We start from the raw sequence: 72,089 nt of genomic DNA on the forward strand, positions 1-72,089 counted from the left end.
GTCGTTGTTGGCCACGTCGCGAACTGCCGTTCGGAGGCGATGGGCGTGTTGGGTTCGAGACTTCCGTCTGGTGCGCCACTGTTGCCACCCGCTTCTTTGAGCCCATGAAGTGAGAAGCGGCGTGGGGACCACCACAGTTGGCACATTCAGGCTTCCTCCGAGCAGTGCATTCTTTAAACTTATGAGGCCCAGCACATATCATGCACCGTGTTGACCTTCGACAAGAACGCGCCAGGTGACCAAACCGTTGACACTTGTAACACTGGACGGGGTCTTCAACGTAGTCAGAGACTTGGTATGTATTAAAACCCAGTCGAAGAGTCTTCGGCAAAATTGAAGAAGCAAAATTGTATACTATGCACCGATTTCTATCACCCACGTGGGTGAGTCTCGGTCCAACGGTCAGCTGACAGTTGCTGTATTCCTCGACATAAAGAAAGCATACGACTCAACAAGCCACAGCCATATTCTTCACAACCTCTACATTTTTGGCATTACCGGGCGTACGCTTCGGTGGATTGCCGCATTTCTAGAAGGGAGGTCTGGTTTTATGGGGATCGCTGACGGTTACACATGCCTTCCCAAGGTAATGCTTCGGGTACCGCAAGGCAACGTGCTGAGTCACCCACCAACGGTCAGCTTCGTCATGGCTGCACTGCCAAGTTTGTTACCACGGGGCGTGTTCGTGAGCCTCCATGCAGGCGACATCTCTATATGGCACGTTTTCAGAGACGCAGTGGCTAGTCCTGCAGCGTCGTATTCAGGAAGCTCGTGGCCATGTTGGAGCCTTCCTTCTTGAGAGAGGTACGGACGAATGGTCTGAGAAAACTGTAATGCTCTTTCACGCGGCGGCACCTGAAGAATTTCCACCTCCACATGGGCAGACAACAGGTGCGCAGAGTTTCCGATCACCGATCGTGATCCGATTTGGATCGGAAATTGTGCGGAAAGGGCAGACTGAACGTGATGCGATATTTGCGTGGCTCTCGGTGGGATACCTCTACGGAAGCAATGCTCAGGGACCACCGTTCCCTCATCACTCAGCTCCATCCCGATTCTTCATGACCTCCCTGTCGCAACAGAGCAAGCCCTTGAGTCCACGCTTGTAAAATTGTGTCTTGATGTACCTCGGTCAAGCTCAAACGTGCTTGCTACGGCAGAGGCAAGAGAACAACCTATATCAGCTTTGAGGATGCAAGAATCGTTTCGCCACTATTCGCGGCCTGCTATATACACGTCACCTTAGCCATCCTGTACCTCGAGCTTTATCACGACGCACCAGCTCTGCTTTAGCTAATCCTGTTCTGATGCAGCGTTGTCTTATTCCCAAACACAAGAATCACACTTACCCGACTGTGTCAACGTGGGCCTTGCACACTCCTGCAGTGAGGGTCGAGATGCCGGATTTGCCAAGCAGGAGAGATGTCTCTTCCCTTGTCCTTCGACAGTTTAGCCTCGATTTGCTAGAGAGTTCGGCAGGCAAACTTCCAGTTTCCATTGATGCTTTAGCTACACCGTCTGCCTCGTCCTGTGCATTTGTGATTCTGGAGCTGAACGTTGAAAGATCTGCACATTTGTCGCTTCAGTTTCAGCAACTGAGCTTTACGTGATGCATATGGCATTAAGTTTAACCGCGATTCAGCCGAACAACTCTCTCTGGTCCATCTACAGTGATTCAAAATGTGGTTTGGACGCCCTGGCCTCAATGTTTGTTGCGGGGTCGCTCGAACCTGTAGTGCGAGATGTACTGCACATGCATGAAATTGCAGTCTCAGCGGGGTATGACATACAGTTCCAACTGATCCCACGTCAGTGTGGCACCGCAGGAAACGAGGCTGCGGGTGCAGCTGCACGCCGAGCTGCTCGCCACGGTCGCTGCCAGCTGAGGCTCATATACTTCACCAGTAGTGACGCGAGCAGCGTTATTCACAGCATCATACAACAAATGTTCACCACTTCTTGAGCGTCTACATGTCCACAGTATTCGTTGTTATACAGGGTTGACCCTGCGCTCTGATTCCAAGCGCCTCCATCCCTCCCTCGCACTGCTGCGTCCCTTGTGCATAGGCCTCGACTATATAGCGCACAAACCGGGCATGTGTGCTTCCCCCAACTGCGGTCAATGCGGTGTCATAGAAGAATCGGAACACATCCTCCTCGATTGTTCGAAATACACCGACAGTCGCAGGTCCCTAGAAGTCAGCTTGACTCGTCTGGATGCCCGCCCTTTCGACGCTCCGAAAATTTAGGTCTTTGGTCAGCACACCAACAAGTGGTTGCATTGCAGGCTCTGCTACGGCTTCTTAAGCTAACCCAGTTGATCAGTGATTCATTTACCTCTGAGTTAGTCAGTGATCAAATTTATCAGTGATAACTTGTGACTTCTTTTACGTTAGGTCTCGTATTGCGAACTGTAGGATGGGACAAGCGTAAGCTTGCCCACATCGCGCTTCAAAAATAAAGCACCACCTGTGGCACGCAAGGGCTCACGCGAACTTAGAGCGTTAGGTCTACGAGCCTATTGCGTCTTTACGTTGTACCTTACGACTGCGACCGACAACTGTCACACTATGTTATGACTCACACTGTGTTTGACTCTCTGGTCTGACTGTGTGTGGCTCTTCGTCTTCTTTCACCGATGGGACTCTTGCCGCCATTGCTTCTATTTTTTTTTTCGTATAAGTCTACCGGAGTAGCCAGTCCGACTTTGTCGCGACTCACCTGCCGCTCTTTTTTTTTCTGTCTGTCATCATCATCATCATCATCATCATCATCAATCTTAGAAATAGAAAAGGAATTCCAAGTCCGGCGAAAGATAATTGCTCCATGCACTACTATAAAGTCAAACATTTCTAATTCATTACAGCTGACTGATGTCATTTTTCTGTTTCATTAACATCTTGAGTCCTGTCGTCTGAAAATTTTATAATAAAACGCTCTGGGGAAGAATCGAAGTTAATTTTGTTGTTGCTCCTCTGTAGAGTTCAACGCTTGTCCTGCAATACAAGGGCAAGGAAGTTATCTTGAAGAGGAAATGCTTTCAAGTAGGCTGCTTGCCGGTCGATTGCGTTGTGGACCTGCAATCTTCCTTTGCACGATGGCGGAGAAATGAGTGGACCGCAATGGAGTGTGGACCGCAATTCGCTCAAAGAGGCTCATTGAAAGATAGTGATTTTCGGAATTGCTGCCCCAGTTCATTGTTGTCTGCAGACTATATACGCCGTTTGCGCTGACCGCAAACCACTGCTGTCAATTCCTTTACTTTTTCGTTATTTTGCGTTTCAGTTCTGTACTTCTGAAACTGGACGTTAATCATTTCCAAATCTTCACTGTTATTGCCTATGGACACCATATGTGTCAGGGTGGCCGCCCGTTGTTGTCACGGGCCTACATGAAGTGATCAGACGTCCGGATTTATGCGGAACAGGTCTCACTTGTCCACTTTGTTTTCACCCTGTCCTATCAGCCTCCCTGTGGGACGTCGTTCGTCCCTCTTCGGCCCAAACAAACTCTGAATAGAAGCAAAATTTGGCTAAACAGTAGCGCTTTCGACTTCTATGGCGCCCTTTCTCGGTTCGCACCTTTTCTCAAACTCAGCTCGCCGAACGTTCTCCAATTGTCATGCTCGCGAAAGAATGTAGTTGACGATGGCCAAATATGTAATTACTTTAGTTCCGGCCAACGTATTTACGAAGAAACTATGCTATTCAAAGAGCATGATGCCCGCCACTCTCTCCTTCCTTCTTGGAACTGAGCTGCGTGACGAAGTTTAAACGTATAGCATCGCTGAATTCCAGGCGCTGGACATCCGTCACATTTCGGACCTCTAACCAGTTTATTAATGAACTGCGATATTCATTAAAATGCGAAACAGCAGAATTGGATGCAATCATTATTTGAGTCCATCCGTTTTTTTTATTCCCGAAACGAGCTCGTACTTGAGATATAAATCGCCTAACTTTGGTATGCAAATGAGCCGAAACTAGAACTACGCTCTTCTCGAGCGCAGAAACGACATCGCTTCGGCTTATCAGGGTCGGAAAGCGGTCTATCTGGCCATCAGATTAGCGCCTATTCCAATCGGTACAAAACGCTGTGGCCCTTCGACTCGAACTCCCGTCCTTCCTTTGGCGCTCGAGAAGTGCACATTTTTTATTTCGACTGCGCATTACATTTGCGTACCAAAGTTTGGTTCTTTATATCTCAAAGTATATACGTGCACGAATTTCGGGTAATTACTCGTTCTGTAGCTACATACGCATAAAAACACTCCCTAACACAAGACGCCCTAACACGGTAAAACACAAGACAATATTAGTGTAGACGTACATGAAGCTCCAGCACCACAGAATTGCAGGCAGCGGGTTCCCTCATTGGGCCAATCAACTAGGAGCTATAACGGGAATCCGTTAAGCGCAAATGTTAACTGTCCATTGCGCGCATTAGAAAAGATAAAAGTGGACCAATATCAGCTGGCCACTATAGCACATAAAGCAGCTGACCTCCTTCTCGCTTCTGATGCCGGACCACATGACACTCGGCCTGTTATTTCTCGCACGTGCCGCTGCCGGTTGGAGGGCAATGCCGGCAACGTTTTACCGGTATTTTACCACAGAAGGCGTTCCATGGAGAACTTTCGGCAACTTCCATGAACCCATCGAAGGAATTTTGGAGCGGGCCCAACACCGCTCTGGTAACGGTTGTACTTGTTTCGGAGTCTTGTTGCCATATTGTAACACCAAGAGTACAAACGGAACAAACAGTTTTATTTTTGTCCACGCTGTTCAATGAACGTTTCCTCTCCTGATGCGCTTTTCTTTCCTATTCTCTCTGTCTCTCTGTCTCCTATGTATTACTTTCAATTTCCCTCGCCCGTTTCTTTCAAGAAATTCAGTACCTGTAAGCCAAAATAAACAGCTGAAATAAAGAAATAAGTTACAGCAAACATCCACTTTATATGAAGTTAACACCAGCGTAGCGCACATTCGAAACAGCTTCGCAGAGTATGGCTACGCGCGTGATCATAAAGGTATTCACACATAACATGCACATAAAATGCTACACAATTTATCTGCCTCTATTGAATAGCGCTGGCAGCATGCTTGCGAGCACTCCACATATTTCTGCTCCCAACAAAGGGTATTCCAATGTTAATAACATTTTCTATCCTCAGGAGTCTTGCCGTAAACTCTAGATGATGTAGCTGGGCACCGGGACCCGGAGCAGTTGATCTGCGCGGTAATATAGAACATAAGGAGGCGGAACGCTGTTCAGGAAACACCTGGTTTCTTCCCACGAATACTGAACGTGCTCTGGACTCTCATTTGGGCTCTTTTATGCGTTTTAGCTGGCTGTCGGTGTATATGCGCGCGAGCATGTCGTTGGTTGAGCATGCTCGTTATTTCTATTTATCTGTTGATGGTAAAGCCTGTTCCACCAACGTACCGGTGACGTCGAAAGTGGATAAAGTTCTCCTTTACGCTTTTTTGTGTACCTTAAAGAAGAATATTGAATAGTGAGGAAGCGGGACCTTATTCAGGTAGAACATTTTATCTTCTCGCGTGTTCGTAACACCGATGTACTCTCCCGTGAGTTATGTTACACCTTTATTACTGCTTTGACGTTCCGTTTACACTAGGATAACGAAATTATCTTTGAACTGCACTGAATTCATGCGCTAAGCAGATGCAAGTGTAACTACGCGCAGCGGGCCTTGCTACGGAGTCGTATTTGTTTTAGATACGCTGCTAATTTCACAACAACAATAGATGCTGACGATGAGATGGGGTGTTTGACCGCGGCGGTGCGGTACCCTACCCCATTGCCCGTGGAACATTATGTGAAGATGATGAAGGAATCCTAATTTCAGCACTGTGATGTTGAGATAGAACTCGTGAGCTTAGCCTCGTACCGAGGAATTACTTCCCTTCTTCCTCTTCAAGCGTTGCGAAGGCCTCCTGTCCTGTCTGTGTGTAATGTATCTGTTGTCGTGGAAATGATCGGAGCACATGCGACTGAGATGCGAGTGTTTCAGAGCAAGTCCAGGGCTCATCTGGAGTGCCCTAGATCTTGCACTCTGAAAACAGAACTTCACCGCATAGCATGCTGTGCGCCAATCATTGCCGCGAATGATATAGAGTTATCTCTTTTGATTCGAGGAGAGAGGAAGGCGTACGTCTTTTTGTGGCAATTACCATATATCCAAATTGCCCAAAAAGGCGTACGCCCCCCTCTCTCCTCGAATCAGGGACGATAACCCTAAATGGTTGGCGCACAGCATGCTATGCGGTGAAGCTCTGTTTTTAGAGTGTGGTCGTCGGAGAAATTGAGCAATCGCTCTTTCGTCATTAAGAAAGTGCTGGCATTGTGGAGAACTGACCATGGGCGAGACAAGCTCTGCTCCGCACTCTCATGTCATTTCTAAAAGCCATCAAAGAGCATTCCTGCATCCAGCATTCCAGTTGCGGCACCTTCTCATCCTAACTGTGTGCAGTGGCCAGGTCAGCGTATGCTTTGGCCACCCCCATATTCTCCCCAACGCCAACATTTCTCGTGGAAGGGGAAACGAAAACGGCCCAGTACCTTAGAAAGTTCTGCCTAATCTTCTGGTACCGCTGAAAATTTAGCCTGTTTCCTAGAAACCCCATACGAGACGCTTCCAGAAAGATTCAACGAAGGAAGCAAAGAAATGTATCAGGTGTAGAGGGCACACAAATGCTCAGAGCTTAGTACCCGCTGTGTCCTGTTCAGGAATCCACGAGAAACGCTACGTAACCGCATGAAGCACGTGGCTGCCACTCCACTCCGTTCGCATTGGAAACAGTCCTCGCATCGTGGCCCATCATCCTGCAACACCGCCGCGCCCTGCAGACTTTCTTGGATTTCCTGCAAGACGCCGTTCTCCTTTGTCCTTTAGTGCACCTCTCCACATTCTGTGCCTGTCGTGCTTTCCTAACATTGACGGGGTCCTTGAACGTATCACCGATGGTACTGATGCAGCTTACTAACATCTCTCATCCATCGTAACCTCATTGTCATGTTCAATCTCACACAGTCCCGTCGATATTGGGCTAGGACCCCATAACTTAGGTGGCGAATTTCCCCATTCATCATAATCGTTTGTTGTTATAGTTCCCGCTCAAGCCCTTTGTCATCGTTATCATCAACATAATCATGATCATGTTCATCATCATCGTCAACGCGCAGGTGACGACAATGCTCACTAATGTGAGGCCAAATACGGCAAGCTGAAACATTGTGTGTGGTGGTGTTGCGTAAGCGTCCTTGTTCCGCACGGCATTATAGGATGTTGTAGGGCGTCAGTCCAAGCTACACGGTGTCAAATTAATTTCAGCGTACTGCTTTCAGCAGCTGTGGAGATGAGGTACGTTCTTGGTTACTCAGCAACGTCCTTGCGATTGATGCATTTGAAAGTGTGTGCTTGTACTGGTGTATCTGTGAACATGCAATTTCGCCTTCACCATCTCCGAAACGGCAAGACAGCAAATGATAAAATCTACGTGTGGGGATTTCATCTGGGATCATGTGTGTGGAAACAAATACCCCACCACCACAACAAAAAATAATAATAAATCGGAGTAGAATTATTTATTTTTGGTTGTGGTGGGGCTACAACCAAGCTTTCCTTTCTGTGACCGAAGTATATATGCAAATCTACTTCTCGTAAGCGTCGACCATTGAAAAGTTCAGAAGGATTGAAGACGTTCAGTTTATCACTGCTGGTATCATTTTATTGGGGTGTTCAAGTAGTCTTCATTAATAATCATTAAGTAATCTAGAATGTAATTAAATTATATTACTCATTATTGCAATTGAAATGTAATGAAATTAATAACAATTACTACGAAAAAGTAATGACATTACAAAGTCATTACTGCGAGTTTAATCGTAACGATGTTGAGGATGTGGAAATTCATTGTCAGACAACACTACGTTGTAAAAACAAGACATATTTTATTATGTGCCGATTGCGTGCCGTCACCGTTCATAGTGGGCGTTTGGAATTCTTTTAACTCGCCAGTCGGCAACTCTCTTTCTGCCAAGGGCCAACACAGAACACACACTCGATTCTTTTGTAAACCGTAATGAGTAATGCCATTAAAATTACTGCCCAAAATGTAATTAAATTACATTACAAATTACATAATGTCAAAAGTAATGCATTACATTACAAATTACCAGAAAAGGTAATTCATTACTGTAATTTCATTACAGTAATCACATTACTACCCGGGTATGCCTGCTGCTGCTGATCATTGGCAGGCTACCCTACACTCTTAAAACGGTCACTTCTAATGGGGGTAAAATATGTGTATACGTTGTTACGTCTAAAAGAAAAAGGTACGCTCTTAAAACGGTCACTTCTCACGATACCTCTGAGAACAGATAACTCCTGCTGTAGAGGTTACATAATCGGTAACGTGCTTAGACGAAACTCACTGGTGCCAGAGGTTATAGACAGCGTCATGACCACCCGCAGAAGTTACACGATCACAATGCGCTCGATGTAACCCGTAAAGAAACCGTTATTCCTAAACAGGCAACGCTTATGACGGTCCTGTTTGCACAGTGTAAGCACAGTGTAAATTTCAGGTTTCTGCCGCGAGACGAAATAGTCACACCCTATTTCATAAACATCTGTCCACAAACATTACCGCGTACACAGCGCAGAGAAAGAACAAATTTGCGAATTAATTTCAGTGTATTTTCGGCGTACTTTCGATCTTGACAGCCAAACACATCCCGGTATTACGCGACGCTGTGCAATGCCGTATCAATGCTCGATTATGCCAGCTAGAGGTTATTCTATACCTTTTACTTTTAGAGGTAAAAACGCAGTATATATATATATATAACTTCAATTAGAGGAGACCGTTATAAGAGTGTAACAAGGAGCTGTCGAGCCTTTTACAAGATCTTTGTCCTTCGAAGCCGCACGTACAGGCACAGCCACCATTGTGGACAGTTGCGACATAAACTGTGGCACATTTTCAGACAATAATTTTTTTTGTCTTCCTGAAATGCGAAATTTTGACCGCACTAAACTAAAGGCAGAGCATCGACCGCACTCGAAATTTGTCATTATCATGGAATCGAGACAGTCCTTATGGAGCTTGAAAACTGATATCATGCTAAGGGACAACGCGTAAAAGAGTGCATGATTATCTCGTGATTTACTTGGCCAATAGCGTATACGTGTGGGAGCGGGGCGGGGGGATGTGTAATGGACAATACACACGGAGGTGGTTGGTCGCAGCTATGGGGACCTGCTACTCCGCATTCGCAGAAGTTTTATAATAGGTACATGTGCGTATAGGAGCGTGCGATCTGCAGACGTGCGCGTGTGCAGCCGAGACGGCAACATGGACACAACAGCACATAAACCGGAAATAGGACGTTGTAGACAGTCGATGTACACTATCGTTTCATAACGTTGATGTAGTATTTTGCTCCATCGTATTGTACATGGTTAACTGAGCGTCATTCGGGCGGCGTTCTGTAAGATCCAGTATACCTGCACTTTTTTTCCACAGTATTGTGCGGTTGTAGTCTTCGGAGTTTTTGAAAGCGGTGGTTCAAATTAGACGGAAAAATTCTCGCACGGCTTCGTGTAACCTAAATTGGTAAATTCCAGAGGCTGAACGAACAATTACAGAACCACAGCACGTATACAGGGTGTCCGATGAGAAAGTGTCATTAAATTTCTAAAAATAGGTTTAACTTCAGAAAATTATGAAACTACTTGGAATACACACACACAGCCTTTGCCACAGATTCAGGCCGTTTGCATTCGCGTCACAGATTAATTAAGCTAATTTTGCTAATTGAACTCGAAAATTAGTTAAGCAAAGGTAACGTTTTTCTTGATGAATTCGGAAGCCAATGGCCACAGCACACTATTCCAACCGAAATCACAGGTTTTTTCAGAAGATTTGTAGAAAAATTTCACAGCCGTAAAACCGTCACTTGGCGAGGCGTGCTCCATGAAATTTGTGTTTGCGTAAATGCTGGCTCTGCCTTTATCGAGAGAAAGTGGAAACAGCCACACCCGATCGAGGGCATTATAGCGGTAACCGACGTTATCAGTGGCTGGGGACTGACGGTATGCACGTTGATAAGGGCGGGAGGCGTGATTATGTCCTTGTTCGCATAGGAGGGAGGGTATTTGGATGGAACGAAAGTTCCGCAAACGTAAATATCGGCAAGCGCACCTCGCACGGGGACGGTTTTGCGGCTGTCAAATTTTTGTACAAATCTTCTGAAAAAACCTGTGATTTCGGTTGGAATAGTGTGCTATGGCCATTGGCTTCTTAATTCATCAAGAAAAACGTTACCTTTGCTTGGCTAATTTTCGAGTTCAGTTAGCAAATTTAGCTGAATTAATGTGTGACGCGAATGCAAATGGCCTGAATGTGTGGTAAAAGTCTGTGTGTGTGTGTGTTCCAAGTACACTCTTAAAAATGAACTTCACCACATAGCACGCTCCTAGCCAACCATCATCCCGAATGACAACGTTCTCGCCTCTGATTTGTTGAAAACGGGAGGAGGAGCCTATTTTGTGCCGTGCATAACGCACAAAATAGGCTCCTCCTCCCGTTTTCAACAAATCAGGGGCGAGAACGTTGTCATTCGGGATGATGGTTGGCTAGGAGCGTGCTATGTGGTGAAGTTCATTTCTAAGAGTGTAGTTTCATAATTTTCTGAAGTTAAACCTATTTTTAGAAATTTAATTACACTTTCTCACCGGACACCCTGTATAAGTCTCACAGGTGCCCAAGCAATGATCCGAAAGACAGGAAGAAGATTTCTGATAGAAAATGTAAGAGAGAACAGGCCAGAGTGAATGCGTGTCGGTGTCTTCATGAACGAGGCCTTGGAATATGTGGACGAGAGCGCGATGTCGGCGTAGTGTACACCTGACCGGCAATTAGAGAGGTGTGGGAGGTCGAGAAAGGTGTGCCACCGGCGCTTGCTGAGTTTTCGTCAGCCGCCGTCTTTCAGGCTCCATGCATATTGCTTATCCCCCTCTTAGGAAAGTGGATGTGATGCACAACTGACATGTGTTGCTTTCTTTGTGAGTGTAGAATACTCTCATTGACTAATAATCTTCCAAGACCGAATAGACGTGCGCTGTCTCTGTCTCAGAGAACACGGGTCTACGAATATGTAAAGGCCCGTAAAAAGACGATATCGCATCACTGATGTCACTAGCGCCATGCACCCAAATATTACTATCGCGTATGATACTATACTTCAGTATCAAGGTTCTCTCATGTAGTACTAGGATACTGATTTTGTTTTCAAGTATTGTGTGTTCGTATTATAACGCAAAATATGAATGTGGCGATTAAAGAATGACAGTTGATGAAAAGGCTTGGAACCGACATGACTGCAGCGGGCATGCAACTGGACGTTGTATTGTGTTCGTCCTATGTTCCATTGCCTCAGGTTCTACAATGTTATGTGAATGGAACTGGTGGGTAGGTGTTGTGACGTTGAGTTTGCAGTGCAAGCATGCTTTCGCGAACTCGACCGACTGGTTGCTCATTTCACACACAAGAGCCCGGACAACGAAAAAAAACACAGCGCGCTCCAGGCTATGAACGAAGTCAGCATTTAGAGTCACATACAAAGCGCGCCATAGTAACAATACGCTATATCCAGACTTTGTGACACTTGTCACGCTCAGTAAACAAAATAGCTCACAGCGCACCCTAGCAAGCTGACTCGAAAGTGAGCGCTAAAGTGAACTTCTCCGTATGACAAGAATGTTATGTGGAGAAGACATCACCACATAGCACGCTCCCACACTCTTAAAAATGAACTTCACCGTATAGCCCGATCCTAGCCAACCATAATCTCGAATGATATCGTAATCTGCCCTGATTTGTTTAAAACGGGAGGCATTCGCCTTTTTTGTGGCACTTATGCGGATCATAATTGTCACAAAAAAGGCGTACGCCTCCCGTTTTCAACAAATCAGGACAGACAACGATATCATTCGAGATTATGGTTGGCTAGGAGCGTGCTATGCGGTGAAGTTCATTTTTAAGAGTGCAGTTGTTCGTTATCCCGAATGATATCGTTCTTAACCACTTATTTGTTGAATACTGGAGGGAAACGTCTTTGCAGTTAACGCAACCGCATATGTGTCACAAAAGGGCGTACGCCTCACGTTTTCGACAAATCAAGGGAGAGGACGACGTCATTCGGGATGATGGTTGGCTGGGAGCGCATTATGGGGTGAAGTTCCGCTGTGCTGTCTGGGTATTTTCCCTGGGTTTTTTCCAGACGCTTTAAGACAAATGTCGCCACAGTTCCCTGTGAAGGCGGCCCAGGACACACTATACCACCCTGCAATAGTCGTGACGTTGACCGCCTAAGCGTGACCGACTAGTGCAAGCAGTTCTATCGCCACCACCACCCCTGTTTGAAGAGTGCAGTGATGTTCGCGACTAACCATGATAACTTATCTTTGGAATTCTGTCGCGCTCTTGATTGGATTTGAGACATCCGCTTCCCAGCTATGTTGTAAAATAGTTGTCTTCACTGGGAGCTGCATTCAAGAATAGGCTGTGAGCGCAAGCTCCTCGGTAATTAGACACGATGGTGTAAAACTTGCTGCTGAGTATCCCACACTCTAAGAGCAGAGCTTCACCGCATAATACTCTCCTAGCCAACCATCATCCCGAATGACATCTTTCTGCCCCGTGATGTGTTGGAAACGGAGGCACGTTGTGACATTTCTGCACTTAATATTATGTTAACTGTCACAAAACGGCGTGCGTTCCGTGCCTACCACAGATGGAATGATAATGGTATGTACCATTCTGCGCAACGGTTTCCCTTCAACATGTTATGTGATCAAGTTCTGTTTTAAGAGTGCTTCGCTTGGAATGCCGTGCGTGTTCCTGAGTGCTGGTGCGGTATGCCTTTGTGCCTTCCTGCAATAGCAAGTCGACCTTGCGCCCCCGCACCATTTGACTGCCCTTTCCTTTTTTGTTCGAATAGACATACGCCCCCTTCTTGCCTTCATTTGCTAACGCCGTCGCCATACCAGCGGCACGTGAATATCATCACTCGATCGTATTTTTTCCCCGGAAATACTAGCGTAGCGTGTGATATGCGCAAACACATCGCGCACGCAGGACACAGCGCGTGCAGTTCATCTGATCATCGGTATACAACTGCATCATTTCCGCTTTCGGTCATGCGCGTACATAATGCGCACTTAAATACGATTTATATATGTTTACGATTTATTTATTGATATATTTTGTATACGAATAAATGTTCGAACGGCCCTTCTCGTAAGTTGTAGAAGCTTTCGCAGAGAGAGAACAGCCCAACGTAACCGAAATGACAATGTGACATTGTCGCCTCGACAGAAAAAAAAAATGCCCGGTAAGCTGGCTGGTATAAGTTTCAATTGCCTCCGAAGGTTAGCCGACGACAGATTTTCTCTCCTAGAGTGCGGGCTTGTTCCAAAGGAGAAGAAAAAAAAAGGTGTTGCTGGCGGTTCCGGGGCAGCCAGTTGCTTCAGGAATATTAAGTTAATAGCGGTTAGGAAACGACACACCGTTGAGTGATCTACGTGGAGCGCAGGCAGCAAACCTTACCCTGGCTTACCCTGTCAATGCAGATTTGAGTTCCAGATTAGATGGACCACAGGTCACATCTGAACTGCTTTCGCATTTGTAGGTCAAGGTGGGTCCATGTGGCAATCATAAAATAACATTTTATTTGTTGATTCTCTCTTGTCTTTAGTTCTCATTCTCTCTCTCTCTTCCATACCTTTGTCCTCACGAACCTGCTCGCCCGCGGTCTTGTCCTTGTACCGCTTTTATTTGCTTTTAAACCCAGCTGGCATCAAAAGCATGTAACAGCGAGCGTCCAACTTGTTATGTGACGTTACCAGCCACCTGTACAATTCTCGTTTCTAGGTTTCTAGGCCTTAGTCTCGCCGCCGTTTCTGACAGTGGACTTCAATATCCACGCACTCAGAAGCCGTATTATGTGATGAACGCTGGGTCCAGTTCCTGGTTATTTACACTCCTTGAAGCACAAGCAGATCGAGATTAGAGGTCGTGAGCTTAGTCCCGTACCGAGGATTTACTGCCTTTCTTCCTCTTCAAGCGAGGACGCTCTTAATGTATCTAAAATCGACACGTCATTGAGTGCCTCGTTACTAAGCATTTTTCTCGTCGACATAATAATAATAATATATTGTCATCTAACGGGTTGCTTTGACGACGTAGGCAGAAAATCTCCAGATTTCGTATATATTGCTACTCATCGAAGAGTGCTTCCTGTCCTGTGGCGTAGCCAAACCTCCAAGGTAGAAGGGGCTTGATACGAAAACTCCCCCCCCCCCCGCTTATCCTGTGTCCGACAACACACACATACTTTGCACACTGCAAACTGTGGATGAAAAAAAAAAGGGATAAGGAACGAAAATAGTTGATTTGGACATTCACAATACAGTTACATGTATAGGGCGTTATGAGTATGACCAAGCCAGGTGGTGTCCCGAGATTGGAAGTATTTTGATAAGCTCATACTTTGAAAACCATTCAAGAGTGCTGCTTAGATTGACGCAATGAACTGCAACAACTTGCGTGATCGTCACACTGGTCCCCCCCCCCCATATATTATGTTCTCCTCGGATTTGCACGATTTGTGTGGGTCGGTCGGTGATAGGTAGGGGGGATCTCGAGCCCCCCCCCCCCTAGCTCCCCCGTGGCTACGCCACTGTTCCTGTCGCCACCAAAACCTTAATGATCCGTCTCGCACAAAGTATACGCGTCAAGCAAGTAATCACATAGATTCGCATCCATCAACCAATCCGCGCAACACATCCACGACAGTCTGCAAGCCCCTATGCTCGGGAGTGCGAACGTCGCATAAGCAGAACTCACTGTACAGTATGACACCCGTGCAAAGTCGAATTAACGCAGCGCACAGTGTTGACTTGTACCATCAACATCAGTTCCTATATGCTTCAGCGTCTGAAAAGAGATTTCTGCTGGCATCATTTCTAAACTCCACGAAGGGAAGCATATACCACACATTGCTATAAATACGGAGCTGTCATATATCTGAATGCTCTTCCTGATCATTTTCGAATAAGGTGCGAGGTAGCGTCCAGGTGGAGCGATGCTCAGACCACTTCTGACAAGATGGGAAAAACATAAAGCAGCGGTGGCTGTCTTATGGAGTGCTGCATTTCCTGACCTTGCCATCAGTGTCGATTTAGGAGATATGCGTGTAAGTCGTCTCCGCAGCTGCAGGCTGCTCCGGAGTGTTGAATGGCATGTTTCTTGTTCACTTTCTGCATTTCGAGTAGTTACCTAACGATATGAGCTTTGCTTTGAGCGTATTGAGCGGCACCAGAATTCAAAAGACTGACCATGACCGAAGATTGGGTCACACCGAGAGGCTGAGACAAAGGAAAAGTGCACTTTGCGCGCATTCAGTTGGCGTTACACCGTTTTGGTGTAACCGTTGGCGCCGTACACAGTTTTTTTTTACCCGTGCGTGCCTTTGCGTGATTTACTTTGTTCTGGCACGGCCGTGGTTCTGGGTGGTGACTTGGGTGCGAGTCTTAGCGTCCGCAGCTCTCCTTGGGTGCTTCCCTCGGATGTTCCTCACGGGCTTTGCGGACCACATTTGCCTCTGACGTCGGCCGAAACAGGAAAATGGTTAAACAAAAAGTGATTTGAAATTTTAAAAAATATAAGAAATTGGTACGTACAGTCACCACCCGCCTCCAGCAACGATACACCATAACGGCCTGTGAACCGCTCAGAAATGTAACGACAGTTTCGACAGGTTTAACCGTATCCATTCATTTCATTATACAACGTTATTAACAGGAACATGAACATTGTTCGACACATAAACCTTATTCATCCACCACATTCCCAGGCGCTGGTCACCATTACACATTTTGAATCCTTCAAGAGTACACTTTCTCAATACCTAGGTTTGTAAACGTCGAGGTTCATTTCTTGTGATTTCTCATATTGTAGCACATTGCTCTCATTGTACTCACTGTAAATGTCTTGTTGCTTTGATGTGATTTTCTTCTTTTTTGCCTTCCCTCCCTCATGTAACGCCCGCAGGGCCTTTGAGGTACAACCATAAATAAATAAATTCGAGAGTTTCAATGCGTGTTGTTGGAAACCGCCCAGTGGGTAACATTGCATGGTATGCATATGTATACCCATCTTATACAGTGATCGATAAGGTGACGTTAGGAACCTTATTTCCCCAGAAGCCTTCACCCAGCCTTTCCCATAGCACATCATCGCCAAGAGAGGAACTATTGCAGATAACATCGTTTTCGGGAGGTGGATGTATGGCGCCGATAGTGCGGGACATTCTCAAGTCATATAAACAACAGCAGCAAATACATGATGACGACGCTAGGAGTGTTTTACCGCTTAAACTTGAGTTATACAACAAATTACAGATGTGGGTTATGACGTATTCATTCAGTGGACATTTCCGTGAAAACTTGTTTGCGAAAACACAAAACGTTCTATTCCAACTTCCTTCTTCGAAAGTTAATAAATGAACAACGTTTCATGTCATATACGCGTATTTAAAAACATATTCGCTTTTAGCTTCAACGAACTCCGAAGCTAAGCCGCTATACTCTTTTTTGGTGCGCGTTCTACCTTTACTGGTATTACTTAGCGCCCTAATCCCAAAGGCCAGCATTTGGTTGTTGTATTCGACATACTACTTTCCTACAGGTCACCCATACACAATGACAGTGATGAAGAATTTGTCAAGTAGCAGAACAGTATTTGGTATTTTGGGCGACACACAGGAGGTGATCCGTTACAACACTTCTAATGGGCACTGTAGTGACAAGTAATAAAAAATTAGAAATGTTTGATTTATTTGATAGGACGGTAGAACTTCACAAGAATTTGAAAATCGATAAAATATAAATGGATTCATGCGTGTGGAAGCATTTGTATTGAGTTTGTAATTAATCCACGAAAATCGCACCCTCATTAGCTTAGCGCAACTGTTGCATATGAATACCACTTAAAGCCGAGCCTGTCGACTTCACTCCCTCATCTTCTTGTCATCATCATCCTCTCATCATCATCTTCAGCTGCAGTCGTGACGATGCACACAGCTGCGAGGCCAACAAATGCAAGCTGTTATCATCACCACCACCACTCAGACATCTTCCGTCTTCTAAATGCGCCACCTTGACACTTCCATCTGCTCTACCTGCAACGGAGAAAAGAGGCTGACATACTGCACCTCCTCGTGAACTGTCAGCGGTGCAAAACCTCTCGTGACATACTCAGGTTCCGCCTTGGTCGCTTGGTAAGACGCTAAGAACCTTACTGGGCCATACACAACATAGCACTTTCTTGTCTCAAGTCTTTTAACGAACTGTGAATACTTATATAACCAGTGAACAGTACGCGAACAGTGACCAAAGGCACCTCTCGATTCTTCATACATTCATTCGTTCACTATCAATCTTTTTGTTTTTTAAGAGCAAGCCGACTGTAGATTGGCCTAACATTTCCTTTCATACTAATAAACATATCTCCACCCCACCCACGTACTGTACCACCTTATTGAATTTGCTGCAAAGTGTATGGAGCGCCCACCTATTTAAATAGCCACAGTCATCGGCTCTCTTTAATTATGAAACTTTGGACACAGTACACGTCCATCGCGATATTCCGCTCTCACTTCACATTCGGCATGATATCGGAAAAGTCCCTACGGAAACAGGCACGACAAGAGTTCCTCCCTGCTGTCGTGTGACACAAATGAACGATGTTATTGCCGATCAAACGAGCCTCATATTACAACTATATACTCCAATGCCGCTGATGCGAATTTAACGACATTTTCGTTGCACCCTCCCCCAAACTACTACTCGTTCATTTGCATTTTCTAATTTCACGATGCATCTTGTCTGTATTATCCCCACCTCTAAAATTAACAACCATACCGTTCCAGTCACTTTTTAAGCAACTCAGCCAGCCAGCTGCGTCCGTTTCCGAGAGGTTGTTTATTTCTGCCGCACGGGTGATGGCGCCACATATCTCTGTGCTATTGTGTTCGTGCCCCGCCGAAGGCTACAGGTGTTGGGTTCCCCGGGCACCCAACGCTGCGGGTCACGCCCATCGACGTGGGTGACGCTATCCCCGGGAGAAAATTGCTCCCTTTCGCTGTGTGAGGTGCCCCTCTCGCGGCCTCAGTCATAAACATATCCTCCTGTCCGCCTTGAAAGGAAGGGAATGCATGAAACCAGCCTAAAAACAAGCGCTAATCTATTTTGGCACGGACATGCTGTAGAACGTCTCTTAGTTTCAAACCTTCTGCCATTTTCATCACGAGGGCGAAAGAAACAAAAAGATGTAGCGGAAGAGAATGAGATGTGAGCTTCACTATATAGATGTTTCCACCGAATGAGAAGATCGCGTCTTTCTTCGTTCCTCGGTTCCTTTTAAAGGTGCATGCGTGTTGATGCGGGGTCAGATAAGAGACATAAATTTTGCCCTCCCGTGTAACGGGGGTTTTGGAGGCGTCTTGTCCCCCCCGTGGAAATTGAATTTGGCGAGGATGGCAACTTGTAAATTGCAAGGCTTGGGGGCTTACCTGTTGCGGTGACTTTGGATATCATTATATATCGTACTATTCATTATGAATGTCCACATGTTATGCGTACGAGTTCTTATTATGTGGTTGTTTCACATTTGCGAGCCTTCAGATGCACGAAGCCCGATGAAACTCTGATCTGACATAAGACTCGCACACTTTATAATATGGTGCTCATGAGGCCTGGGGTCCTTGAATGGCCTGCGGCTTCTTCAATTCACAAAACCGTCATTGCCGTTCCTATGTCTAAAACTCTTACGATCTTAAAAATGAAGGTGGGAGAGGGGGGAGAGGGTAATGGCAGGAAAATCAACTTCATCCCATAGCATTCCCTAGCCAACCATCATCCCAAGTGGCATTGTTCTCTCCTCTGATTTGTTGAAAACGGGAGGCGCACGCCTTTTTGTGACACTTATGTAGAAATGTTCATTGTCACAAAAAGGCGTACGCACCGCGCTTTCCACAAATCAAGGGTGATAGAGGCATCGCTCTCTACAATGGTTGGCCTTCGGCGTGCTATGTGATGAAGCTTGGTTTTAAGAGTGTACAAATAAACTGCTTGCATAATTACATTTCGCATCCATAAGCACGTCATAACATAGCGCATCAGCTTTAAAACTGCGTCTTCTTCAACACGTTAGCCAAAGGCAACGCTATTGAGCACAGAGGAATATGATATTGAAATAATTATTTTTTATAAAAAGAGTAAAACGTCTCCCCTCACTCGTCATCTATACGTTGTCCAGTCCGTCGTGCTACTTCATCAAGAGTGAACGCAAATGTTTGGAGTTGGTGTAAGCCCACTTTATAGAGTTCTGCGGAAACCGTTATCAACGCCTGGGTCCTTTATCTGCGCACACTTAGACACAATAAATCCGGGATGTCAGCCAATCGTTGTAGATAATTTCAAAAACAGGCCTTTGGTGGATACAGGTGGCTAACCATGTGGCTCATGGCGGCTCATCTTCATATGGCCGCCGAAGTACTGTCGGGATTGGCGGACTCTTGATTGTTACGTCACGGCTTTGCTTCCAGGTGGTGTTGCCCATGCTGCCTAAACGGGGAAACATTTCATGGCATCATCACACATAATTTAATCGTTTTTGTTCCTTGTCATAAAGCAAGGAGACTTCATCTTCAGATGATATCTTGCCACGTTGTGGTATTCCTACGGTGTTGTTCACCAATAATGGAAGGACCTTCGTATCAAAAGAAATGCCGAACTTTGCATTAAATTAGCAACCTGCAAGCGGCGGTCATGCACAACAAATGGTTACAGAAGTGAGGTTGGAGACTAAGAAAAATAAAAAAATAAAAGAGGAAAGCAGCATTCTTTGCTAGCTTTCACGACTTCTATAGAGTGCGCTTCTTTACACGCATCAGATGAAAGCACTGCTGCTAGTCTTATTCTTGGGAGATGCCTCGTTGGTTTTCATGCACCAAAGGCACGAAGTTATACCCTAGCCAGACAGCAAACTTAATGCATTATGCGGAATGGCATTTTACTTCACCTCATAACCAACCAACATCTCGAATGACATCGCTCTCTCCCCTGATTTGTTGAAAACAGGAGGCGTACGCGTTTTTTTTTTTTGTGACAATGGCGCATAAATGTGCAGAGCATAATTGTCACAAAAAAGGCGTACGCCTCCTGTTTTCAACAAATGATGGTTTGTTAGGAGGTGAAGTAAATGCCATACCATTTAATGCATTAAGTTTGCTGTGTGGCTAGCGTATTAGTTGTTTCAGAAGGACGTTTTACAGAAACGAAACTGTTCTCGTAACGTACTCCAGCGGCACTACTGAATGGTCTCGAACTACGGCCTAAAACTGGTCACCTTAACACATCGTAATCTGCATTTTCCTCTCAAAAATAGAAGTTATGCGATTCAACAGTGATCCGTACGCGACACAACGAACTATGGCTCGGCTTCAGTGTTTCTAATGACATTTCATCAAAGCCACTCTTTGAATGTTAGACGTAATAAGGTACTAGGACTTGGAGTAGGATGAGGACGAATGACGACCAAGAAAAGGAAAAAGGACTAGGCATGCGCATGCTGCGCAGAATTTCGACCCATGTTAACCTTGTAGAAGGGGTTATGCCCCTTACGATTATGGTTACGATCGCACGTACGCGTGACCAGCATTTGTTAACGTTGTAGCGGGCCGTGGACAACGAAGGTGACCACGCGCCTGGAGCACCGTCCTCAGTTCCACTGGCGCGGCCACGGAGAGGCGATGACGGTGGCCTGTCTTCATGGCCGCGCCGGTGGAACTGAGGCCGGTGCTCCAGGCGGCGTGGTCATCTCCGTCGTTGTCCACGGCCCGCTACGGTCACGCGTACGTGCAATCGTAACTCTTATTACAGACCACAGGAACCTCGTGCAACGCTCCTCGCGCTGCCCGTTGGTTTCTTGCTTGCAGATTAAAACCAAGCGGACGCTCCGTGTAAACAATTACGAGCGCCTTGGAAAGTGTCCCTCAGTCTCAGCCTTTTCCACCGGGACTGGGAGATATTCTTCTCTTGGAAGGACATCCGTGGCGGTCGCTACAACAGCTTTGATCACGACTGATTACGAAATACAAAGACTGCATGAGCTGGAAACACAACAACAACAATAAATGATGACGATGAGATGGGGTGTTACACCGCGGTGGTGCGGTACCCTACCCCATTGCACGTGGAATATTATGTGAAGATGATGAAGGATTAAAATGCAAGAAAGAACTAAAGCGTCTGTAGCATGAGGTCGTGTTGCAATGCCACTCCCAATTAATGTTCTTATCGCTCTCTAGCACAGCCAGGACGACGAATATTAATGGGTAATTGGGTGACTTGTGACAGTGAGCATCAACACACACACACACATACACTGGATGATGATGAGCGGGCAATTCACTGCCGCAGTTAGCATCAAGTTTGGTCTGCACTCACCACATTTCAATGTATCCTAAAAACAGACTACATATCAAAAAAAGAAAAATAAAAAATAAAACGGACGCAAGCATGGAAAGGGACATACATAAACATACATAAACCGTCCCTTTCCATGCTTGCGTTGAAGGCTGTGTATTTCTCTTTTAATCGATCATTTAAAAAATGGGGCAAGTTATTTTTGCAGTGGAACCAAGGGTTGATGAAGAGGTAGGTACGTAGCTACACATTTTTTACCCAAGTTTCGTTGTGTATTATTTTACGTTGCGGCCTAGACATGCACGAAGAGTACGACACATAAAGCACGGGTTCGTGAAAAACGAGTTAGGTCTTTTGGAATCGGGAGAAGCCAGTAGGTGGGGACGGGATGCGGAGTCTTAAATGCTCCGGATGTTGCAGGTTGGTTGAGTAGGGATAAAGTATTGGATTTCGGCTTTGATACAACGATAAGCAAGATGTTAAAAGTCGTCATTTTTGTTTCTGCTTGTAGACCGGTGTTCCCGAAGACTGTCCAGGACCCAATGCAACAGACGGCAATGTTATTTACGCGGTCAATGCCACTGAAGGCCCATACATGACAGCTGTCACTTCAGTGTCTAACTGTTTATTACGTCTAGGAGCAGTTATACACAGCAGCGTCGCTGGGCAGATACTTGAGTCATTTATGAGTGATTTTCGCCAAGGACAATACAACTATAAAAGGGCTCATGAGCAACACCTTGCTGATGCTTGTCACAAAAAAAGGTCACGTTCGCAGAGAGGTCGTCTTAATACAAAACTGGTTAAACGCCGAGGAGCATCACATTTATTAACAACAAGCTTTCGTGCATTAGTGTGTACTTTTTCAGGTTGCTCTGAAAGTGTTCCCCCCATCATCATCCCCTCATCTGTTTCTAATGCGCAAGAGGGTAGTGTACCGCCTCAGCGGCGGTGAATCCCCCACCTCATCATCATCCAATGTATGTGTGTGTGTGTGTGTGTGTTCAGGCTGCAAATGAATAATGGTCTGATGTGAAGGGTGATTAGTTTTAGTACTTGGGCGATTTTTATGTGAGCGTTTTTTAAGAATGGAATTGTTATCAATTGGGCTTTGGCAAAGCTTCCCAAACCTATAGAACGCAGATACACATCAAAGGTCCATGCCAAACAGACGACGGAACCGAGGGCAAGCAGCAGGCGGGCTTGACGCAAGAGCAACTCGCTCCGAGGCGAATGGTGCACAGGGGCTATGCCTGAAAATGACCTTCACATGGTATACAGGCAGGCACGGTGTAACAGGTAAATTAGGATTACAGGCGGATCACCGCCAACAACCCAGGGTTACAGCAAGCACTCTGTAACCTGCGTAGAAACTAAGCATGGGGGCGTTCGATAGGACGTTAAAACTGAGAATGGTCCGCTGACGAACTTTATTCTTGTGCCCATATAAAATACAAGCGAAATATGTGCCTGTTCGGAGAATGGAGTGTACTGAAACATTTCCGCACTAGAGTAGCACATATGTATAGCGTGTGAATTTGGTCCGGAATGCGAGTTTAGTGGCAGCACGAGGGTGATTGTCGTCTGCTAACTTTTTCTAAATGCGCTTACAGCGGCCGTCTGTTTAGAAATATTTTTTTATAGAATCCCTTTGACGTTTTTGGGATTCTATGTACTTTTCGGACGCATGAAGCCTCACATAACCTTTACTTGTCTGTCAGCCATCACACTCTTAAAACAGAGTTGAGTTGAGAAGAAAACAATGGAGAAATAGGCACTCATTATGAGAGCCGTCTACTCCAAATCACTTAGAAAAACAAAAATGGCTAACTACATTAAGAACACCGGCTCCCGTGGCATAGTGGTTAGGATGATCGCTTTCCACGCCGAGACTGGGAGGTGACACGGGTTCGAATCCTGTCACCGGCTGTGCTGTCTGAGCTTTTCCTGGGTTTTCCGAAGACTTTCGGACGAATGTCGGCACAGTTTCCCCTGAAGTCGGCACAGGACGCATACTAACCCCCCTGTCCCCCACTCCTTCCTGCTGTCCTCTCTCCATCTGTCCACGTCTGTATATGCCGCTCTTAGCCACAGTTGTTTCGCGGCGCTAACACGGAATTAAAAAAAAACATTAAGAACAATAAATGACAGAGGCACTCAGTCAGTCACTCACACACACTGTTAGTCACACTGTGTCCACCAACTTGGAGTCTGCACAACAATCGCACAAATGCCTGCATAGCGTGGAACTGATGGTCGGGTGACCAAGGGCCCAGAATCTTAACAACGTCGAAGGGTCTGCCATCCAGCCGAGCTAAAGAAGCTTGTAGATACAGTCGGTGCTGCTGATACCGTGGACAGGATAATAAGATGTGTTCAGTGTCGTCAACAGTCCCACAGGCGCCACAGTTAGGTGAACCTGTCTTTCTAAGATTGTGAAGAAGACGTGGGCTGTAGGGCACATTGAGGCGGAGCCGGTGGTAACGTCTGACGTGACACAAACGGCCGATACCTTTCACCCATACTTCACCCCAGGTCCGGTGCTTGGGGTGCTTGGGGCCTGAGGCAAAGGCACATCGCGGGCCTGTTTCACACGATTAAGTGCATACTTGATATGTAAAGAAAAAGTAATCCCTGGTTGAGGGCTTCGTGCGCGGGGCCTAAGGCGGTCGCCTTACTCGCCCCCCCCCCCCTATCGCAGGCCCTGCTTCACCCATAACACGCTGCTAGCCAACCGTCATCCGAGTCGTTTTCTACATCTGTTGGAAACCGGAGACGTACGCCTTTTTGTGCCACTTATGCACTTATGTTAGTTGTCACAAAAAGTGTGCGCCCGGCGCTTTGCACAAACCAGGAGCAATGACGGGTGCACTCTGTGCATTGGTTGGCCTTCAGTGTGTTATGTTGTGAAGTTCTGTTTGAAGAGTATATGCACTTGTTGTACGGCGAGACGATCCTGCCGTTGCCTCACTCCCTTGTTTGAAGAATGCAGGGCAGTTTTTTCTGCACCAAGTCCGTATAGTATGTGAATATGTCTCGTATCCGTGTACTCTTGTGTACCTGTTGCATTCCCGTTCACTCTTCCTAATCAATTGTTGCGAATAAATATCCATCACTTCCAAACGCAACTGTCTAAATCGTAGGTGATCGCTCTTTTTCATCCTTTGCGATGTGCATGTCGCGTGCTGCATCTGATGACGTGCTTGCTTTAAGCATCAAGGTTTCCTGATGGGGGTAACGATTTCGCTATTTCAGCCGCAAGAGAGAAAACTGCCGACACGCAAACTGGCATCGTCCAATGGTTCTGACCATTAAAAGGAGCTCACTGAATGCCAACAATGCTCCTCTATGCAATCCCCGGAATAAGTCCCGGACCTTTAGCCGGAGGTTTCCACCGGTAGCCAGGTAATGGTTCTTCCAAAGACTATCAAACATAGACTGCGTATATATACGGTCGATTGGTTCCTGTGCACATGCGCCAATAGTTGCGCTTGTTTGCTTGAAAGTTGGAGTGCTTCGATCAACGTATACGCAAGGAGCATTATAGTGGAAGAAGTACTCCAGACGAAGCTGATTCGCGGCATGCAAGCGAAACATTAGGAATATATGTTTATCAGAAATAGCTCTGGCCCCGAGTTGAAGACCTCTGTCATGGTGCTGCTATGCGCTGGGCTATGAGTTTTCCTGCTGTGGGCCGAGGACACGCTTGCCGTTACGTGCAGAATCCTTCTCCTAAATGCACCTCGCAAAACAGTATTTTCCCAGCTGCCCCCTGTTGCTCTGTAACGACGAAATAACACGGTTGGTTAATGAGGCAATGTTTCAGTGATATAGGTTGTTGCAGTCTGACAGTGTGGTTATAGTTTTTTGTTATTGGGTGTGTACCAGTCTTAGCTTCCACGTGCAGTGGAGGGGGTGGGGCAGAACCCCCATGGCATCGTCAGTATCTAGTTGTTGCTTTTATCTTCAACTATACTGCATTTCTTGCTGAGAATTTCTCGTAAACACTCGTAAAACTGGATAAATTTCTCAGACCTCACGTACGTTAACGCTTTCTTTATATCAGCTAACCAGTGGAACGTACTAATATTTGATCGAGTCGTACAACGCAGATGGGATCTAGACAAGTTAGGTCAAACCTGTCTTTGGTGAATTGAATTTAACTTTTGAAAATGATCACGAACATCACTGGTGCTTACACTGCACGCCTTCCAACCGTGAAGCACTCTTGATATTTCCCTGTGTAGCGACTCGTGACGAACCTTCCGAAATTGTCCAATTTTGCCGCAGCTCCTCAGTTCAAATTGCGGACACGTACGGCGCTCATTTCGCTGGATTGAGCTGACTGCCTTGGGGCGGTGCTTCTACTAAACGAACAATTCTGGGAAAGGCAACGGAATTAATGCGATTGTCTCCGTGCTTCTGAACACCGTCATTTTTTTTTTCATCTCTAAAAGTGACCAGCAAGAGCGTGTAATGACACCACTCGTATACCCCCGTATGACACATTCCCTGGCTCAATTGTAGCACATCAAGAGAGGAAAATTGACAATTATTATAAAGTTATTAAGTATATTTTTCCCGAGGAGGCTGTGTGCTGTGTGTTGCCGCGGGAGAAGAAGCCGACGAAAAAAGTATTCAGTTTGTGAAATAATAAGTATGATTTGGTGACTATGTCACGAGGGCAGCCTCAGATGCCAGGAAATATTTTCTGCCTTGTGCCACGTTACCTAGTAATGTTTGTCATGGAGGAAAATTACCGTTGGAAACAAAAAATGTCAGCCAACGCTGTGCTTCGTCTGACCAATGATGTGGGTGGCCGAGTGTGAAAGGGGGGGGGGGTAAAAACATGGCGTCGTTGCGAGAGGAGAAGGACAAATCTATCGTCTTGTTCATTTAGCTCTTCTCGGCGCAATATGAGTAGCAGCAGCTGTTATTCACGAGACAGCTGACGAGACAGCCAGCTAGAGCCACGAGACAGCTGAGACATTTAGCTCGCCAGGGAAAAGGCATTGTATACTCTGACGAAATCAATGTCTTTGCTGCGAAGCGATTTAGAATTGGTGGTCACAGGCATAGGTGGGCGTTTTCCTGCGGCCTCACTCATCCTCACCTCACGAAGCACAGACTTTATTGGCCTCACTCACCCTCACCAAAGTTTCCTCACCAGTAGCTAAACCTCAGTCGCCCTCACCCTCACATTCCATTTTAAATTTTGCCCTCACAAACCTCACCTCAGGGCATCGGGATCCCGAGAGGCCTCACCATCCTCATCCTCACATGCCTTCACCTCATGAGGGTCCTCATCCTCACGTGTCCTCACCTCATGAGGGCCCTCATGTCCTCACAGCGCCTCACGTACTTTCGCCTAATGATGACCCACATGGCCTCACGAGTCCTCATCCTCACGTGCCCTCATCTCATGAGGGCCCTCATGGCCTCACGTACCTTCTTCTCATGAGGACCCTCCTGGCCTCACGACCCCTCATCCTCACGAGCCCTCGCCTTGTGAATACCCTCATGGCATAACGTGTCTTCAAGTCACTAGGAGGCACATGAGCCTCAAAAGAACTTTCCGTCATGTTCACATGACACGTCGGCGTTGAACTACTGTGTCGGTAGTTGGTACTAATGATACTGCGCGGCATTAAACCGTTTATAGGGTTTCGCGCTGTGCTTGGATAAATTTGGTAACAGTTGTTAATGTCACAGTGAGGTTTAACGTTAGTGTTTGACATCTGCAAAGAGGAGACCGAACCCATCACCTCATCCGTGAGGCCCCTCACGAAAGGCCTCATGGCCTCATTCGTGAGGTCCCTCACGAAAGGCTTCATGGCCTCATCCGTGAGGTCCCTCACGAAAGGCCTCACGGCCTCATCCGTGAGGTTCCTCACGAGAGGCCTCAAAGCCTCATCCGTGAGGTTCCTCACAAAGGGCCTCACGGCCTCATCCGTGAGGCTCCTCACGGAATACGTTGTACCCTCACGTATTGATGGCCTCACGACGACTGGCCTCATGAGGGCCCTCACGGTGGGCCTCATGAGGGCAATGCCTCACGACTCTCCTCGTGAGGAACATTCAGCGTGGTCTGGCCTCACTCACCCTCACCTCATCGTCGTGAGGTGAGGGTGAGGCGTCTTCATGAGGGTCCTCATGAGTGAGGACGCCCAGCTATGGTCACAGGTCGCGTATATATTTCTAGATTTCTGAAACACTGACAATCACAGTGCGTTCCAGCCTGGGAACTTTCTAGCACATGCACGTAGCTGTGGAAGATCACATCTTTCCAGCTTCGGAAAGAAATGGCGACAGCGCTATCTGGTTGGGCAATAATTCCTGTGAGTATAATGGCATTTGCGATTGGCGACGCGTAATGTGAATTTCCTTCTGGATTATTTGATGAAAGTTGGGTAGTTATTTGTTGCTATCACTAGAACATACATATACGTATCTTGTGCTTCTACATGTAGTTTCGTTGTTCCTAAGAATTTCAATTTGCAAAGCGCTTGCAATGCGATTTCTTGACAGCATTGGCCACTCCAAATTCTTATATATACCCTTGTTTTCCGATGTCCCGTGTGCTGTGCCCACCACATCATCCCATTTGTGTGTGCGTGCGTGCGTGCTGTACCATACTTCGATTGGTCTTGTGCAGGTGCTATGAACCGCGAAAAGAACGAAATTAAATCGAAACAGAACGAAATGATATGTCATCTTTAGGGTGGACAAACTGCTGGACATGACTTCATACAAGGGATATAGCGTTAAGATTGCGAATTGCCCGATAAGGGATTGCACCTGGATCTGGCGATGACTGGATCAGGATCGGTGATAAGTATACCGCGGCTTTGAATTAAGTTTAAGAAAATCTATATGTCAGTTTATTGATGTGTCACCATTCTGCGATCGCCTGTTGAATCGGGGATGTGTGTGCCTGAAATAGATCGGTATTTGCGGCCGGATAACTTGCAGTTATGTTAGGACTCTACAGAAGTACCTGAGCGACATCGTTCGATTGTCGTGCCTTTTGCACTTAGCCCTCCACCTGCACACCCGGAGCTTCATAACACGAGAATTTGCGCTCATATATCCAGTTGGAAAAGAAGCACAAGGCAAGACAGCTGGTGTGTTGTGCCATTCACAGTGGCTGTGGGCTGTTGTCCTTGTGTAAGTCCTCATTATCAAGGAAATGACCCCTCTACCCCATTGTGACCTTCACGGGATCACTACCGGAGAGAGTTGACCATTACCTACCGTAATTGTTCTGCTGACATGTGCCGTTTTACTAACACCGTGCAAGACGCACGGAATCCCTTTCAGATAGTTGTCCTGACAGATTTTCGTCTGGGCGTCAGTGTGCCACGTGAAATATAAATAGGCAGATGGTTGATCCCTCTCCTCTCTATATCGGTACTCAACGATAAAGTCCAGGAAATGTTCTTGGAACAAATATTCCGCTGCAGCAGTTATGGAAGGCAGGACACCAAAAGTCACGACCATGAGCAATATGTTGCCCAGTCGAACCTTGCACCTCTAGGCAATCTGCGGCTCCTGTAAAAGGGTAGTCGCTAAGTCCTGTCTTATGCACAGTCCTTCATGTCCTTGATGCACCTGGACTGATGGATGTATTATACCCACTACGTCTAAAGTCGTCCTTGACGTGCGCTTCGCTGAGAAGCTTCGCTTGGGTTGGATTGCGGGTGTATTTAACAACAAACACATCGAGATCAGGGTTCTTGTTACGGACAGCTCTTGCATTCCATTGCATCACTGTATATGTCTCTTATGGGGGCTGCCCACGTTTGGACGTTAACAATCTTTTCGGAGCAAAGCGTTGCTAGACCTCGCGTGCAGATACTGCAGGAGAAACAGAGGCAACAATCGCTTTGAGTGTAGCTAAAACTAGTGGGCGGAAGACAGGAACTACGGTAAATACTGTCAGTCAATCATGGGCATCTGTACGCCGCTCATAGCCACAGTTGCTTCGCGGCGCTACCACGCAATACAAAAAATCGTGGGGTATGTGCCCGCTTCAGCCTGACTTGAAACACCGACTTCGGTGCTGTGTCCTTCCATGACCTTCGTACAACGCCAGCATACTATGTTGCTAGAGGAAGTGTATATAATGGCATCATGTGCATCAAGCTAGCTGGTTGACGTTGAAAGGAAAGTCCTCTGTTTGTCGTTACTAATTTGTAATTTTATTCACAAGTGACTGCTAACTCTGTTGCCGGCATATGTGCCGTAACCTAGTTATTGCAAAAAATTCATTTGGAGTGCACACTGCACAGCTCCTATAAGCGAAAACAATGCCACTTACATTAAAGGAATATTAAACTGCGAAAGCCCAGATCGGAACACTGCAGTCTGCACTCCAAACGGATTTTGTGCAGCATATATAGTTACGACACATATGCCGGCAACAGAGCTAGCAGTCACTTGTGCAATAAAACTACGGGAATTTTTCTTACAGTGATGTACTTCATCCTGACTACCTGGCTTTGTGGGGGAAATCTTCGTTGGTCATCACTAAGAGAAGGCTGGAATAAGAATAACGCTGCGGAATCTTCAATCACACGCAGGATATTACTGTCGCTGGTTGTCGTGGGCGATCATTACATCATTGTCCGTCTGAGTCGGCTTATGGCTATTAGGTTGAACCACAATACATATTCTTAAAAGCGCCCTCAGAGAACTACGCTTCTGAGAACATTAGCAAAGAGAATCGACATGGTGGCGTCCACACTAGGCACATTTCGCTTGGTGCTGGGCCGTGCACTTGTTCAAACTGTGAGATCCGGTCAAATTCTGCAACGCTGGGGTCAGCGGCAGTTGTGCGCGAGATGGCCAAATGTTTCGCAGTAAAATCATTGTAGCAGGCACTTCTGTGCTTCCACACGTCAAGCGTCCTGGAACAGCTAGTCGCACCATGCAGTGCGACCTACGTTTTCATTTTTTTTCTTTTCTATTTCTATTCTATTCTATTCTCGTGTAGTGTATGAACAGCGAACCCTAAAAAACTTGAGGGTGTAGTGGAGGGTGTAGTGTCCTGTTGGAGTGAAACATGACTGTTACACTCGTCAAGGGAATGTGCCTGTACGAGCCATCTTCGTTGGAGACATACCGCGCTTGCCGACGAGACGCTATAACACCCTCGTATTCCAAATAGTAGGAGAGATCTTCAGTCGGCACGTCATTAATTTCCACCTGGTTTATGACGTACGATGCCTGGGATGGTAACGTTAACATCAATACCACCTACAGTCCCAAGGGACAGACAATGCTGCACCCTCCGTTTTGGCGAAGATGCAAATGGAGCCATCCTTGTTTACGCTGTGGTGCACTAGGTTCCAGGGAAGTAGATCATTTTCCTTTGCGATCTCGTTGGGGTTCACTCTCCTGAAGGATCTGTCTTGCAGCACGGGTTAAACGCCACAGGAATACCTTGTGGCCTATTCTTCCTGTAAGCCACTATAGGGTAAAAGGATCCCCAATGACTGTTCAGGGGTCATAGTTAAACCAGCGACATAGCCGATCCGGCTATCTCGCTGGTGCAAATTTTAGTTGGCGTGGCCCAGTTGGGGCCACGCTTGTTGGTTTGCGTTCAGCAGGACTGGGCGGTCCTCTATCCATGGGGGAGCGGCTGTGCTCCCGTAGAGGCAGATGGTACGTAATGGTGGGGTCTTTCTCGGCAATGAAGGACTGGCATTCGGTCGTCCCGTCCTCCCTCCTTTGGCACTGAGGCCTCCTGAGCTCAAATAGAAGAAATATGACTTAGGTTTGGGAGCTGTAGGCAGCTTTCGGAGGAATACCATAAAACGCCATACCATACCATACCATAAATGCCATGAAAACGAAGGAACGATAAAGACCGTGATAGCTACTGTGCTGAGTACGTCGCTGTAAAATGTTACTAATTTATTTGCATGTAACAACGTCTATGTTGCAAACAGTTACGTTGAGGGTACAATCTTCGAGAGGGAGGTAAACAAAGGTATACAAATGGAGTATAAGTCATAACTTCATAAGTTAAGGTATTTACTTTCACCCTGAGCAAGATGGTTTACGTATTCTTCTTGATGCAGTTTTTTATCGAGTTCAATTAGGCTCTCCATTCATTATGACACTTTAAGTCTCTGCCATTCATTCAAGACCTCGATTTACGAATCACCTGATTTATAAAAATATTTCTGAGACATTCTCGGCGTTCATGTCCCGACAGTTGACTGTATTTTAAAGTGTGCACCCGGAGGAAATGCAGGATATCCGGCACCTTTCTTAACGTAATCCAGAACATTTCTGACGTTGATGCTCTAGCCAGGCACGAGTCACATGTGATCAATGGCACCAGTAGACCTTAGTGCGCTAATTCGACACGATATATCATTAGGAAGCCACACTATGTACAACATGAATGCACGGAACGCCATCCACCATCCAGACGACACGTAATAGATCACAACGGCAACACCCGAAGCACGAGATCCGTTCTCACGAACTGTCACGACGTTGTATCGAGCAACAAGAGTCACATTCGGCACTCGTGATATTTATAGCAGTGCACGACAGCAAACACTGCCAAGTTTTCCTACTGCAGTCTCGTTAAGAAGACGGAGCAGCAGCTGACGCAGTCTGTGTTGTGCGTCCGAAAGATGCCATTTATTTCGCATCACACACGACCCCCGCAATTATTTGGAGCATCGCCGAGCAGGGCACCGCTCTGTGTGATGATCCCCAAGCATCTGGGGACGGAGCAAGAGATATATGGTCTCGATGAAAGATGTTCGCAAGATGAATGGGGTTGTAAAGGAAGGACGGGAGGGTGTGGACGGGAAAGAGGTGTTCGCCAGTTGTCGGAATCTGTTACCGGGCCTCGTCCGGGTGTGGTTGAGTATGTGAAGGAGTTGACTCTGTGGACACGAAAATGACACGCACACACACGATTCTACGAGCGTACGTCAGATGATAATGAGGTGGGCGATTAACCACCGTTGTGGCAGTACACTGCCTAATTGCTTCTCGGGAACGAATGAGGGGATCATGATGGAAAGAGTACTTTTAAAAATCTTGTCGCCAGCCCGGTGGAGCACGAGAACTCCGCAAGAACACGAAGGCCTTGCATCCTGATGGGTAACTAAACACGTACACACACACACATAAATGGAATGATGATGTGGTGGGTCATTCTCCGCCGTCATGGCGGTACACTGCCCCATTGCGCTTGTGGAAGGGATGAGAAAGTGATGATGATGGAAAGGTGTCCTATTAGAGTTTGTCCATTAGTCCAGTGCTGGAGAGGAACTCAGCAACAGCTCGTAGGCCTTGCAACAGATGTGAGGGGTCCGACCATGGCCCGAGAATTTTGACTAAGTCGAGCTGGCGTTGATCGACGCGTTGGAGAGCAGTTTCCATGAGGGAGCGCTCGTGATCGTACTGTCCGCAGGCCAGGAAGACGTGATGGAGGTCACCGCGCACACCACACGTGGAACAGAGGCTGGACGCGCCGACACCGAGGAGGTGTTTGAAAGCCGTCGTAAAAGCCACATTAAGTTTGTTGATTGTTGTTGTTGTTTGTTGTTGTTGCGATGGAAGACTCTGGTAAAGGAACTCGGCGTGGGAGAGTAAGGGACAATGTGTACGGACAATCTCAACGGAGTAAAGCAGAGAGGGGGTGGTGATGTCACGTTGCCATTGAGACTTGAGACGAGGTAACGGCGTGGGTAGCTAAAATGAGCAGCGATGCTGCACGTAACTAGATACTCAAAGCCCCCAGTTACAATATGGCAATTAGAAACGAAACCAAATCAGTAAAGAATGTCTACTATTGAGAGAGCAACGCTGCATCGATGGGCAGCGGTAGCTTCAATGCGGAACGAGTGACTCGAACAACCATGGTCAGGGGGCGTTAGATGCAAAAGAAAGACACTGGAAGGTTCCAGAACGATAAGTTCTGTAATTATTTTTCGACGATTATGTTTCGAAAAAGTTTAAGCTTTTCCACTGCAAAGTTTGCTTTTCTGCTGAACGCACATAAGGAGGGTTGGGGAAATATGGAACCAAGTGATGCCGACACTGATTGTACTTTCTCACGGGTGCGCAGGATGAACAACAGCAACTAATACACGACGACGAGATGTGTATGAGATGTCTATGGCGAGACCGCGCAGGAGTAATGACAGGAGTGTACCATATTACATGTGAATTATTATGTGAGCGAGATGGGAATCAAGTGGGTGGAGTATACACACACACGCACGCATGACAAGTGAGGCGTAGTCTGTGGGCAATCGCCACCAAGTGAATACAAAATACGCTATATGCACACTATGCATGTGTAAGGCACAACGCCTGCCGACAAGACAAGTACACCTCTGTTCAACCGAAAAATCCACTAGCGGTAACTGTCCCCCGAGTCCCCAGTGAAATGTTCCAAAGCGTCTATGCAGTAAGAGAGCGCAGGACACCCATAAAGAAGTAATCTCCCTTTATATAGTTCTGCATCCAACGTGGTTCCTTCTTCGTTTTAATAGTGCGTGTCAGCCAGGGAAAGGTAACGGAATCTTTTTCGTTTCCGTTACCACCTCCGTTACTAGCCCTTATTTGTTTCTGTTTCAGTTTCAGTTACCACCATTGTTGCTTTCGTTTCCGTTACGTTTCCGTTTCAGTTTTCGGTATCGCCCCCACCTCCAGCTTTTTGTTTTCCTTCTTTCTTTTCTTTCCTTTTTTTTTTAAACAAAGACCATTGAGACCGTGACAAAACTTAATCCCTTTACGTTCTGAAGTCTATTTTGAGGACTCCAGGGGTACATGCATACAAGGTACAAAGTTTATTCAAAATACACATACCGGTGCGTGGGGGGGGGGGGATATGTTTATTATATATAAAAAAATAAGAGGGAAAGGTTAGCCACCGGTACCGGTGCGTGATTTCTGCGAACACCTAATATGAACATGGTTTCCAGGAATGTTACTCACGCTTGCTACTTCCAGGTCACGATAAGCGTATAAGAACTATGCTTCTTCTATGTTTACTGTATACTACTTACTTATATGCTCCAGTTTCATAGTTCATTTTAGTTTTAGTTCTTCAGTTAATTTTAGTTCGCTTCATTGAAGTTTATTTCATAAATTTATCTACATGATATGGTGAAGAATTGCAATAATTCGGTTCCTGCGGTACCTGAATTTTTACTGTAAATAATTGTCGTTTCCGTTTCTGTTTCAGGTGTTCTAACTGTGTGATATCCGTTTCCGTTTCTGTTACCGTTACCTGCTATATTTCCGGTATAATACCGTTTCCGTTTCTGTTACCGTTTCCGTTTCTGTTACCGTTTCTATTACCTTTCCCTGGTGTCAGAAACGTGATCCTAAACTCGTGCTATCATCGAGTGTTTATTGTGAATGTGCACACATGATCTCACTCACGTTCACAGATCAAACATTTCAATCGTCAGTTCGATACTCTTGCACACACATACACACGCACACTCACAAAAGCGAAATTCATTCTCACTAAAACAAAAAATCTGTTTTCACCTCTTTGTTCTTATTTCAGACTTACTATCGTTCCAGGTGTTCGGTAGCTTTTAGCTGTACATGCTACGCCCATGCGCCCTCGCTTGTTATCAATGACGAGTATTTAATTTTAAAAAAAGAAGTTAAAATACCTCTATAACTTAAAATTTTGCTATATTATATATACACGTACGGCTCCTACGTACATTTTGCAACAATATTTTCACTGTGCGGGGCGTTGTCACTACGCAATCAAATTTACAAAAACGTCCGGAGCAAGCAATCCGGCCTCTTCTCCTCACGTCACGTCAGTAGCTCTCATTGGACACCGAAAATAAGTCAGCTACCGCTATCCGGCACTGCGCCCGCACTAGGCGACGTCACGAGTCACCTCAGTACCTCCCCCCCCCCTCCCCATGGGGATTGCGAACTTCACGAAGTGACATCGACATTCCTCGTTCACTTACACGCTGCCTGAAGGAGTCGAGGCTTTCTGGAGGATATGCATATCAGAGGCCACGGAGCAATGACGTTCATATTGAAACGAACTAGGAGCGGAAGACAAAGGAACGAATTACCAATCTTTGCAATGAAATCCGTTATAGTCCCATTTTTGCAAAGTGACTAAGTCCTTACTTTCTTACCAGAAAAAGTTGCCCGCATTGATTTCCCCAGAAATACACTGCTCGGGGGGTGCCGAGCTTTCAAGATGGAGGGGGGCGGGGGTTAGCTTGGTGAACGTTCCACTTAAGGAATTGTTCTTAGACACGGAAATAATCGTGGCACAATGGTGACATCTCTGCACAGCTTTCCTGTTTTATTTGTACATGTCATTACGTTAGAACACAGTACACTAGTATAGAGATTCGTTATGAACGGCATTTCAACATTATGATGCATGATCACACGACCGGCGAAGAAAAAAAGACTAGCACCTTGTCTCACGAAGCTCAATGAATACCTAGCACACAGATTGGACAAACGCATGGTACGACCATCTGCATGACTGTGGTCCTACAGCCCAAGTTTGACAGTACAGGATGTAATTCGCTGCGCCGGACTCTCTACCAGAACGTGTTGGTGGCCGAGCTGGGTGGGGTAACCTGAGAAATTTCAGGGGGGGTGTTGCAAAAATGCAGAGTGTGTACCCCCTGGGGGGGGGGGGCTGTAAGGAAATCCCTGGTAGCCCATCACTAGGTAACGAGTTACATCCCTGGCACTGTTCATATCTTCTTATGCTCCAGCTTTGTAGCCCAAGCCGCTAATAGCGGCACCACAAGAGTACGACTGATAGAAATCTGATTGGTGTAAGTGTGCGATGCCTGGCCGATGTGGTTTGTTTCAGGTTACAAGAGGGGCCGGACCTTGAATTGGCCTTCCTTCTCACCTGGCCCCAACACTCGTTCCACAAACTGCTCAATGTTCATCCGCGAAGTCCGCATTCGTCATTTGTCTGACAATCTTTGTTATGTCACAAAAGTACTTTATCCCATATCACCAAGATTTTACGGGACTGGCTGACTCCACGGCAGTAGAGAGCTTTATAAAAACGCTGATAGCGTCATTATCTTGACAAAGCCACACTTGGAAACGACCAAAGGACAATGTTACTCCCAGTCATGTGTGTAGAGGTGCATCAAACGAAGGAAAGGAAGAAAGGAACAAGCAAAGATATCACAATATCAAGAAACTCGAGAATATTCATAGTCATACATAAAAGACGTTCATGAGTACGTTGTGCGTTGTGCTTCCTGTCGTCCACTGGATTGCTTCAGATGCTTTAGTTCTTTCTTGTGTTTTCATCCTTCCTTCATCTTCAAATAATGTTCCCGTGCAATGGGGTAGGGTACCGCACCACCACGGTGAAACACCCCATCTCATCGTTATCATTTATTGTTGTTGTTGTTGTTGCGTTGACATCATTCGTGAAAACTTCGCAGGCTGACCGCGAGGGCCATTGCAATTGATTGCCGGCTCCTCTCGAGAAAATTCCTTGGACCGCGCTTTACATGCTACAGTGTTTCAAACAAAAATAAGAAACAGAGCAGCCCAAAATCGTTTTAAGGTTCCCTATGTTGGATAGAGTCAGAACAAATGGTAGCAGGATATGCACTGTATCTGTTCATAGTCGTGAACGTGATAGTCGGTCGATACAGAGATTTATAGCTTAGCGCACCCGCACATATCCGTCAAAAACTCCCGTATCTCTTCCCTGTATAGTGTACGATTAGCGCATAAAAAGGTTTTAAATGCCGTTAGGGGGATGGTTGTTCGTATACGTGGGGTTACGATCCACGGCCCAGAGACCCATAGGTATAGAGCAATATAATATCGACGCAGTGGAGATAGACGGTTAAGACAACCTCGGAGGGCATTTATTATTTATGAGCGACCGAAGTCCACCTCCCAATTTCCATCCATCATAGATTTCTTCACGCCCTCCGATAGCGTCGTCCGATACCAGCCCACCTTGAGAGTGAACGCTGTCCGAACTCGTGCATATATTTTGGATACCTTTCGGAAGATGTATCAGCCGAAGTTGAGAACTTTTTGCGTAAGCAATCACGAAGTGTTTCTCGCTCTTCCTCATCAATCTCTCTGCCTGTGCGAAGAAGGTGCCGCGAAGTGATTCCGACGCTGGCAGAAGCCGGTTTCGATGGTTTATTTGTACATAGGCTCTGATGGAGTGATTTCGGGGTACTTCGCATAAAAGAGACGATACATAATTGTGAAGCTTATCGTACGCTTGTCATGGCATGTGCTGGGGGAATTGTACAGATGTTCTATCAGTCACTGGGGGTAAAAATGATGAAGCTCGGGCGATTTCACGATATGACGTGATAAAAAAGCGAAAACTGAACAGAAAAAGAGAACCGGTGAAAAACTAAGGCGTTGCTTCGCGGATCTTTGATACTCGCTTGCTCAGGTTACTCCAAATATTTCCGACTAAGATTCTTTCTAGCGTTTCATACTGTGCCCAGTAGTTACAGAAGCGCTCTGTGTTGCTTCTACACCTTGAAATGCATTGGGAGATGACGTGAGCACAGATTTTGGAAGAAAAATTGCGTAAACGAAAGGCGGGAGGTATCATTGGAACTGCAACGTTTTTTTTTAAAAATGGAAGTAATTTTCAGTTGTCAATGCCATCAATTTTCTATAAATTTCTAAGAGCAAAATATTGGCACAGGATTATTTTCTGTGTAGTATTATCATTGCGTGCTGTTAAGAAAACCAGGATACTCGGAGCAAGTTTCCCGTTAAGCGAAGTATTACTTTTATGCTTCATCGCTTAATAAAGTCAATCCCGCCAAGTCAACCAAGTAAAACTGATAATATTAGCGTACATTAAGATAAACCGCTGCATATCAGAGATGCGTCATTTGCATTCTTTCCCGGACGATGTCACATTGCAGTTAAGACATGCGTGGGGTTCAAATTTTAGATATCAGATTTCAGATATCGATTTGAGAAAATGTGATGCGTTAGAACATTTTAATATTATTCATCGTCGTGCTATGATATATGACTTCCGCTCTGTTAGTCGATGTTGCTCTGTTGATGTCACACGTTATAATTTTGCTCCTGAACGGAACGGGACATGGTCTCAACAAGTAGCAGAACAAATTTTTGTCCTTTCCCAGCATTTCACAAGGAGTGCAAATTACATGAATTGAAACAGATATGTACAAGAAATATTGCGCATATTTGTGCACGTGTTTGGTTCGTCCGAAATATGGAAATACTGCGTAGTTGTCGGAAAATCCAGACAGCGACACGATACAAAGCACGCACCTCTCGATTGCCACTCGAGTCCGCTGCCGCATGTTTTCGTTGACTGCATGCTATATATTTCAGTATCTCACGATCCCTTGAGGCTTGTGCTGTGCTCGTCTGTTCATGTGTTCCAGCCTCAGAACAGTTACTGCCCATCATGTCCTTCTGGTCCCGTTTGCATAAATGTTGAGTACGAGTGTTATGCTATGGGAGGCTATGGTCACACCTAGTCATACCTATGCTCAGTAACATTGGCAGGGCATTGAGCACGCGCTTGGTGCGCGTGCGGGAAGCGCGCTCTCAATGCTGATCGTCCTCAACTTAACGGGCCCTGCATGTATAGCTATAGGTGCCGTTAACAAGAACTAATATTTAACTGTTATATACCCTCTGCTGTTGAGAGCATTAGTGCTAAAACTTTGGATATAAATGATGGTGATGGTGGCGGTGTGAATAGGTTGCTGTTATTGGCCTCACAATTGTCGTTGACAGCATCACGACAGTAGCTAGAAGATGAGATGGCATGAGAATATAAACAGCAATGACACGTAGCCGAGTTGAACGTGCTGAGGTGAAGGAAGCTTGGAGCAAAATTTCTCAGATCGAGAGTCTCTGTTCGAAATATCGGCTTTAGCCTTTAGCTTCAATGTATATGTTTATAGTCCGACGACGAGTAGCATTTGTCTGCTTAATGCGTTCAGAATTCATCTTTCGTCACCAAGGTATATTTTAGCCGAATGCAACGGGAAACAGCAATTTTGTAGAAATTATATTGTGTCTTGATCACGACCTACTTGATTATAACGACAATGTCATAATCGGCAACCCCTATGTGGAGCCCGTCCGCACGATCCGCCAGGAGCGCTACACGTTGGCCCGCGAGACCTACATCATGATTGGACAATGGAAATTTGAACTTTGAACGCGCAGAAGCGGACGTACGACTACCGTAGCAGACGGCAGGAACAGCTCCTATATGAAAACGCGTAGAATGATGATGATGATGATCAACTTTAGAAAGAAGCATCTCATGTGGGACATTCACTGCATGTACAAAAATGCCAAGGTAAACTGAAGTACAAAGTATTGGAGAAATTGAGGAAGCAATAACCGGGCCGATGAGTAGCGCCACCGCTATAGCCTCCAAATGCGGCGCTGTGAAGGGGTTCCTATGACATGGTCGCTATAATCTATTAGGTCGTCATCTTGATATTTGCCTTTGCGCCAGAACTGGAAACAGCTCTACACACGCCGCACAGGCGTTCCCCTTGTTACGCAAGATCCCGCCTATCTGAAATTCCGAAACTATGCCGCTCGACTCTAAACCCCAAGCTGAAAAAATCGCGAATAATAAAATTCGCGAAAATCAAGGGTTAACTACATTTCATACATACCATCGTTACATAAGGTATAGTTACATCAAGCAGTCGTTAATAAGTTCGTAAACGACGGAGGCCCGCCTCGTCTATACACAGCGCAGCAGTTATTAGCGGCGTTGGAATAATAGAGTGGCTATATGCTCACGAACAGCAAGATAAGTATAACGATCGATGACATCCACTAGCATTCTTGATTCGTTCCCCAGCGAGCCTGGCTTACGATAAATGACGTTGATGTTGGGAAAAATAAAATAAGAGGGAAAGATCGAATTCATCACAAACGATAAAATATCTCGCTCTAATGGTACCTCCTTTCTAATTGGTGCGTAGGTCTCGGCGAGCGACGAGATTATTAAGCACAGAACCTACGCCCTTAATGATAAGATTCCTGCTGTTTTCGTTTAGTGCCAATGACGCGCTCATTTACAAACCAATTTACAATAGCAGACCACCACCTATCCGCAAGTGACTCTCCCAACTTTGCCGGTGGTCGCTGACGAGAAGCGGAACGTACAATCTTTGCAACCAATCTAAGACGAACTCGAAAAACCGGAGCGCCGAATCACAGGGAAGGACCGAAGCATGCATCGTTTGCATCGTGTTTGGCAGCAGCGATGACCGAAAGCAATCGAGGCGAACGAAAGAGACATAATTTCTGTAATGACACGGTGGAGCACATGCACTCGTGTATCGAAGAGAAGGTCCGTGATCTCCGCCCGCCGCCGCCGCCGCCATGAGTCGAGAAGGTAGAAGATGATGGCGAGCAAAAGACTGTTGATTCGGTTGGCAGGCGAAACTTCGTGATGTGGCCTCGCCATTGGCCCAAAGCAGAGTGGAGGAGGCAGGTTGAGTAGACCTGCCAACCGAAAATGGGGAGGGATTTTTCTTACATTTTTTTCTTCTGCTTACCGCGAAAGAGAGCTTATGCTTTATTTTGTTTCGTCGACAGCAGCTGCTTGGAGAGGCACCGGCTCTGGCAGTTGATTACCAGGATGCGTAATGACTGTTGCGGGATCTACTTGGGTGGCCTGACGCGGCATTTTTTTATCGAGGAGGGAGAACTGAGAGGGAAGCTTTGTAATCGTGCAGTCACGTGACGACCACCATATTGTTTTGGTCCCAGCGGTGAATATCTGTGTGTTACGGGTCTGTACGAAAGGAGCATGATCAATGTGGACCTCGTTACCTGTGGGAACCATTAGTGCCATCAGAAGCGTGGGCTTGGTCAACAAAGAGAGACTCGGCATTATTACATCATCATAAGTGACCCTTCTGTCTTCTATACCGGACCAAGGAGGGTCCTTGTATGTAATTGGGCTACTCGTTCCGTGGCCTATGCTAATGTTTGTTCGGTTGGGTCGTTATGTTAAACAGGAGCATCTGCTGCTTGTACTCGTGCCCTTGTTAAAAATTTATTTCTTTGTGTACGTGTGGCTTTGAACGAACAGTACAATCGTGTGCGTTTTATATTGGGTTTCCTCGAATCGTTATAATTGAGTAAATGAACACGGTGACTGAAGTGGGCAAGTCATGATGCTTCATTACAATTTTCCTTGTTCACTGCTGTTCTCGTTACCCAAACTAATCCCAAAATAAATTTAAACCACTACTCAGGGTCGGCGTCTACATTTCACCTCCGGGAGGCAAAGTGCGGAAATGGCGCCCTTCCCCTATGTGTTTTTGATTTTTCTTTTTTCTATCTTCTGTCGTCCTATATTGGATTCGTCCTGCCCGAAAGGAGTCTTTTTGGCGCCCCTTCAGCCGGGCTCTGCTTAGTCCACTAAAAAGCAGCGTATTATCATAACCGCGCGATATAGTTTTCGGAAAATAATACGATACCGCTGACGCTATCGCAGTGCTTTTAGCTATTGCTTCCAGCACCGTGTGTCTAAGATTTCCGGCGCACGTCAAAAGAACCCCAGGGGGTCGATATTATCCGCAGTCCTACCCGCGGCACGTGTAGCATAGCCACACAATTGTGGGCGGGTTCACCTTACGTGTAAATTTACTCCCAATTATTATTATTATTACTTTTGGCTATCTTTCGCTTCTTCGACGTTCGGGTATCTCGTTGCCCCGGTAACGTCATTATATTTGTGATCGTTTAGTCATCGGCATTCAGTATGGTAAGTAACAGTAATAAAGAGAACTGCAGATATCGTATATTAAAGGCACCGTAAAGCTGCAGACAGGTACTTAGTTTATGTTGACGGCCTACTTTAACAGCTTGTTGCTTGTAAACTCAGCGCAACAAGTTACAAATGCCACAGAGAACGCCTTACATTTTTAATTTGTAGTTAATGCGCCATTAAAACTCCAGTCATCATCATCATCAACATTTTTAATTTGCCAGCAAAATTCAGGTGAAATAGGGTGCCTGAATACTAGCTCCCTCTGTACACAGAGAGAGCTACTACTCAGGCACCCTGAGGTAAAACGGCTCGGGATGACGTCTGGTGGCAAATACTCCCCAGTTCGCAAAGCAACAGTGATCTACGTTCCGAGTGACTTGCTACTCCCGCCCGATTGCTCTGTAGCCGACACGTAGCCAACTTCCTTCGTTTTAGACCCAGTGTTGTCCGCATACAACGTAGTTTTGCGCCGTACTTGACGGGCAATGCCCAATTGCTGATCTTCGGCACAGTGCAAGCTGCCCGTAATTTTCGAGTTAAATTTATTTAAACTATGACCGCAATTGGGACGAACATTGTGACGTAGTGCTCAGGCTATCGACCCGATAAATCTCCTGAGATTGGACCTCTACTACTTGACGATACGGGACAAGCCTCAAGTTTGGAGCCGCCGATATTTGGAACAGAAGACAGTTATTCTACAGGAATAAGCTTGAAAGATAAATCTGAGGCTTTCGCTTCTATTTGCTGTCGCTGGATGTCTTCTTCTTTCTTCCTCCTCTTCTTGAGAACCTATATTCGTCGTCCTGGCGGCACCGCATATGGGAGTTTTCCTTAAGTTTTCCTCAGACGCTTTAAGGCAAATGTCGGCACAACTCCCTATGAAGTGCCCAGGACCCATGATCCCCATCGACCAACAAGCCGCCACACTGGACAGCAGATCGTGGTGGTGGTGGTGATGGTGAAAGGGCTTGCCGTTGTCGGCCTCACGTATGTGGGCAACGTCACGACTGACGCCCTGGGGAATGTGCGTCCTGGGCCGACTTCTAAAGGAACTGTGCCAACATATGTCTGAAAGCGTCTGAGGAAAACCCAGAAAAATCCCAGACAGCACAGCCGGCACCGGGATTCGAACCCGGGTACCGGGACGGCAGATCGTTCGTCAATAACACACCACCAAACAGCCAACCATTCGTTGTTTCTCAAATGCTCCAACCGCGTTACTCTGCCGTGTCAGATTTTGCTATAGAATCAATTTACCAGGTTTTGCGCCTGAAATATTTTAGGGCTGACATAGGTCCCGAAATGTGGCTGCATTATGATGTAAGGAAGTCTTTGGCAGCCCAACGGCCTCATGTGAAGTACAAAATGTTATCGTGATATCATTTCAAAGAGCAACGGATATAGCGTTCTAGTCGATCATTTTAGACAAGATAATAATAATAATAATAATAGTAATAATAATAATAATAATAATAATAATAATAAAATGTTTTATTGGTGCCCAAGAACGGCCACAGGGGCCATAGTATTGGCGCACACAACATAAGTCATATTGTCAATGCAATACAATACAATGCAAAAAAACGACACGACACAAGCTATGTTAGAATATAAAAGCAGAAATTGATAATAGGCAAAAACAAAGAAAAAGAAAAAGATTTGGCATAATTATGACAGACACTTGATTACATCTGTTTTGAAAGACGTATAGAAAGGAGAAAAAATGTCACAGGACTTGGAAATCGAGTTCAGCAACATTGCACAACGTATTATAGGATTAAATGGACAGAATCTGTCTACATAAAATGATGGTGGGTTGCAAGACGCAGCTCGAGGAGGACAAAAGCATAGACGACTTAATAAGAAAGAAGAGTCAACAAATGAATGTACACATTTGTACATAAATCAAACGTCAGCTGTTGTTTGCTGATGGCTGATATGTTTTGCCCTGTAAATACTCTGCACCTGTGTATATATTCATACTCATTATGTACTGCATTCCATACTGTACATAATCGCAGACATCTAGGGTGGTGGACTTAGGGAGTACTGTGGTTGTGTATATATGTAGGTAAGTATGTGTGTATATGTACGTATGGTGTATGTCAACTACGGTGTGAAGTAGTGGTTCTAATAAGTATATGTGTATGTATGTAAGGTGTGTATGTCAACTACACTCTTAAAAATAAACTTCACCGCATAGCACGCTCCTAGCCAACCATCATCCCAAATGATATCATTATCTGCCCTGATTTGTTGAAAACGGGAGGCGTACGCCTCCTCAACTTGAAATGATTTAACACACCATTATAATCATACAACTGAAAGGCTGGAATGTGCCGTAGAAAGAAATAATGAATGATGTGAAGAGCTCTCTTCTGAATAGCTTCAAGGTGATTGACATCAGTCACGCAAAGAGAGTTCCACACAACTGACGCATACTCGAGTGTAGGAAGAACACAAGATTTATGAAGTGAACCAATGGTACTGGGAGATTCAAACATTTTACATTGACCCAAACCCGCAGTGCTGAGGATATACCCGCCGTGACATGTTCGCGGAAATGCAGTTTGGAGTCAAAAGTTACACTAAGATCACGAATAGTGTTCACACGACATATCTCACCAATGCATGAGTATAGAAAGATATAATATTCTAATTAATATAATAGTATTCTTTTTACGAGTGAACGGACCAACCTTAGTTTTCGCGGTTTTAATTTTAAGATGATTGTCAGAGAACCAAAACCAAGGTGTGACATTGGACACATACTCTTGTATAGCAGTACACAGCCAGAATGAGAAGATATAACTTTCATCACTTTAAGATCATCAGCGTACTACAGCATCGTGGAATGCTTAATACATGATACAATATCATTTACAAATATATTGAACAGTAACGGTTCAAGATTTGATCCCTGAGGTATACCCCAGAGAGATGGGTACGTACACATTTGAATACATAGCATCGACGCGTAAGAAATGTGCGCGGGTGCGGCAGATGAGAGACGAGAGAGAGATGTGCGCGGCTGCGGTTATACCCACAGATATCCGCGCTACATCCTGGTTTGCGGATAGATAACGTTTTGAAATTTGACGCGGATAAAGTGCTGATAAGACCCCGCACATCTGCGGTTAGCGCAGATATCCGCATTTTATCCGCAAACAAGCAGGTGGACCCATAACTGACGTAACGAATTGAAAATTATGCCGAAATGTGTCATCCTTTGTATTGCTGTGTATTGGGCAGCATTTTAGTCCTCAATTCTGGATGACATAATGTTCCTAAGTGGTGCTGATAACGGAAAACGTTTGTAACATAGTATCGTTAAATTATGTGGATTTTCCCTATGGCCGCGGACGTGCGGATTTTCCCCATATCCGCGTCGGTGCGGATGCGGGTACATCTATGTGGATTGGCGCGGTTGCAGATGCAGTTACGGATCTTACATGCGAGGGTGCAATGTGGGTGCGGGTACTGTCAGTATTATCCGCGCATACCTCTAAGTAAAGCACAGCGTGCTGGTAACCCGGCAAATTTTAATGATGAATTCAAAAAGCACAGAGGACATGATGAAATTCTGATAATATAACAATATAGATTGCACTGTATAGCGTCTTAACACATAATCACAGTAAATTCGTCCGAAAGAAAGAAGAGGGATTTGATGTTTCGTAGATTTAGGGTCAAGGGGTGAGTGAGTGAGTGAATGGGTCAAGGTGTTGTATGACTGGTAAGTATTTAGTAGAGTTGGTAGAGTGTATGACAAACGTTGTGTGTCGTAGTTTGCTCTTGGTTTCTAAAACTGCCAAGGTGGGACTGTGCACAAACAGCGTGTTTCATTATTCTTTATCAAGTTTGCAAGACTGAGGCCCAGTTTCACCAACGCTGGTTAACTTTAAACCCAGATCATGAGTTGCTAACACTCAATCCTTTTTCGCAAACGCTTAACTTTTGTTTGTACGTGTTGGTAATCCCATATCATTGTCCGAGAGAAGTAAACTCCTAATAATTTGAATCTATATCAACTATGTCAATGGATTTCGAGGCCAGTTTAAGTTCAGCATCGTGGCTGACTCTTTTGTTTATTGGTGGAAAAATTATGGCTTTACGTTTACCAAGTATTTTCTGCAAGCTTATTTTTTGAAAGACCACCAACAACAACAAATAAGTTAATGATAATGAATGGGGAAAGACCAGTTACGTATGCAATCAAGCACCTCATTAGCTTGCTTAATTAATTCATTCGTGTGATGCCCCGATAGAAAAATACTTACGACGTCTGCGTACATAACATATATGAGGCAAGTTTACTAGTGCTTACCATGCCATTATGTACACGTTAAATAAAATTGGGCCCAATATGCTTCCTTGAGGTAACCCAGCGATTACCTGTTCCATGTCAGATATCATTGAACTGATCTGTACGCATTATTTCCGCCACGATAAGTAATTTCGGAAGCTGTATAGTAAAATTCTCCTATATAATACCATGTTGGTACATTTTACCTAGAAGTACTTCATGGTTGATCCTACCGAATGCCTCGGTAAAATCTCAAAATATACCTAACACAATATACTTCTCTTCAAGTTTACCATTTCTTTTACGTTGAATAAGGCTATAGCTCTGTAGGCTTGTGTTTCCTAAATCCGAACTGCGCGTCACTCAAGAGAGTGTATTTATGGTTTCGATCTTGGTTTCGAAAGGAAAGTGGTGTGGTAAGTGTAAGTAGAATAAAACCCACAAGGCAAAGCGTAAAAGCAAGGTGGAAGTGTCCGCGTTTGCAGTGCGGAGAGACGTGAACCGTGTCGCTACCAGTTCTTGCCTATAGAGATCCAAGCAAGAATTAAAAGGTGCACATTAATCTTCCTTGCCACTGTAGTGTCATATTACGGGACATTCTGGATTGTTCTTTCCGTCACAGATGGAGATGGAGTTTTTTTTAATTTTCTTTCTTTAACTTATGTTCAGTTAGTGACTAAGCCACCGCAGGACTGCTCCTGTAAGGAATATGACAACCGAAGATGTGGTCGGTTTAACAATCATGAATCGAATGACAACATAATAGAAGATGAGTGTTCCATTTAGTCGCACAAATCACTTCGCCAATTCATTTGTTCCCAGAACAGCGAACGACTGGAGCTGTCTTCCCGCCTCCACCGTCATCGTCCGGGATTCTAATAGCTTCCGCAAGCTGCTGGACCAATTACTTTGCATGTAATTCGTTGTATTTTCCTTTTATTATGCCACTCTCCTCTGTAATTCCCTGACCTGAGGGTAAATAAAGAAAGAGAAAGAAAGAAAGAGTGTGTCCATCCCTTGCGACGTGCCACGGGCGTTGTCACTGTTGTTTCCTAACATTGCCGCCGCCCAACATCAGTCTTATCGTAAGACGACACAATGCACCTTCTTATGAAAGAGACACGACGAAGCGCGGAACGCGTTTTGGAGTAGCCAGTCCTGACTGGGTCGGAACTAACGTCACATCTTTCTCTCCTATCCAATCCAATCCAATCTAAGGACGACATGACGAAAGAAGATGGTGGTGGTGGTGACGAAAACCGGCTTGCCGTTGTTGGCCTCACGTATGTGGGCTCCGTCACGACTGTAGCCAGGATGAGATGAGATGGTGTAATAACAGATGAAGGGATGATGACGGCCAAAAATTAAGATCTAGGGCAGTCACTGCAGAGTTGGCGAGGAGCCAGGCCAGATTCCTGGAGAAAGTAGACGAGGCTGCGAATTTTGGAGTGTCTTTCTGTGAAAGAGCGTCTGGGATGTAGGAGATCATCCACCGTACAGTTCCTGCAATAGCCAAGGTATTTCTCCCGCACCGTAGCATATGCACAGCAATGCAGTAGGATGTGCTCGATAGTTTCGGGGAGGGGGGGGATATGTTTAATGTCGATAGTTTCAATTTGCTGACAATGTATGCAGTTTGCGTTGTCTAGAGATCAATCGAACAATTGTGATTTAGTGAAAGCGCTTCTTGTTCGCAACCTGAAGGGCAGAGTTTGTGTACCGCGGGAAAGTCCTTTCAGCGAGAGATCAAGTCGATGATTTTCCAGGGTGTCCCGGATTCCAGGGTGCATAAGAGCTATCTCATTGATGACCAATTTTCTGTCGCTGTCTCCCGGGGTTGGCAAACTAGGGCTAGTGCTGTGGTGTGCAGCAAATGCTAGTTGGTCCGCTTTTTCGTTGCCACTAATGCCGACGTGGGAGGGGATCCATTGTAGGTAGATGTCTCCACCGACTTTCTTGTGTTGGGCACATGACGTTCTGATTCACCGGGCTAGAATGCTATTGCATGTGGGGTTCATCACCATTTGGAGAGCAGTACGCGAGTCTGTGAGGATGACAGCTTTGGTGATTCCCTTGACCTGTACCACAGCTGCTGCATGTAATATTGCCAGAAGCTCAGCTGTCGTAGAGCATATTGGGTATCGAACTGATTTTCCTTGCCATGCCACATTTAATGATGGTATATAAAAGGAGGAAGTAGCGCTCCTACACTCTGCGTCAACGGAGCCGTCTGTGAACACAAGAGTGTGAGCGTGAAAAGTGTCACTAATTAGGACTTCAGCAGCTGCCTTGTCTTCCAGTGAGCTGGATTCGCCCTTCTTTCTTAGCCCTAGAATGTGCAACGAGATATTGGGCATTACCTCACGCCATGGAGTAGCAGGTCGTGGGAGGCATTCGTCGTACGGTAGGAGGCAATTGGCGTGCGACCTAGCCAGGCGGCCTATGCCAGGGACGTGGTGAGGTTGCCTTGAAGACCGGTGAGGAGTTGTTCCTTGCCCAGAAGTGTTACGTTGTCTATGAACTGGAGCCCTCTGAGTTTTGAATGGATGCTGACGGGCTTTTCCTTTGACTGCAGATATGTATAGGTAATGCTGGAGAAGCTGGGTAGACCGTGCTATTCGTATACAGGCCCGATGAAAACGCTCGAGGTTCAGCCATTGTGTTGGAGACGGGACAACGTACGGCGTCGCATACAGAATCCGAGATAGAATAAGAGCTCTGTGCAGCGTGAGCATGGATAGTGGATTACATCCCCATGCTTTACCACTGATTCGTCTGAGCAAATTTAGCGATTTCTTCCCTTTAGCAATGGTTTCGTTCGCCTGCTCCGTCCAGCGTAAGGCGCTGTCGATAGTGACACCAAGGTATTTGCATGCTTTACATCTTGGAACAGGGATGTTATTGATGCTTAGACATGGGAAGTCCCTACCAACGTGTTTCCTTGGGGGTATGCAGACGAAAGAAGAAACACAACAGTGGAAGCAGAACCAAGCACTTGCAATGAGCTATGTGGCGGTGTCGCGAGGCGATCGATATTCTGCACTGCACGGGACTGCAGAACACATGACATTTGTCTTCATTGTGCCCCATGAAACGTCACCTGCCAAATGATCACTCTACAGCGGCTCCAGAAGAGCATTAAAAGCAGTAAATTACACTGGAGGAATTAACAGCCTTTCTGACTTCACCTGTCTACTACGTCTTAAAGGTCTACAACGTCAGCAGCAGCACAGTGCGACAACATTCAGCTCTAATGAATTCCCGCCCACTGCGGTATATCCGGGAACGAGACCACAGATGCCGCCGCGCCCACACTCTTAAAAAAAGGTGGTCAATTTTATACCTTTTAGTGTGGTAATGGCTTGTCACGAATGGCGTGTTAGTCTACAAATGTGTGTAGTTTAATCCCTTTGACAGGGTGGTATCGTTCGTTCCCTGTACGTGGGTCCGCCCTGGGTGCCAAATTTATAGCTTCAAGTGTGCATATGGATTGTTCGAGGGCCTATAGCGGTTGAGCTGTGAACAGTACGACTTCCTCCAAATACGCCAATAGTGTATGTTTTGTTGCTGTTGTCCCTTTTTTTTAAGTTTTTAGCGTGATACATCATGCAGACTTGTACACGTTACTAAAACAAAAGTAATTGATTACCGTTACCGTTACCCTGTACGAAAAAGTAATTTTTTACCGTTACAAATTACTCGTCGGAAAAAGTAATGCAGTAACGTCTAGAAAAGTAACACGTTACTTTGCCAATTACTTTCGGTATCTGAGAGGAAAAGTACAAGCAGAAGTGTCTGAACGCCGTCGTGCTTAACCGCGAGCGTACTGTAAGCTGCAAGGCACCGAGAAATGGCATGAGTTAAAGCTCAAAGCTGACAGGAATTTTTTCTTGAGGAAGGCACAGCAGACATATGAACAAAGTGTTGTTTTTATCCTTTCTCTCCACCGCTCTGAACGTGCCAGATAGCTCAGACCACGGCGACAAGTCATTGCAAATCGTAGACATTGTGGCGGCCCGGTGACGACGATGACGACGTGCCTCTGCTGCCACGCGCTACGGCGCTGGCACAGCAGTTCTACCGGCACCGTCCTAGCGTGAGGCCACGACCATCTGCCCGCTGGGACATTCCATCATCGCTGGTCAGGACTCATGTAGAGGGACACCACCTCCTCTACATTTGGTGACCCGAACAACGAACGCCATGTTCGGCGTAATTAGGGCCATGCAACATCCTAAATTTTTCGGCAAACTAGCAGCGAACCACCCTCTAGCAGGCAAGGCGCACTGGGACCACTGTTCCACCGGGGACCCGCAGGGAGACCACAGTAAGCTGACTTTCCGGCCTCCACCTGCTTCATGATGGTCCTCCCCGGCACTTCTCTGGCGGCAACCTGCATTCACGCTGTCGTACCGGTCGCGGTACTGTCGCCCGCTCAGCAACGCACTCACCCAGCAACACTCAGCACTCACAGCAACAATCAACGCTCAGCACTCACAGCAACAATCAACGCTCGACAGCAGTCACTCAACAAGCATCCAGCGCACTCAAGGGCTCAACGCACTCAGCAGGGACTCAAGCATCCTAACACTCAACATTCATCTCATCACTGGAACCCACCCGGATCGCAGCGCTCTTGTTCCCGTCATCCCGCTGCTGCATCAACAGCCACAATCGCAAGACGTGTCTCCAATCGTCCACCATCCACGAGTCGTCATTCATTCTCCTCTTCGTGAATCTCAACCGCATGCACCGCTCCGCGTCTGAGGGGGGGAGTGATGTGGCGGCCCGGTGACGACGATGACGACGTGCCTCTGCTGCCACGCGCTACGGCGCTGGCACAGCAGTTCTACCGGCACCGTCCTAGCGTGAGGCCACTACCATCTGCCCGCTGGGACATTCCATCATCGCCGGTCAGGACTCATGTAGAGGGACACCACCTCCTCTACAACATCATTGTGACATCGACAGTATATTGCATACAAGACTGACAGGATGCGCAAGAGTCGCAATAGGTTATCGGAGTCGAGAGTTCTGTGCTCTCTGTGGATCTGGCATAGTGAGAAAAGACCCATCTGCAACTGGGACTCTCATAGATGACTCATCAGGTTCATGGTACAACCTACAGACCAACCGACTGTATATGCAGGCCGGATTACGGAAAGATAGTCCACATGAATGGGGAGATGACAGTGGACTCGAAAATACACTACACGTTACTGAAAAAATCCTACCGATAAGACGGCTGTCTTGAAATTTGCAGAGGGCAGTTAGTTTTGTCTTCCCAAACAATGTGGGTTCTTTGGTCTCAAAGTAATCGCTTACTTGGTAATTGATCACTGAAAATTGTAATTTAAGTACTCAAAAAATTACTTGGCCAGAAAAGTAATCGATTACGTTACAAATTACTCAAAAAAGTAATTTATTACTAGTAACGAAATTACCCGTTACCCGTTACGTAGAAGTCTGGATACATGCATACGAAATTCATGATTTCCTTTTTTTTTTTCTTTTTTTGCAAATTTCGATTTATATAGCAGTCTTAACTCCACAGTGAAATCTTGGCTTACAGGTTATTACGTATCATAAAACGAGAAATCAAGAAGTTATCTTTATCGAGCGATCACCAGGGGAAGACGCAAACAAAAATTAACTGCGCTTGCAAACATGTGAACTTCGCGCGCGAGGCACAGATGTTAGGCTGAAATGTCGTGATCAGAAATGTCGGAACAATTTGGCGGAGAACAGATGCAACAGATAACAAGCGACTTTCAAGTGAGGGTTCGGAAATTTCCTCAATGTAGTAACGCAAAAAATCTGCCACCGCAATTCGCAACACTTTGGATTAAAATACAGCCGTGTTGCTGACTGTGTTTTCTACTTAAATTACACCTGAAGTACGATGATACCGTTTCTTCGAGAAATTGTCGTTGTGTCATGTAATAAACTTCTAGTACCCTCGGTGGTAAATGGACTCAGTTACCACCCTGCGTATGTTGTCGACCGAAAGATGGCGCTGCAATCGAGGACGTAGACAGTCCCGTTATAACCTTCCGCAAGGGGGCGCTGCAGTGTATTTTATTAGTCTACTCTACAAACGTTGCATTTGTCAGACCCGACCCCGTCGAGACTAATATCTCAAAATTTTAGCTTTTCCTTCTAACCTCTTCTAATCGCTGCAGAACTCTGTGCGAATAACCGTGATCGTCTTCACGCGACACGTCTTATAGAAGTCCCACACATCGTGCAGAGAGCCACAAAACCTTGTGTGCGGCTATATGTATTTCACACGCTTAAGGCAGACTGAATGACGCGTATGTACGCCAATGTACATGCAGGCCTATGTCCGTCCTATGTCCGTTGCCCTGGAGACTCGTGTCCTGCACGATGTAGGCTGGATTACTCTCCCACCGAGACACTTGCGAAGCACTTGCACGTTCATTTCTACCAAAACTGCTTGAAGGTGTATCTGGCATCCAGTCGCCATGTCGTTCGGACATGGGAGGGTATCGTAGTTGTTCGCCGTGGGATGAATATCGTGGAGAAGAGGTTGTGGAAAAATGGAGTGGCGCCTGGAACGATTCCTCTTACGACGGATGACAGGACGTAGAGTTCCATGAACCATGTGTCTCTCCTGCTTTTCTTGCTTACGATGACGACGACAGTTGGGATAATTCTAGTAGTAAATCATCGCGCAGGAGGCTGTAATATCTACGACGGCATTCACGTCACAGGGTGGATGTCATGGTGTGGAGGTCATAAAGTGGAGGTACACGTTACAAGGTTAAGGGTAGAGATGAGGCCCGCTGCTCGCAGGAGATATAGGAATCCTCACAATCTTCCTGAGGTATCAGATGTTCGCATTCGTTTCCACTGCTTCCACTGCGAGTCATGGTGCCATCAGTAGATCTGAAGACTTCGCGGTATTGTTTCCTCTTGCTAAATCTGACATGATGCATCTCGTTCTACATGTTTCGAATATTTGACCCTGGGCCTGAATCGTGGAGCTGTCACTTAACGAGAAGGCACATAATTCATTAGATGCCACATAACATTTTAGTTTAGTGCCGCTGCTGAAGACTGCTTCACCTACGTCTAAATCTACTCAAATTACTATTACCTACTGCCATTACTGCTTCACCTTTTCTCTCGCTGCAATTCTTTTGTGGCTTGAGTTGTCGGTCGTTGAGATTCTTCTAGCTCAACTCGCGCAGAGTACACTCCAAAAATCTGTTAGCTCGCTGTTTAGAGTTTATCACCATTACTGTGTAGACGTAGCAGTATTCTAATTCCTTTTCTTTTCGTTCGCACAGATCTGTTCATTAAGGCATCGCAGTTCCTGGCGCGGTGAGTCAGAAGATCGAGCTTGGGCTCCAGGGTCCCTACGGAAGAAATTTCCTGGAGGATTGCTGCGATCTTCGAAGTACGTGTCGTGATCCTTTTGCGGACAGGTTCCCGAAGCCGTTTGAGACGATGGCGTGATCCAGTTGCCAAGTCCCTCCCTAAGTATATCTTTCCCGCATTTCGACACCGAGAGATGCAAAGAATATGACAACTGGCCTGATGAGATGTGCTCGGTTTATATGTATTGGCATCATAAATTGGAAGTCAAGTCACACGGACTGGCTCCCTCTAACATTTCAAACGAACTATAGCAGAATATCAACTCATGGACAAGAACCTGCAGCATGGCAAGTATTAATGCATGTGCTAGTCGTCGCCAAGCTATACAGTCCAAGACTGCGGAAAGTTGCAAACGGGATAACGGCACAACCTCCACTTAGAAGTGGAGATTATTCCGTCTGGCATCTTCAAAGACCACCGACGAAATTTCCCAATGCATACCGAAATGGACACCCCAAGTATTGGTCTCTCCCTGTATAAAGTACCGGGCGCATTCCACCTCTGACTAAATGCAATACCTCTATCGCACTTCGTATATGCGACCTCCATGGACTGCTGCGCAGCGAACTATCCATACTTGATAGCTATCCGTAATGATCATGAATCGAGTGACAACATAATGGAAGATAGAAAACGCGTTCGTTCATCGCTTAAGTGCCATGACCGTCGTTGTGTCTTTGGTTGTTTCTTTGGTCGTTTCTCGTTTCCTGCCGCCTGCCGCCGGTGTAAATATCTTACACCGTGCACCTGCCTTTCCAGGAACGCTCGACAGGAAACCTTATAGCAAGCCGCTCAGCAGGACAATCTATCGTGCAGGAAATAATCAATTGTATAACCACTTTTGGGTATATAGTACACGCTAGGCACATTGTACGTGGCATGCATGCGTCTTCCTTGTGAACACACGTTGGCCAGAGCCTTACCTGTATAGTACAACGAGGACATCTTTAGTTGTTGTTTTGACACCATTACTTGTGGCAATGGCAGCATGCGAAGTAGAGAAATAAGTCGATATGTGGGGTGCAAGTGCAGGTAAAAGGTAATCAAATTCGCCTAAAATCTAGATACAGTTCCTGTCTCTCTTGAAGCTGGTCTACACTCTAAAGTCTGTACCTTATAAGTTCTTGTAAGGTACCTTATATGAAGCTGTACCCGATAAATATAAGGTACACCAGTGAATTTTCCCACTGCATTATAAGGCACAGGCCTCAACAAAATCGACCACCTGGCATATATAAGGTACACGGTCTTGTCAAAAGGTACAGTGTGTGTCTACCGAATAAAGCAGTGCTGATTTGGCTCCGATTTAAGGACAATACGATTCTTTTCGCTTTTCATATAATTTTGGTTTGATTGAAAAAAATCATGAAACATTTTGGAATATTCACATCATGTAAAGAACGAGAATCTTCGGCAACATTTTCAGTTGCAGCAGACGGAAGTTTTAACTTTGTCGTTATATTCCAAATGGATATTTCCAGTGTGAAGTAGCCAGTTGTTACTACTGCAATAGCAACTGCAACTACTGTTAGTACCGCAATAGCATTATGCTTCTAAATATCTGTTCTTTAGTTGTGTGTTCCGCAGAATACTAGAAGAAAAAAAATGAATGAGTTTGACACCTTCCTTATGAGAACTTATCCCCGTTTTTCTCCTTATGTTTGTGTACCCTTCCACGACTCGAGTACGCAGTAACGGTATCATATACGGTTCACTGTTAGAAAATAAATAAATAATAAATAAGCTACAATAGTGGGCTATTGTACGATTTTTATACTTTCTGCTCCAAATCTACACGTTTGGAGGGTATAGAAAATGCACGAAGTGGCGACAGTTACCTCCAACTTCACAAGAAGTGGTATAAATCATGACTGAAGTAACATATTCATACTTCATCACACCGTCTATGCCGTGTTTATACCATGTGTATGGTATAGATCACCGTGGCTATACTTCCCACGGTATAGCTGACTTCTGAGTTTTGTATACCTTTACATTATTATTATTTTTATAGAGAGGGTATCGTCTCAGATAAACAGCGATTTAATTAATAAACATATACGTCAATACAGTAGCATCCTAATCAACAGGGTGGCCGATTTACGGCAACGTATTATCTGTACCTGAGATAAGCAAATCTAGGCGTCCTGACTCGTAGAGTCGCTCCTCTGGTGAGGGCGGCTCTACAATCTGCGAAGCCGCGCGGTGTATATCAGTGTCTGTTTTCCAGCCGTTGCCAAACTCTCCGTTGGAATAGTCTTGGAATACGGCCTAGCGGTTGCGGAACAGTATTGTAAGCAGTAGTGCTCTTCGAAAGATTTTTCCCAAAAACTCTCCCACATTTCTTCTTATCGAGTAATGTGCACGAGCTTTCCATTCGCGATTCACACCCACGCTTTGTGTCAAAATGTAGATAAGTACCCCTTTAATTAAGGTCCCATTAAGGTACCTTGTACATATATATAGCGGCTGGTACGCAAAAGCGGCGTAGGACGCGTAAAAGCTTGAAAGGACCGTAGCTTATAAGATTTCCTGTATCGTATCAAATTAAAAGTATGTTTTTGCAAAGTAGTACCTCTTAAAAGTGGGACTTTAAGAGGCACTGTGTGTAGAGTGTAGTACTTTCCATCAACCGGGACAAAATGTCAGTGGTGTGGATGGCCCTTTACTTTCTCGTGAATTTCGAGGTGTAAAAGTTGGAGAAGCATGCCATACATTAATCATTAACTTCATTTTTGTGCAGCCTACTTCAGTATTATGTGAGGTGGGAGTCTGATGAAGAATCTGCACAATGCCATAGGACACCGGTAGAGCTCAAAAATGCACTGCGACGAAATTATGTTTTAGACTGCACGGTCATGCTATCTCAAGGTTGTGATGCACGTGTGTCTGAACAATATAGAGTCACCTGACCTTGAATAAGAATGTCTGCACAATAACTCATGTAACTCACACAATAACTCACATAACTAACCTTTCGTGACACGGTGTAGCACTCATGCAAGAAGCGTACAGTGTTGTTTTTACATGGTGGTGTTATTGATGATGTCAGCGCGGCGTCCTCGTGTCGATTAAACCTCCGGTATAAAACCCCTGGTCTCGTACTATAGAGGGCAGATGTTCTCTGGGAGATGCACATCACATCATCTCGCTACGAAAACAATGGCGTGTTGGCATCAATGACAATGAGGAAACAGAGTTTGCAGTTGGATGTTCGGTTACAAGCAGCATAGGTGCTCATCATATTGTCAAGATGAAACCCCTAGTCTCTGCGTCGTTACCAGCAAAATTCATGACCAGTAAGAACATATCCCAGTGCACTCTTTGACAGATATAGAATTCATCTTGTCTGATGAACAAGTTGTAGGAGAAGTTCGGGACCTTTTCATTATCGTCACGCTCTATAGTTTTAGACTTTAAATGGGGCAGTGGGCCGACTGAAAGAGAGTACCATCTCAACCTCATAAGTGCGTGGGTATCCGTTTATATGTGAGTCATAGGAGGTTGTTTGCAAGTTCCGTAATGTCAGTTGCATGGATCAATCGACCATAGAAGTCTTGAACGTCAACATTGAACGTCACAACTTGAGGATGGGTAACCGCAGCCAGCGCTGCAAATACTGAGGGAAGTATTTAATGATTATTTAAGACACGCATGGGAATCGGATAGGCCCATGGGAAATCGCGAGCTATCCTATATTATCAAAAACTGTCAAGATCATTGTCATATTACATCCAAGTGTCGCAGAAAGTAAAGTAAAACAAGACTACGTGAAACACGCAATCGAAAGCCGTTTGCCTCCCTTTTTTGCCTTGAAGTCTTCATTCAATCATGCTGATAATTACTCACACATAATGATAATACTAAAGCGTTGTCCAGAGTATTGTCGAAAAAGAAAACTCGGCTACTAGACAGCAGCCCCTCGTTCCTTCGAATAATTCTTTATGAAAAACACCGTGGCTGATGATATGTTCCACCTGGAGCATCACAGGAACATCACCGTTCATGTTCCATACAAAACATGATTGGTCTTCCATTGTCGCAATAATCTTCCTTCTTTCGCCATTCGCTGTAGAATTCCCGTACCCACGGTACTCCGTCGGATATCTTAGCACCACAAACTCACAGACGCTGTCACCACCAATATAAAGCGTAAATTTGATTCTACCCAATCCGCCTTATCTCACCCTCCGTCCTTAACACGGCATCACGGGATATACTACCCTCCACGCATTACAGCTATTCGGTCGAACGGCGGCCCGTCACTGTCCCCCTATAGCGCCTGCAACCCGTCCAGTCCTGGCTTATTCAACGTCCACCTACCGCATAGGTGATCGTGTGTGGTCCTCGGTGCTTACACCTAGGGAGGGCGCCCATTTGCCAAAGCTGTCAAATGCGAGAATAAATATCGCCGCGTTGAGCGGCTGTGAAACAGCTCTTCTAGTGTTTGTATGGGTGCAAAAAGCAAAAGCCGCGACTTCGTGGCCGGGCCCCCCGCGGGAAAACCTCTTTTGGAAAGTATTTTATTGTCCGTTAAATGTGTACGTGCCGTGAATAGACGATCCGCGCCGCCGTCTCTGTCAAGGCGTTCGTCTTCTGCCTTTTTAATCCAGCAAGGGTTGCGCGTCCGCATCCAGACCAGTCGAAGCTACTGATGGAGCGAAAGTTGCTTGTTAGCATGCTTTCACTCTCTCTCCTTACTTTCTCACTATATAACTCTCATCCTCTCTCTGCAGCGTTCGTATGCATTTCGTTTTCACTTTTGTGTGCGTGTTTGTGTTCGCGTTGCCTTGTCGCGGTTGTTTATAATGACTGCATTAACGGAAGGAGAGCTCCGGGATGAATTTGCAGGATAATTTGAGATCCCAATTCTCCGAGTGTCTACGCGTTGGGTTGTTCTTCCTCTTTTTTTATTATTGCTTAATGCTTCGACGTGATAACTATATGCCTTTATTGGCTACTGACTGCCTCTTCGGTGTATTTACGTGACGACAAACGAACGCGTTTGCGCCATTGCAAACCTTAAGAAATGATGCATTCCATACTACGTTTAAACGCAATCAGCTATGCGAGGGGGCCAGATCTCGTTATCGTGAGAATGTTTTGAAATGCGGTGGGGCGTCGATCACTTTTTTTTTTCGAATATACTTCGACATTGTCGTTCTTACGTTTTCTTTTACGAAAACTATCGTTGCCGCATTGAAAAATCGCGCAGTTCGTCGTCTTCCAATGCTACCATCACGAAAAGTGACCACCAGTGGGAGGAGCTTCGCGCGTCACAACGTGACGTACATGTGAATACACTCTATTAAGAGAGTGGGAAGCGGTGGATGTTGTGTTTACCCCAGCGACATATCTACCGGGTGTTATGATACTCAATATACAGGGCGCTATGAAAGTCACACAGATGCCGTTTTTGCAGGTGGGTATACTGCGGCAAGGCAGACATCCTTTCGAGGAGCGCATGTAACTACAAGACGACTAATTACGTCAAATTTAATAGCTCTTTGATTAGGGAATTTCGGGCAAAAGCGAGATCGCAGAACGGGGGACAATCTTCGTTGAAAGCAATGCTATGTTTTAAAAATCCCGGATCAAGCGCATTCTGTGAAATATTCATCGCTGAATTTCGTTATGCAAATGAACCGAAACCGAAACAGCGCTCCTCAAGGGCGTGTGACGTTCACTGACGGAGGCTTATCTGAGCAGCAAAGCCGTGGTGGTGGTGCTGGTGAAAGGGCTCGCCGTTGTCGGCCTCACATATGTGGGCAACGTCACGACTGACGGGAATGTGGGTCCTGGGCCGACTTCTAAGGGAACTGTGCCGACATATGTCTGAAAGCGTCTGAGGAAAACCCAGGAGAAACCCCAGACAGCACGGCCGGCACCGGGATTCGAACCCGGGTACCTCCCAGTCTCGACGTGAGCTGCAAAGCCGTTGACCTGGCTAGCATATCAGCACCTACTCCAATCATCCCCATAGCTCCAAAGCACGTGGGCCTGTGACGTAGAATGAGCGCTGTCCTCCCTGCGCTCGCGATCGGCGCGGTTTTGGTTTCCTGATTAAGAAATTATTTTTAGGTAATTGGTCATCTTGTAGTTACATACGCTCTTCCAGAGGATATTCGCCTTGCCGTATAACTCAACTGCAAAAACGACATCTACGCTGTCCTCATAGCTTTTCTTTTACCAAAAAAAATCTGTAACAGATAGAAATGGACATCCAGTATATCAATATTCCCAACTCTGTTGGAGCTGGCGTTCACGTGTTTGTGTTTCACAAGTTATATTTTTTTTAGTCATTATTACCATCTTTGAACACAAGCGGGAACTCATCCTAAAACACCAATATTATCGAAGCAGGAAATGCTCGACAAACTAAAAGAACCTGCTCAAAAACATAACAATGCAGAAACCTTCCGTTGTTACGAAGAATACGACAACCTCTGGCGAAGCGACAGCGGTAGCTACAGAATTCATCTCGACAAAGATCATGCCTCATGGGCATGCTTTACGAGCTTATATATTTAATTACTTCAAACTCATCATGGTGTTATGAAAATAAATTTCTATTCAAGCACCTCATGAGTCGTGGTGCAAACGCCGAACCTCAGAGCCGAAAAATGCTGTCGTTGCGCTATTTTCTTCCATACCTCGACGCACAAATCTCGTGCGCAATATAATTGATGGAACTGCACTTCGAAACAATAACGACAAACATGTACGACTACCTCAGAGAAGGGGTTTATTTGGTTTGGTTCAAAAGTATATGGAGCGAAGTTGAGTATTGCAGGTGAAAAGACGACGTTGAATAATGTGCTGCACATTGCAGAGATTAAGTACAGGACTCGGGGACTATTCCTTCATGTAATATACAATTGGCGTTGTCAGATTGTAATTATAACCTGGTATTGTAATTAGCCTCGAGTGAGGCTGCAGTATGTCTAAATAAATAAATAAATAAGTGTGAACTGCGGCACTCCGAAAAGTTCCTGAAAGCGCAATCTGGGGGGGGGGGGGGATTGTACATGTGTCGTGATAAGTAATACAAGATGTGCTTTGGTATTACGGATGTCACACAGTGACTCAACCTCTGATAGAATCCAATAAAATTCGTTGAATCGGGCGAAATTACGGAGCGTAAAATTATCCAACAGTTCGCACGACGACAAAAAGGTTATGTGGAAAAATGATAACGCAGTGGATCTCGGTGCAACTCAATCACTGAGATAAAACGACGAAACTGCTGGCGAGCTAGTGATTAATGTAAACCATTACTAGAATCCTGAGATTGGGGTGTCCTCGTTTCTTCTCCAATCTCAGGGTTCCAGTAATGGATTTCAGTCAGTGAATCACATGTTATAATGAAAAGAATGAAAGTAATAATAGAACAAGCACCACAAGCTCGACATTGCTTGAGAATATGTACATATTATCTTGTGCATAGCATATCATTTTCTGATCGCGATAAGTAGTGTCGTTAATGAATTCTAAGTAGTGTCGACAAAAGTTCAATAAATTTCCTCAAGCAACAACTCATCGCTTTTACAACTCAGTAGCCAAATACTTTACATAGCGCGAATAACTAATGCATGTGTCTCGAGCCCGAGAACTGTACGTCATAGGTGCGCAATGCGAAGTGCTGCTTGACCGACGTGAACTGAAATTATGATCACGTGACATTGCTCTGGCGCTCACCAGACCGGTAGCCGACGCTTCAATGGCTTGAAAAAACCTTTAAGCGTTCTTGCAAGGGTAGAAGGTCAGTGCTTACATTGTAAAATGCATGGCCCATAAGACATGATCATAGGTGTCGTCAACCTCTAAAGGTTCTATATTGTTCCCCTCTGTAAGATTTTCACAGTTCCTCTATACTGTAAAAAGTCATTACTGTTGTCCATTCTCTAGTGTGCCGTGTTCAAATTATTATCTAGAAATATTTCTAAGAGACTGGTTTAGCATAAATGAATATGATGTGCAGTTCCTGCACATGTTCGCACTTGCCAAAATATAGAACTCCCTGCGGCGCTCCAATGTTTGCGTTGGTCAAGAGATGCATCGTATGATCAGTATCTGAATCCCTTCTCAAAGACATGAACATTGTTCACAGCCGTTGAACTCTGTCCTTGATCTTGTGCACTTCCTGTATGTGTAAAATTAACAGATAAAATTATGTATCCTTTATGTTGAGCCCCAAGCTGGTCCTTCTTGGCTAAGGAAATTAGGAAGGCTGAACGATACCAGTCGACGCGGAAGGTCGCACGGAATTTCTGTAAACAATGGGGGAGAAAGTTGCACATAAATGCGGGGTTCACGTTTGCATTCTGATACAGAGCATTCCTACAATGTGTTATGTGTGTTGCCCATCAGTTGAATGCCTGCCAAAGTCGCCTATCGGAGTGATAGTCTAAGGAACGGACGAGAATTCCTTTAATATGGCAAACTGTGATTTGACAAGCAGCTGTGAGCCTTCGTACAACCTCAATATACATGGTTAACTATGGAGTTTAAAAGCGCTGAGTGCCCACACGTATGTCCCCAGGGTAGGGCAATTTTGAAAAAGATTACAATGCATTTTTTAAATGTTACTTTCCTGGTTACCACCTTGGAACAATGCAGGCTTTGTTCTGTGAATACGTTCCGTCAGAAGGCGGGTTCAGCGCATGCGGATACTACAAGATGATAGATGTACTAAATTTAGGAGGCTTCCCCTAAATGTGTGCACAAAAGGAAACCCAAAAGGCTTCCCGAAGGTCCGTTGGAAGCACAAAAGGCTTCCCCAAAAAATCCCCCAAAGTTTGGGGGATTTTTTTGTCCCAGAATCTTCAAGGTGATTAGCAAAAATAGCAATTGCAACATACTCATTATTGGTTCTTAGAGGAGTAATGAATTTATATATAATTGCTCGTCCAAAACTTATCACATGGCACAGACCCCGCTCCATTGATAAACGAGATTTGAATAGAATATTTATTTCACTTGTTTACGAAATGTTCAAAATATCACAAAGCCTGATTGCTGAAAAATCTCAGACTAGTGTGCCACACGGTCGCCGTCCTTTAGAAACAAAACGATGTTATTTACCTTCTCCAGTTCCAGTATACAAAAAATGCAAGGTACGTACTATAAGTGCATTAACTTGTGGTTGCCTAACTAAGAGAACTATACTATGTATAGATGAGGCCCGTTAGTCGTACTTCCCGCTCTTGAAGGCTTCGTATCACGCACTCAGGTCGGCTTTGCGTGTACGCCTTTAGAGTCGTTCTCCTCTTGTGCCTATCTTTCTAGGGGGAATGATCACCTGCCCTGCATACTGCGTGCATGCTCCTGGCAACTCCATTAGGGCCGTCTGAGCGTATTCTGTCCAATCACCCTCCTTGCGCGCTCCGAGGCGCCACCTTGATGGGGGACCAGCTGCTATCCCACAGTGCGTCCCACATCATCGCATCAGCATTTCAGCCTAAGGGCGAGTACGGCGTCTTCTCCAGGTGCCTGTTAATGGCGATGGCACCAATAGGTTACTCACATGAGCACAATTTCATTAAGATTCCTCCGCCTAGAAAGACGATGACAAGCCGAGTCTTGCAACATTGTTTCTGCTGCGAACGTGGCGGGGGGATCTACTGCACTCTAAGGAAAGATAGAGCTGTTAATGAAGATGTAACCCGTGCACTACCTGAACCGTCATCAGCATCACCGCACGTGGTCATGCATTAGTTCTTTAGCTTGGCTTCCTATTAAACGTTGCTCAGCCCTTACTGATCCCTTCTACATTCTTGCACAAGAGCTCTATGAAACTCTTTTGCCAGTGTAAGATCTTTGTCAGCGAGATCACTCTTATGTAGCGACACTTCTAAACTTTTTTTCGAAATTGTAAATGTTACATTGCGTCGAGAAATATCTTACCCAACTCTTCATTGAACTAAAAGTTACACTGTGACATAAAGTTATACAGTGGGGGACGTAACGTGGTTATTGTTTTCGGTGTTTTATTTATCCGGAGTGCTGTCCTAAATACAGGAAGTAGTCAACGGACGAGGACACTTGTGTACTCAGCGTTGTACGGCATAGAATAGTTCAAACTTGAGCGGGTTGCTATGTCAGGCTAAAAGCGCTAAAACGCTCAGTGCCGGGATAAAAACGCCTCTTCCATGTTCGTCTGTTGTGTTTTTTATTCCGGCACTGGTGTTTTGGCGCTTTTGACATATGGCATGGCAACATTATACCATTGCTACCACTGCAAACCTGCGTACCATATAGTCATGCCAACCATTCCGAAGCCCACGACGCCTCTATTCAGTTACTTATCTCGATATCAAGATATTTTTCAAAACTGCGTATGTATTTGAGTAAAATCATAGAAACCTTTTAAGTAGCTTCAACGGACAAACCACAGTTTTCGCTCCATTTCAAAGCAACGGAGTTCGTCGTCCAGAGAAACTGACTTCGAAAGAAACGATATTGCGTTTCTAAATACGTTGTCTGCTGAACCAACCAAGTTTGCTGCTGTTTAACAGAAAAGTTACTAGAAATTCCCAAATAACTTTTAGAAATCGCAGACTAGGCAAGGGAATCTGTAAAGTGCGAAAGAGTAGGTTATGGCAGTAAGTACAAAGAAGAGTAAATCCGAAAATAATAGTGCAAAAGTAGAGTAACAGTTCCTGTATACGCTCTTTGATGTGTGGCGGAAAGCTATGCAGTGTAAAATGAATCTCAGAAGATTAGGGCGAGCTTGATCAGAGTAAAGACAAGCTGAAAAGAGTAAAGAAAGAGCAAAAGGCGCTGTTTCCCTTTGCATCAGTTATCCGGAATTGCAAGAATATCGCGTACAGCAAACTACTTTAGCACACAGTAGGGTGCTTGCCGTGCCTGCCGAGGGTGCAGAGGAGTGCGCGCATGCAGGCATCCAGCCCTGAAGACATCCATGCACGCCCTACACCTGTGGGAGCAAAAGCGAAACAGAAGCCTTCCTCCGTTTAGTTCCGCCACCTTGTAGCGGGTACGCGAACAATCAATAGAAAGTTGCTTCTGGTTCTCCCTGGTAGAGTTCTGCAGGCGGCGTTGCGTGGCCTGCGCGAGCTACATGACTGGTATCCATATTTACAACCCTGAGAATGAGAAACAAAGCCTCGTGCACGTCGACTGCTTTCTCGCAGCTTCTACAGTTCTCGCAAGGAGGAGGTGGAAGTACAGCGGAGCAAGCGGGAAGTTTTTCGATGACGAAACAGATGGCGCTACACTCCGGGTACACTTGAGTTTTAGGGTACCTGATCCATAATGAAGCTTCAGGAATAGACGACGACAAAAGGTTAACACGAAGTATGCAGGACACCTGCAGCACCTGTTGTACCGGTTGAAATTATGTTCCTTTCGGTAGCTCTACAACCGCCGCGTGCTACTCCATTCAAATTAGCGCAATGCTTCGCTCAAAATTGGAAAATGTTTCGCAATATGGCTACCACTGCTCACACAAAGTTCCTTGGCGTTACCATTGATCAGCATTTATCTTGGCAAAGACACGTTGACCTCTTATGTAAAAACATATACTCATCTTGGTCTGCCCTGTTTCGAGTGCGCAATATACTTCCACTGAAAACATTGCATATATACCATTCATTTATTCATTCACGGATATCATAATGTGATGGGATAGCATACCAAACGTCATAACACCCCCTTTGGGTTGTACGAAGCACTTGCATCCGCACTATGCTCTCCATTAAACGAAACGAAAGTATAAAACATATATCCCCTTCTAAATATAATACCAGTCAGAAGATACATAACTTTCCGTGTTTCACTGCTCACATATAAAATATTACAGAAACAATGAAGCATACCACACATCAAACTCTCACGCAAGGTATCCACTGCATATGCTCGAACTGCATTCTCAAAAACTCCTTGAAATTCCCAGGTGTCAAACCAAGTACGGTGTATTTCAGTTCTCCCATTTTTCAAGCACAAACTGCAATTCATTACCACTTCACACAAAAAACGCAAAATCGCCCATTTCCTTCAAAATCGCCCTCTGTCATCACATTCATTCCATATAATTCAATACATCGTTAATTCACTGTTGATCCCTGTTTCCGTCCTATTTTTGTTCGTCATTAGTTTGATAACTTGTAAATACCTTCACGTAAAGTCATTTAAGTGCTGTCAACTGCTTATTTACCGATGCTCTGATACTGAGTTACCTTGCAGTACTTCCTCTCTGGTCATCAACTTGAGGTTCCCCCACTAGTCTTAGTTAACGGGACCTCTCCATGAAATGACATGTATGGCTTTGCAATTCAATCAATAAAATCGTTGAACTACCATAGAAAATCAACGTAAATAATTTTTGCGATTTTCCCACTACCTACCGTCGTCTTTCAGACACATCGTTGTCGATGTTACTGGTGACGGTGGCTATTCATTTACCTTGAATTAGCAAACGTGGAGCAATAAATGCACCACAACTGCAGCCAAGTTTATTGATGTAACTTCCAACCTCCACATTACACAGCATTAGAATAGGGTACCCATGTGCTTTGGGGTCCCGAAGAAACAAGGGGTCGCTCGTCTCTGCGCATGCCCAGAACCAAGACAGTGCATTACACTGTCGCAGTCGACTCCTTATCTCTTTACGGCTCCGGAGCTGTCGTGTACCCTCATTCTAAAACTGCCTAGTATGTCTATTTATGTCTTCTTGTGCAATGCAACAATTTTCAAAATTGCCCTACTGCGAGAAAAGCATTGTGTTTGAACTATCGGCAATTCCAAACCTCAAGCTCTTTGATCCACTTGCTGGCATCGGATGAATTTCACTTGTGTCTACAGCAACTAAGTACAGGGTGTCCACGCTAACATGCACCGGGGTCCAGAAAAATACGGTGGGTCATAGGCGAATGAAACCTGCAGAATATTGTGGGGAGCCGTGCGTTCTAATCGCCTGTATGTTTTCATGGTCGCTTTATTTATTTATTTATTTGGCCAAAGGCTCCTAGCCTGACGAGGTCCCGGAGCGCATTCAGTACATACTCCATATTCTAAAAATACCCGAAGTACAATCATCCAAGAAGGTGCATACAGGAAGGAGTAGCAGAACAAGTCGGGAGACGAGTTCAATTCCTCCTGTCTTTTCTTCTTACAAACAAACAAACAAACAGAAAAAAAAGAATAAGCTCATTGTAAACAATGCAAACGAATGTAACGATATACGTTGTACAAGAAACACTAAATTTCCACAATTTCCATTCGAGGGACACTAAAGCATATAGAAATAATCGTCCCCCAACAGGTCATACTGTAGCTTTCCGTAGCTGTACTGTAGTGCCGCGAACTGTGGCTATGAGAGGCGTACAGATGAGGAGACGACAGCAGAAAGGAGTGGGGGAGAGGGAGTGGTTAGGATGCGTCCTGGGCTTACTTGAGGGGAAACTGTGCCGACATTCGTCGGGAAAGTCTTCGGAAAACCAGGGAAAACCTCAGACGCCACAGCCGGTGGTAGGATTCGAACCCTCCACCTCCCGGTCTTCAGCACGACCTTCACTGCGAGCGAGCGAGACCACCAACGAGCGGGAAGCCTTAGCCCGCTCGGCCATGCCACTGGCCTTCCTCATGAAAGGTGTTCGTCAAATCACACACCTAAAAACTTGTGATTTTTCATACTTTCTATTTCTACATTATTGATATGCAACCGCACATGACTAGTCAATCAAGTGTTCTTCGTGCTGAATATTATGTATTTTTTTTTTTTCACATTTAACAATATTCCGTTAACGTTCAACCGTTTACTAAGACCAGCGAAATAGTTATTGGCATAAGTTTGTAGGGTAAGTACGTCTTTGCCAGGAAAGAAAACGTTTGGGTCTTCAGCATTCATAATTATCATTGGTATATTGGATATGTTAACAGTATCATAGATTTAGTACATATAGTAAATAGCAACGGCACGAGTATAGAGCCCTGAGGGACTACATGTTTTAATTGATGATTATCTGATTGATGGTCTTGCAATCGCACGAACTGCCATCTGTTAGTGAGGTAGTTCGATGTCACTTCTAACACAACTCCTCTAATTCCGCAACGGAACAGCTGCTGCAGAAGCGCAGCATGTTTAATGGTGTCTAAAGGTCTTGCGGAAATACAAAAAGATACCGAGTGTTAAACGTTGATTTTCCGTACTGTCCAGAATTGTATTTTTAACATCTAAGAGTGCATATTCCGGTTAGGCAGGATTGCATACTATGAGCCAACAATGACACCCTGTTTCTTGAGGAAATTATGTTTGCGTACGTTCCTTTCCTTTTCTGCTTTTCTAATATTTTGGAAAACAGCGGTAGCACTGAAATCGGACGATGGTTTGCTATGCCATTGTTATCTCCTCTTTTATGAATGATAGATACGCGAGCAATGTTTAATTTGTCTGGAATTATCCCACTAGTAAGAGCAGCGTTACAGATACGGGCGAAAGGTGTTCTAATCACATGGGCAACCTGCTTTATCGGTGCGGCCTTGAAACTATCAACAGTGTTGAACGCCAGAAGAAGGAACAGTCTCTGTTCGAAATATCGGCGGCTCTCGTCCTGAGGTACTCCCCTTCACACAAGAAGTGTTACTATCTGACGATAATATCAAATCTTGGACTTTGGGTGGGTGCGTGGTTGGTAATAACATGATGCCATCCTGGATACGTGAAGAAATATAGTCTGTAGCAGAGGTTACGGTAGGTAAGAAGGTTAGTGTGCCAGTCTTTACAAAATATTCATTTATCTTGGCGGCTAACTCTTTACCTGTGTAAATCATGTTGACTACTTGTATAGCCTCAAGAACAATCGCCGCATCACATCGATTCTTTTTGCCCAATAGATGTTACGAGCTGTGTGGGGAAGACTTTGGAACGTATGATATTCAATCGCCTGAGCTGGTACCTTGAGAGCACTTCTTCTTTATTTCCCCCGCGGTGATGGCGAGATTTCGCCTAGGCCGGTCTGCGATGAACAGCGTCATAACTCTAATCAGTATGACATAACAGGCAAGGGCCGAAGGTTTATTTTGAGAGCCGCTGTCTTCCTTGACGGCAAGAAAGCGTACGACAGTGTCCTCCATAGCGCAATCACGGTGACGCTTTCAGAAGCTGAAGTCGGGGGCTGCCCCTGGTCATGGATCAAATACTTTTTTCCGACCGCTCCCTGTTTGTGCGGACCGCTGATGGGGATACTGCGACGTTCCGTGTGCGTCGTGGTGTCCCACAAGGGAGCGTCTTTAGTCCTCTCTTATTCAATATCATTATGGCTTCTCTTCCTGCGCAGCTTCTTAATCGCACTCACATGCTGACGACATCTGTATCTGGACTTCCGCCGTTCGGCGTGACACGATTCAACGCCGACTACAAGGTTCATTAAACATCATTTCAAGATACCTGCTTGGCCGCGGCTTGGTTGTCTCGCCTAGCAAGACGGTAGCCATGGCATTCTCACGAACAACAACAACAACAATAGATGAAAGGGAAGTGATGATGACATGGGATGTTTTCCCGTGGTAGCCACAGGACCCTACTCCACTTCACAGCGGTTAATATGAGAGGATGAATTATGGTGAACGCGAAGCGACGACAGTTCTGTTTAGAGGTCTTCGAGGAGTCCAGTGGCTTGCATGGAAGCAAAAAGGGAGCGAAGAGCCCGGCACTGATGCACAGGGCTCCATAAGCTAAGTACTTTGGGCAAACTGAATGGTCTATGGTCAAGGAGCTCAAGCTGGCGTCGAAACACCCGGCCTTCACACGTGTACCAGTCACAGTCCTCGATGATATGGAGGATCGTAGCTGGGGTGTGGCAAGCTCTGCACTGAGCCGTGGTACTGTAACCCAGCTTAACCCGGAACACAGAGGTGAAGGCGACGTTGAGTCGTAGACGCCGCAGAAGTGACGTAAAGCTGCGAGGGAAACTACCTGGCATATTAACATTCTGGCATTTTCACGAAGATCATTCCATAAGTACCCGCTTTTCATTGATGGCTCACCCCTGACCTTTGTCACGATCTGTCGATACCTGGGTATTAAATTCACCGTGTCCTGACGTGGTCCCACCATGTGAAGCTGCTTACTACCAAGGCAAACTGTTTGGTAAATGTACTCAAACGTATTGCTGGTGCATCCTGGGGTCCATCATGCTCTGACCTCTATCGTGTCCATCAGGCCCTGGTGTTGGGGACATTGCGGGCTTACCCATTCTGCATGCTCTCAGTCGAACCCAAGAACAGGAACTACTCAACATCCAGGCTCGTAGTATCCGCGTCTGTTTGGGAGTCCCCAGGACAACGGAGAGGTACTCTGTCTTGGCAGAGGCGCGAGAGCAGCCTATTCACATTCTGTGGGACGGTGTTACCGTCCGCGCTTATCACGCTGCATTACACGGTACCCGCTCCACTATCTTTGTCGCATTGATGAGGACTTCCCGGAGCCTGCTTTTGGCAGTGCCATTGCTCGTCAGAAAGGAAGCATTCAATCTCCCTCGTCTACGCCATCTTATGCACCGGCGACGTGGACTCTTGAAAGGCATTTGCTCTACCATCCCTGGTCTCAACGAAAGAACGACGTCCCCACAGTCGTGGCCCACCAGCTCACACTGGAGCATCTCGCTTCAACACAGCGACTAAGCCGCCATATATATGCACTGATGGCTGAGCGGCTTTCTACATCCCGGATGAAGACCTGGGGCATGGTTTCAAACTCCCATATGCAGTGTCCTCGACAGAAGCCGAACTCCACTCTTGCACTCAATGACATCAGAAATTCAAACAACTCTTCGCCACTGGTTACAACATCACGTTTCAATGGGTCCCTGGCCACATATGCCTGTATGGAAATACCCGAGCAGACGCAGTAGCGAGACGCGCTGGGTCTGATGACACTTCGGCCCTGGCACCTCTTCCGCTTACAGCCTCCGCATGCCGTCTACATATTCGCCGTCAGTATACTGACGGCGAATATGTAGACGGCATGTGCTCGGCATTTCCGGACCGACCGCTGTGGCGTCGCTCATGATCTCAGTTGTCTCGCGACGTAAACTCCCAATTATTAAAAAACTATTTCCGGACCGAAACTACGATTTACAACCCATTCCTACGGTCTATCGACCCATTGATGGAGGTTGTCATCGCTTGCCATCGCAGTCGTAAAGAATTCCTTCTCAACCGCCTACGACTCAATGTTGCCCGTACACCCTCACTTCTCTTCAAAATGGGTCGGCTAAATTCACCAAATTGTGCGTGGCGTCTGTCTGTCTGTGGCGTGGAATTCTTACATCCCACACCAGCCCCTGCATTTGCAGCAGCACCTTCACCATAGGAACACCGTCCGTTGCCGTCTGCTCCAGACTGTCTGTAACGACTTTTCGTTGGCCCCTTTCCTTGGTCCCGTCCTGCACCCCAACCAGTGGGCTGTCACTGCCGCTCTCCTCGGTTTTCTCCAAGTCTTAGGACTCGTGAACTGCATGTGACGTTGTTCTAGTGTCTCTTTTTTTTTTTTTCTGTCCTTCTTTTTCATTTCCGTTTTTTCTTTTTCCGTTTTTCATTTTTTTGGATTAGCAAGCCGGCTCTTTTCCTGGCTAACCTTCCCTTTCTTTTTTAGTTTGATTTTAATAAATGTATACCCCCCCCCCCCTTCTCAGGAACATACGGTGATTGACCGGGTGCAACAAATGCATCTAGCATTTTTCAAATGTGTTTCGGTTTATCTTTTGCTGTTTGGAATCGCTTTTGGATTTTTTTTTCTTTTGTAATATTTGAGGCAAACTTGTTACATACTTTCTGATAATCACACGTTGTGTCATGGTTCTTTGTTTTGATGAAATTATGGAACAGTTTATTTTTTGCTTTATGCGTTTCAACAATGCGAATGTAATCCTTGGTTTTCTAGCTTTTGTAGCTTGTTTTTTTCGGTGTCTCGTTTACACATATGGAGATCTGCGAACATACTGTGTTGTCAAAATATTAATTCATTTATG

The 72,089-nt window shown here is 45.6% G+C and overlaps 1 long non-coding RNA gene across 2 annotated transcripts; it reads left to right on the top strand.

Moving 5' to 3' along the window:
• Positions 1-7,216: 7,216 nt before the first annotated feature.
• On the top strand, positions 7,217-54,310 carry LOC135383802 (uncharacterized). 2 transcript variants are annotated; one of them, XR_010420074.1, is made up of 3 exons: positions 7,217-7,384; positions 24,839-24,988; positions 54,006-54,310. It is a non-coding gene; the product is annotated as an uncharacterized LOC135383802 (long non-coding RNA). The 2 variants fall into 2 exon arrangements; XR_010420075.1 differs by lacking the exon at positions 54,006-54,310 and adding an exon at positions 30,057-30,182.
• The last annotated feature ends 17,779 nt before the right edge of the window (positions 54,311-72,089 follow it).

Source organism: Ornithodoros turicata, chromosome 2, assembly GCF_037126465.1.
Source record: "Ornithodoros turicata isolate Travis chromosome 2, ASM3712646v1, whole genome shotgun sequence".
NCBI classification, from domain to species: domain Eukaryota; kingdom Metazoa; phylum Arthropoda; class Arachnida; order Ixodida; family Argasidae; genus Ornithodoros; species Ornithodoros turicata.